This window comes from Eublepharis macularius, chromosome 12 (assembly GCF_028583425.1).
Source record: "Eublepharis macularius isolate TG4126 chromosome 12, MPM_Emac_v1.0, whole genome shotgun sequence".
Lineage (NCBI taxonomy): Eukaryota > Metazoa > Chordata > Lepidosauria > Squamata > Eublepharidae > Eublepharis > Eublepharis macularius.
Window position 1 is genome coordinate 73,377,375 of NC_072801.1, and position 71,925 is coordinate 73,449,299.

At 40.6% G+C, this 71,925-nt stretch overlaps 8 protein-coding genes, 1 pseudogene and 1 gene segment (V, D, J or C); 1 reads left to right on the forward strand and 9 right to left on the reverse strand.

Annotated features, from left to right (window-relative positions):
- The first annotated feature begins 5,229 nt into the window (after positions 1–5,229).
- On the forward strand, positions 5,230–6,335 carry LOC129339870 (igW heavy chain V region W26-like). The segment is given in 2 exon segments: positions 5,230–5,323; positions 5,965–6,335. Coding segments are annotated over 2 exon segments (420 nt in total).
- A 3,218-nt stretch (positions 6,336–9,553) lies between these two features.
- Positions 9,554–10,483, reverse strand: LOC129339872 (olfactory receptor 6X1-like). Its single transcript, XM_054994448.1, has one exon. It carries the CDS (start codon positions 10,481–10,483, stop codon positions 9,554–9,556), a length of 930 nt encoding a protein of 309 aa, XP_054850423.1.
- An 8,860-nt stretch (positions 10,484–19,343) lies between these two features.
- Positions 19,344–20,297, reverse strand: LOC129339873 (olfactory receptor 6X1-like). The gene has a single exon (XM_054994449.1). It carries the CDS (start codon positions 20,271–20,273, stop codon positions 19,344–19,346), a length of 930 nt encoding a protein of 309 aa, XP_054850424.1. The 5' UTR covers positions 20,274–20,297.
- A 6,232-nt stretch (positions 20,298–26,529) lies between these two features.
- LOC129339874 (olfactory receptor 6X1-like) lies at positions 26,530–27,447 on the reverse strand. Its single transcript, XM_054994450.1, has one exon. It carries the CDS (start codon positions 27,445–27,447, stop codon positions 26,530–26,532), a length of 918 nt encoding a protein of 305 aa, XP_054850425.1.
- Positions 27,448–38,238: 10,791 nt separating this feature from the next.
- Positions 38,239–39,186, reverse strand: LOC129339875 (olfactory receptor 6X1-like). Its single transcript, XM_054994451.1, has one exon. It carries the CDS (start codon positions 39,184–39,186, stop codon positions 38,239–38,241), a length of 948 nt encoding a protein of 315 aa, XP_054850426.1.
- A 10,297-nt stretch (positions 39,187–49,483) lies between these two features.
- On the reverse strand, positions 49,484–50,431 carry LOC129339877 (olfactory receptor 6X1-like). Its single transcript, XM_054994452.1, has one exon. The coding sequence runs from the start codon at positions 50,429–50,431 to the stop codon at positions 49,484–49,486; it is 948 nt and encodes a 315-aa protein (XP_054850427.1).
- Positions 50,432–55,014: 4,583 nt separating this feature from the next.
- On the reverse strand, positions 55,015–55,992 carry LOC129339878 (olfactory receptor 6X1-like). Its single transcript, XM_054994453.1, has one exon. The coding sequence runs from the start codon at positions 55,990–55,992 to the stop codon at positions 55,015–55,017; it is 978 nt and encodes a 325-aa protein (XP_054850428.1).
- A 3,078-nt stretch (positions 55,993–59,070) lies between these two features.
- Positions 59,071–61,163, reverse strand: LOC129339879 (olfactory receptor 6X1-like; annotated as a pseudogene).
- Positions 61,164–61,186: 23 nt separating this feature from the next.
- On the reverse strand, positions 61,187–62,161 carry LOC129339880 (olfactory receptor 6X1-like). Its single transcript, XM_054994455.1, has one exon. The coding sequence runs from the start codon at positions 62,159–62,161 to the stop codon at positions 61,187–61,189; it is 975 nt and encodes a 324-aa protein (XP_054850430.1).
- Positions 62,162–69,813: 7,652 nt separating this feature from the next.
- Positions 69,814–70,791, reverse strand: LOC129339881 (olfactory receptor 6X1-like). Its single transcript, XM_054994456.1, has one exon. The coding sequence runs from the start codon at positions 70,789–70,791 to the stop codon at positions 69,814–69,816; it is 978 nt and encodes a 325-aa protein (XP_054850431.1).
- Positions 70,792–71,925: the final 1,134 nt, after the last annotated feature.

Sequence of the window (71,925 nt, forward strand, 5' to 3'; positions counted from 1 at the left end):
ATTTATTAAATTTATAGTCCATCCTCCCTGTGATTGGGCTCAGGGTGGATTACAACATACAAATGAATACAAATAAATTACAATAAAAAGCAATACAATCACAGATTCATATTCTAAATTCAGCTGCATAAAACAGGCTCTATGATCTCCCTTCACATATCCCAGGATGGGATTCCATTCATCCTTTCCCGCAACCCATAAAAGGAGGAGAGGGGGTGGAGATGTGAGATTAATGTTTCAAATTATTACTTATACATGGGGGGCAATTGGTTGTATAGCTCTCCACTGATTGGCAAATGGGAGGGAGGCTAATTCAATAGATCTAAGTGCTGGCCTCAACCATATGCCTGGCGGAACATCTCTGTCTTGCAGGCCTGCTGAAAAAACACAAGATCTTGGCAGGCCCGAGCATCCTCCAACAGAGATTTCTACCAGGTTGGGCCCAGAACTGAAAAAGCCCTGGCCGTGGTCAAGGCCAGTCAAGCCTCCCTGGGGCCCTGGACCACCAGTAAATGTTTTTTCTGATGATCTAAAGGCTCTCCGGCGTACATACAAGGAGAGGCTGTCCCTCAGGTATGTTGGTCTCAGTCCATTTAAGGCTTTATAGGTTAAAACCAAGACCTTGAACCTGATTCAGAACTCCATGGGAAGCCAGTGCAGCTGCTGCAGAATTGGAGTCACATGTGCACTGTACGGGGTACCCGTCAGGACCCGAGCAGCAGCATTCTGGACCTGCTGCAATTTCTGGGTCAGGCCCAAGGGAAGCCCTGAGCAGAGCAAGTTACAGTAGTCTAATCTGGAGGTGACTGTTGCATGGATAACTAGGTTAGGTTGTAAGCTGAAAGAAAGGGGGGGAGCTGCCTGGCCTGCCAAAGATGGAAAAAGGCAGAGAGGGCAACTCAGCCTCCATCAATAAAGAAGAGTCCAGCATTACACCAAGATTCCTGGCTGAAGGGACAGGCTCCAGCGTTGCCCCATCAAAAACTGGGAGCCAAATCCCTGTATCTACCACCACCCCACATCCCAAGTACAAGATCTCCGTCTTCATTGAAATTTGGGCATTTTTACCATGCCTCAAGCTCTGTGATACACATAAAATATACCTGATGTACTGGTGCATGTAAAAAAAAAGGATCATAATTGTAGCAGCAACAGACTAAGAATAAATTTTTAATAAATGGGAAAGCTCCATATGGGCTGTGATTTTTTTTGTATGTTACAATCAATTGTATACAACACAACTGAAAACACTATTCTCTGTCATGCAAAAGTCCCAGACAATCTGGTCTATCTCATATTTGATATCTCATACCTTAAGGGAGATTCAGCTGTGATATATGAATGTCACAATCTGCTGGCTGAATGAGTCCAACTATGAAGAGCCTTAGAGTTGATTATTGTAGAGGGATGGCAAAGATATTGTGGTTGATCAAGAGAGACACTCCGAGCACAGGAGAAAGTGGTAAAATACAATACAATGCAAAGTATGAGACATCAGACTTCTTCTACAGAGTCCCGTTGGTGTATTTGCTCTATTTTAATGTTCTTTCTTATGAAGCATTGGCTGCAATTCTTTGTGGACGCAATTCAGAATCTGGAGACACTGTCGCCACTAGAGAACGCCACTGTATTAATGAGATACCTTCTTATGGGAGACTCAGGGCCAAGCTACACATGACGAATGACACTTGAACAGCAAGTGGATTGAGTGGAGGGCAAGTTAACAGGGAGAAATACACTTGCTGTTCAAGTGTCATTCGTCATGTGTAGCTTGGCCCTTAGATCAGTCTAGGAATCCCCAAAACAATAATCGTTGTTGAAGCCAACAATCTTCTGGTACAGCACATCCTTTGTGGATTAATGCAACCCAATAGAGAAGCCATCCCTAAGATATTCACCATAACTTAATATAAATACAATTTGATATTGCCACTGATAGGGCAAGAAGAAAGTAGACCTTGTTGATGGGATCCCTCCCTTGTTTAAACAGGCAAGCTGCAATGAAATGCCAAGAGTGTGTTTTGGTATTTGTTGCATATGTAGAGACATTCTAGAACATATTTTAGATATTCAGCGCTTGGAATGTGATGAGTTCGTATTGACTGAGGGCCAAGCTATAAGTGACAAATGACACTTGAATGGCAAGTGTATTTCTCCCTGTTCACTTGCCCTCCACTCAATCCACTTGCCAGGCAAGTGTCTTTTGTCATGTGTAGCTTGGCCCTGAGAGAATAATATGCACTTACCAGGGTAATGAGTGTTTTCCTGGCAAGAAATTGCAATTTGTTTCCCTCTTCTGATAAATGCATGATATTTAAAGTCTTTTTTGTTGGGTGTCACAAAAAATATACAATTTGAGTTCAGTGAACACGGAAGCAATCACAGATCTCCATTGTAATAAGCAGGCTATCAGTGGGTCTAAGGAATTCATTTTTCTAATCACCCTGAGCCAAACTCATGGAATGGTCTTAATACAGGGAGAGGCCCAGGGCTCATTTTGAGGGGGAACATGCAGGAATGCAGTTCCAGCAGTTCCCCAAAGAGGTCACAAGTCAGGTGGCCCCACCCACCAGACACTCGGCCATTTTGGGCCTGTTTCAGCCTGGATTGGGGCCGAAACAGCCTGGATAGGGCCTCTGACAGGTGGTGAATCACTCTCCCACTCAGCAGCAGCCTGATCCTGACCATTTTGGGCCCCTTTCGGCCATTCTCAGCCCCTTTTTGTCATTTTGGGCCCAATTTCAGCTCTGAATGGCCAGGATTGGGTCCAAAAGAGCCAGGATTGGTGATGTCAGGGGGTGTGGCATATGCAAATCAGTTATGCCAATGACACACTTCCAGTGATGTCAAGGGGTGTGGCATATGTTAATGAGTTACGCTAATGAGTTCCTCCAGCTATTTTTCTCCGAAATAACCCCAGGAGAGGCCTATATGGACTCAGTGCTCAATCTCGTACAGTCCAGAAATATGCTATCGGGTGCATCATTGCTGAACAGGATTACCTTCTGCATTCATCACCCTTCATGATACATAAATAGAACCTTAGGAAACGCTGGAGCTGTCACAAATTTTGACAGAAATGTCAAAAATAAAATAAAACTAAACATTGCAAGCCAAAGAGCACCAAGTCTAAGTCACTTGATGTTTTAAACTTAAATTAAATGGTAATTCCAAGACATTTGATTCTCATATCTCTGCCCAGTATGGAAAGGGAATCAATGTTGGTGATTTGCAACTTTATAGATAAATTTAAATTCACTTGATGTGTGTGTTATGCACTGTCAAGTCACTTCTGACTTATGGCAAGCCACTGAATTAATGACTTTCAAAATATCCCATCATTTCACTGGATAAAATGCACAATGCTACACTTTGTGACTGATAAAAGGAATATGGAAAGAACATGTACTATGGTTCACATCCTTTACACAATATGTTTGAGTTGCAAAGAGACCAGAAGGTTGTCAGGCTCAAATAAGTCGAGACATATCTGCTCTCACATATTGGTTGAGTTTTCAACACTAGGTTTGGAGGAGGAGTCTACTAAAGAGCATAATACCACAATGGGTTGCACTCATCTCGGCTTTGTACAGAAGAAAGTTCCTTTTCCTCAAGTCATGTTTCAGCCTGTTAGCCCAGGACCAAGGGGAAGTACATGTATGTGACCATTTAAACATGCAGCAACAATATTCAATCCTTGAGCACCTGAGCCTTTGTGCAAAGGTAACCCTTACCCACTAGAGGGAGATAAAGGGCCAAGCTACACATGACGAATGACACTTGAACGGCAAGTGGATTGAGTGGAGGGCAAGTGAACAGGGAGAAATACACTTGCTGTTCAAGTGTCATTCGTCATGTGTAGCTTGGCCCTAAGTTTAATACGAAGTTTAATACGATGAAAGGCTACGATGAAAGGCTGAGGGCCTTGGGAATGTTTAGTTTGGAGAAGAGGAGGTTGAGGGGGGACATGATTGCTCTCTTTAAATATTTGAAAAGCTGTCATTTGGAGGAGGGCAAGGAGCTGTTCCAGTTGGCAGCAGAGGGTAGGACCCGAAGCAATGGGCTTAAATTACATGCACAAAGGTACCGGCTGGATATTAGGAAAAACTTTTTCACAGTCAGAGTAGTTCAAAAGTGGAATCAGCTGCCTAGGGAGGTGGTGAGCTCCCCTTCACTGGCAGTGAAGAAGAGGCTGGATGAATACTTGTCAGAGATGCTTTAGGCTGATCCTACACTGGGCAGGGGGTTGGACTAGATGGTCTGTATGGCCCCTTCCAACTCTATGATTCTATGGTTCTATGACGAATAGATGATCAGCAGGACATAGCAGAGGTGATGTGTTAGAAATTCCAAGGCCATGAGACCCAGGGCCAAGCTACACATGACGAATGACACTTGAATGGCAAGTGGATTGAGTGGAGGGCAAGTGAACAGGGAGAAATACACTTGCTGTTCAAGTGTCATTCGTCATGTGTAGCTTGGCCCAAAGTGTTGGGGTATTCCTTATAAGGAAAAAAGGCGCATTTTTCCCTGAGAGACTGGAGCGCCTGAAACTGCAGGGAGAAGCTCTCTCTCCTCAGAAATACTTCTTTGTATGAACTCTCTATTAATGTTTTAGGACTCCTGTGAAGAACAGAAGGCATCTCAACACAGAGCACAGCTACAAGCTGGTTCATTTCAAGGGACTGACCAAGCAGAAGTCAGAAAGATTGAGACCTGGGTCTGCTTGAGTAAAACAGGCCTGTTTTGTTACATGATTGTTGTTATATATGCATTATTATTGTATTGTTCCAAATAAGGTTTTTTTTTCAAGTTTGTTCATTGTAATCTTTTATAAATGCAAGTGTCACAAGGTGGGATCACACTGTCATAGACATGAACTCTCCCAGTTCTTAAATGAGATAAATCTATTTATTTGATATTGCCCTTGAACAAAACAGTTTACACAAAGATAGCAAATTGGTTCGTTATTTCCCCATAAATTAATAAAACCATTGTTTTAAAACTGGAGTTTTCAAATGAAAAGGGTGCAGTCTCTTGTTCTCTTTCTGGAACATACAAAAAAAGATGTGGAAAGCCAGAGCTGCTGTTGTAATTACTCGATTGGCTGTCAGAAGGAAAGATACAAATGACGTGAGAAGGGGAATTTCTGAAATGCAAACTAACTGGCTTGCCCTGGATTGTATAAGCATTTGTGGCTAATCAACCACCTTGTCCACTGTAAATATAGAAAACAAATTCTGTTGAATCCAAAGCAAAGATCTAGTCGGTGGCATGTGGTTTTTCAGTTGTGTGTGCTTTGTTCTATGGGTCTCATTACTAGGTGAGTAAAATTAGCAGCTCAAGCATTGGTATTAATTGAGTTCCTCAGTGGGCCTGATTCCAGTTGATATGAGCTCAATTCCCCTGCATCATACAAAACTTTAAATTAAAATTTTAAAATTAAAACAAAGAAGTTTTAACTTTTTTTTAAACAGCAAATCTTGGCATTCATAATGAAATATGAAGGTTTCAATATACCTCCACTCAAAAAGTGGTATTTATGGTCTGAGTTTTTCATTCATGTTTAGGATTTGATCTTTTATGAAATATATGAATTTATGTGCAAATACAACAACTTTGTCCGAACGAGAATTTGAATTCACAATTTCTAAATTCAAATCATTTGACTTTTGTGATTGATTTAATGATTGTGTTACCACATTAATATATTGTTTTCTATATCCCAAAGATCTTTTTCCTATATTAACTATATGATTAACAAGAGTTCACCATCTTACTTCAGCTTTACTATTTTATTGGTCACAAAATGGGGCTTTGGTCATGTTGAGTCAAAACCGAGGCCATCTTGTGACATGTAGAAAAATTCTAATTGTGAATTTGGAAGAGACGTGGTGCAGAGCTCTACTTTGAATGCTTCCCGTCCTTTGGTCTAATGCTTCCCATCTTCTTTTTTGAAATTAGGTTCTACTGAGTCAGTCACATTAACTCAGCCTTCAGCGGTCACAGCATTGCCTGGAGGCTCAGTGACTCTGGACTGTGTGGCATCGGGATACAATATCAATGATCACCACATGCACTGGGTCCGTGAAGCCAATGAGAAAGGTCTAATTTTCATAGCAGCTTTCAAGACAGGACAGACCACATACATTGCTAATGCATTTAAGGGCCGAGTGACCCCCTCCACCAGCGGTTCCACAGCAAAGCTAAAGATAAACGCTCTGACAGTTGAAGACACTTCCATTTACTACTGTGCTACATATCCACACTGTTACAAAAAGGGCTCTTCTCTGAACAATATCCTCTATGTGCCAGAAATGTCTCAGCCACTGTAGTTCACTGATGTTTTTTCTTCCTTCCAGTTATTTCAGTTCCTGATTTGAATATTGTTTAGATGAGAACAGCTACCACGGCCGTGGACTATGGACTTCTTTACTGTCGTGGAGAGAAGGAAAAGGAAGTGGTTGGTGTGATGTCTCATCTGTTTCAACACAGATTCTGAGATGTAAGACTAAACTCTCCTGTTCTGATGCAACCTTCTGGCGAATAAGACAGAACTCCCCTGGATATTCAAAAAATCGGAGTTTGATATATGCATATAGGTTAAAGACCACTGCTTTTAAATAGGATAACTTTTATTAACTCCTAAGGGATATATGCTAATGGTGTCTTCACTTGCTGAGACAGAGATGAGAAGAGACCTTGGGGTCCCAGTGGGCAGCTCCATGAATGTGTGCTACAGCAAACGAAAAAGCAACGTCTTTTCTGAGGATTATTAGGAAAGGGACTGAAAAAACAACAATGGCCCTGTATAGATCTATGGGGCAGCCTCACAGGGCATGCTGAGTGCAGATCTGGTTCTGTTATGGCTGCTAACCACAATAACAACAACAACAACAACATTAGATTTATATACTGCCCTTCAGGACAATGCCCACTCAGAGCGGTTTACAAAGTATTTCATTATTATCCCCACAACAAAACACTTTGTGAGGTGGGTGGGGCTGAGAGAGCTCCAGAGAACTGTGATTAGCCCGAGGTCACCCAGTTGGCTTCAAGTGGAGGAGTGGGGAATCAAACCTGGCTCTCCAAATTAGAATCCCGTGCTCTTAACCAAACTACACCAAACTGGCTCTCATGTGAAGCCGGAATTCTCCTTGTATTACAACTGATCTCTTGATGAGAGAGATCAGTTCCATTAGAGAAAATGGCTACTTTGGAAGGAAAACTCATTTTTACTTCATACCGTTCACACTATATTGTAATACTAATAATAATGACTACAAAAGAACCAATATATCCATTCTGTTTCTTATCCTGCTATAAGATTCCCCCTTCCACCATCATTTCGTGTTTCATTGCTAACTTGTAAAGCCTTTCCCGGGAGGAAATCTCCCCATGGCAATTAAGAAAAATAATTACTATTGATAGATTAAAAAAGAAAAGAAATCCAACTCTTCAAGCAATAAAATTTGTTTATTACAATATAGTGAATGTGTTTTTAACATTTTATTAAATAAAATGTAAATTAAATGTACATATTTTCATGACAGACTTTGAAAAAGAAACCAAATTACAATCAGTTCTCTCGTTGAAAAAAATTGGTTTATCTACTTTAATGAAATGTACATTTCAGTAATTTAGAAATAGTTCCCATTTCAGTGCAAATGTTATTGAAAAGATTCTGCCTAGTCTTGTATAAGCCCAGTTAGTTAATTTGTCTAGTTGGGCAATATTCTGTGCTTTAGATAACTACTCTTGTGTTGCTGGAATGTGCAGTCAAGTCACCCCTTAGGATTTTCAAGGTAAGAGATAAACAAGGGTGGCTTGCTCGTACCTGCCTCTGTGTAGTAACCCAAGATTTCCTTGGTGGTCTCCTATCCGTGTACTAGTAGGATTAGCCCTGTGTAGCTTCTGAGATCTGATGAGATTAGGCTAGCCTTGGACATTCAAGACAAGGGTGCTGGAACTGAATTATTCTTCCAATTTGACCATATTTATTACCATGTGTGATATACTAAACTGTCAGTCAAATTGACAATGGTTCAATAAAACCAACTTTAGATCAAATGGTATCTTGAAGCCTATAATAACTTCTCATAACATAAATGCAAAATTGATCAGGAATTCTCAAGTTCAAACGTTATGAAATTTGGTTGCATTCCTAGCATGGATGTGCAATGTTTCCTGCGGTGAGCAGGCACTAAAGATGACTGGTTCCTTAATGTTTACATGACAATAATGGGAAATAAGCACTCAGCCACATAGAGTGCTCAACTTATGTAGAGTGTAGAGAAGGTAGAGAGTGCTGTCAAGTCAGATCTATGTTGGAGGTCGTCCATCCCATTACTAACCAACGTCAACTCTGCTTAGATTCTGAGATCTGTCGAGATCAGGTTTTCCTGGGCTATCCACATCAAGGCACACCACAGAGACAATACCTTACAGAACACTGATAATGTGTTTCCATTGAAAAAAATCCTACAAGGCTGGTAAGGGTTTTTTTGCCCAGAAGGGAATGCAGTGGGGTTACCAATCATTGGATGAGGTCTGGAGTTCTCCCATAATTACAACTGATATCCAGACTACAGAGATCAGTTCTCCCAGAGGAAAGGGCAGGAAAGTTACATTACATTACACTTAAGCTACCTCCCGTCTCCAAACTCTGCCCTCCCCAGTCATTGCTCCCAAATCTTCAGGAATTTCCCATGTAGCAGTTTGGTATAGTGGTTAAAAGCAATGGAGCTCTAATCTGGAGAACCAGGTTTGGTTCCCATCCCTGCTCCTTCACTTGAAGCCAGCTGGGTGACCTTGGGCCAGTTGCACAGCTCTTTGGAGCTCTCTCAGCCCCACCCACCTCACAGGGTGATTGTTGTGAGGATAATAACACATTTTTAAAACTGCTCTGAGAGTTAAGTTGTCCTTAATGGTAGTGTGTAAATTGAATGTTGTTGTTATTGACAATACTAGAATTTAGTCATTACATTACTATACCTGATTGAATACCCAGGCGGGATCTAGATATCTTCTGGAATTACAACTGATCTTTAAATGACAGAAATCAGTTCCCCTGCAGAAAAATTGCTATTTTGGAGGGCAAATTCTATCACATTATATCCATCAGAGTTTTCTCCCCAGGCTCCACTCCCAAAAGTCCAGGAACTGCCCAGCCTGGAAATGTCTACCCTAATAGCAACACTCATGGATAAGGAAGGGAATTTGAAAATAGCAAGGTTGAAAGGCCATAAAATACAAGAGGTACAGTTTACAGCATCTCTGTGTAAAGCTGGAGAGAGTACAAAATAAGCACAGTGACACTCATGACCTTTGAGTCCTCAAATTCCTGATCTAGTGCAAAGGAGCAGAAAAATTCACTTCACCAAATGGAAGAAGGTAGTCTTCCATTACTGAAATCTTAATATTGTTGCTAAAGGGCTATGACTATAGGATATTCTTGAGTGCCTTGGAGTCACGGCAGAAGTTAGTTATGCTTATTCCATGTTCTTTTTTAGTAGAAGGGTAATAGAAATGTTCTTGAGAACTGGAGGGAATGCTATAAATGCAGCTTTCTTCTCAACATTTTCCATGCTGCAGCTTTGAAGTCTTTGTTTCGGATGGTGTAGATGAAAGGGTTTAACATAGGTATGAAACTTGTGCGTACCAGAGACACCACTTTGTTGACTCGTGTATCACCATGAGTTGAAGGCCTCAGGTACATAAACATATCAGCTAGATAAAAGATGATAACAACTGTAAGATGGGAGGCACATGTGAAAAAGGCTTTGGACCTCCCAGTGGCAGAAGGGATCCCTATGATTGTGGCTATAATGCATGCATATGAAATCAACGAAAAGCCAAATGAACCCCACATCGCAATAACACCATATAAGAGACCAATCAACTCCATCAGTGTTGTGTCAGCACAAGCCAAACTCAAAACAGGACCCACATCACAGAAGAAGTGGTCAATCACATTCGGTCCACAGTATGGATAACTCCACACCACTGCTGACTGTGAAATGATGATCACAAACCCTCCAACCCAAGCCAGCAAAGACAGGCGGAGGCATAGTTCATTGGTCATGATGGTTGTATAGAGCAAAGGTTTGCAAATGGCCACATAGCGGTCAAAAGACATGAGAGTGAGGGTAATGAATTCCACAGCCCCCATTGAGAAGACCATGAAACCTTGTGCCATGCAACATGCAAAGCAGATTGTGGTTTTTCCTGACAGGATGTTGTGCAGCATCTTGGGAATTTCTGCCGTTGTGGAACAGATCTCAGCCACAGAGAAGTTGACGAGGAAGAAGTACATTGGCGTATGGAGCACGGATTCTGTGAGGACAACTATGATGATCATGCTGTGTCCTGTAAATGACAGAAGATACATCAGTAGAAATATGGTGAAAAATGCCATCTTCAGTCCGCGAAGTTCAGGAAATCCCACAAGAATGAACTCTGTGACTGTTGTAACATTGTCCATCTCCTCCTTTGCTTCCTTTTTTTTCTTTTCTGAAATAGAAGCAAGACTCTATATCAACAACACTGCCAATCTTCATAAATCATCCTTTGATCTGAAAATAAGAGAAAAGCAATTTCATGGAATAAGAGGCAGTTTCCATTACACTTTTTTAAAAAGTCCCTGCAAAAATGGTCTGTTTGAAGAACATGGGAGATCTGAATGGAGACGCCCAGAGGTTACTGGTAGAAGAAATATCAAAACACAGCCTGAAAAAGAAATCAAGTACCTTTAAGATAATTCTACCTACTTCTTAAGCCACTATCATAGTGGGAATTTAGACACTGAGAGTGAAGATTTCGTTCATTTATAATTTTATTATCCTTTGAACAGTAGTTATCAGGAAATATTTTTTGCTCAAAGGCATCCTTTCCCTTTCTTTAATCAATGACTGTAAATACTAGAAAAATTTATTTCCCCCCCCCCCGCACTGAAATTGGACTGATAGTGTGACAAAACTCAAGTCCAGTAGCTCCTTAAAGACCAACAAGATTTCCAGCGTATAAGTTTTTGAGAGTAAAAACTCCCTTTTTCGATACTGGTATTATCAATCAATTTATTCTTACAGTTCATGGTCAGCACATTTCAATTTACACAGATTATAACAAAATCGAAAAGACTTTTAAAAGGTACAAAACTGAGCATTAAAAAAATTATACATTTAAAAACAAGGCTTAATATTAACAACTAAAGTATAGACCAAGAGGACCGCTTAATTCATATATTGAATACCTTCTGTAGTCATTCTTTGCAAATTCTTTAAGTTGCAACAAGGAATCTGGCACAGGCATAGTGGTCTTATACTGAAACATGTCTTATAGTGGTCTATCTGCACACACATAAAAATCTAATTTGATCCAAGGTTCTCAAGATACAGTGAGAAATTGGGAAAGTGGCTGCCAGGATAGCAATCTAACAAGTAGGCTTCTCAAGGCTCTCCTTACATCCATGAACGTCTGAAAGGTTATTCTTAATAAAAACAGGTCAATTCTACCATCAGTGGAAGATTGGATTCTGAAATTACTAAATATGGCAGAAATGGACAAGCTAACAAGGAAGTTGAAAGAACAAGATACTGTGGAATATGTTATGAGTTGGGAGAAACTTAAGAATTATGTGGAAAAAAAATGGGACATGAAAGGCAAAATGTGGTCTTTGGATGATTGTTAAGAGGGGAGAATAGATCTTTACTTTATATTAGTTAGAGGTGAAAATATGGATAGTGTATAAGTAAGAATGATATAGTATATTTTATATTATAATCGTGGAAGTAACATTAGAGACCTATTCTAAACATGGTAGATATAGATATGTTATACTATATATTATAATGTAGAAATTAATATTATAGGAGACAGTGAGGTAATGTAGGTGAAGGGAATGGAAAACTGTTGGAAGTCAACTGAAAAGGGGGGGAATGGGTGGGAGTGATATAATGTGATGGATATTGATATTGAATATTATGATGACCCATCCAATAAAAAAGTTTGGAAAAAAAATAAAAACAGGTCAATTCTTAATTAGAACAGGGTACTTTAGAACAGGGTACATTTCTCACTGACATAATAAAGTACCTGAAGGGGTCATTTTTACACAGTGGCCATTAGCACAGATGTTATTTCTATTTTTTTAAAAAAAAACACAACATATTAGGCAAATTGATTGAGGATTGTCCTCTCAAAGATAGCCATGATGCCTCTATAGAAATTTCAGATTCAGAGGCGGCATATGTCTGAATATGAAAGCCTAGGGAAGAACTATGAATGAGGTTTTCCTCTTCTTTTCCTGCTTGTAGACTTCAAGGTGCATCTGGATAGTAGATCCAGAGGAGTTAGCCGTGTTAGTCTGTAGTAGCAAAATCAAAAGGAGTCCAGTAGCACCTTTAAGACTAACCAATTTTATTGTAGCATAAGCTTTCGAGAATCAAGTTCTCTTCGTCAGATGCATAGTACAGAAACTGGTCAAATATAGAAGAGGAGGGGAGGAGAGAGAAGATGCAGTTAGGGGGGGAGAGAGAGGGTGCAACCAAAACAAAGGAATGTTTTGGTTGCACCCTCCCTCTCCCCCCCTAACTATATCTTCTCTCTCCTCCCCTCCTCTTCTATATTTGACCAGTTTCTGTACTATGCATCTGACGAAGAGAACTTGATTCTCGAAAGCTTATGCTACAATAAAATTGGTTAGTCTTAAAGGTGCTACTGGACTCCTTTTCATCTGGATAGTGACATTTGAAACAGGATTCTGGGCTCAGTGGATCCTGCAGTGTGATTCTTACATTCTTAGAGCTAAGCTACAAGAGACGAATTACACAAGGACGCACATGTGAAGGGAGTTGCAATGTTCGCTGTGAAGATGAGAGTCAAGCTACAAGTGTCTTTTTTCACGTGTAGAACACTTGATCATTTTCACAAGTTTTCCTGGGAACTGAAGTCCCAGTGTCCTTCCCCTCTCTGTTAGAATTACTGCCTGAAGAGCCAGAGAAAGCCGGCTGCAGTAGCAGTTTTTGCAAATCGTTCCTCCAGTCACAAGCCTGCTCTCAACGATCTCTGGGGGCGGGCAGCTGCAGCTTTCTCCCTGGGCGTCTTGCTCCCGGGGAGCTGCTCTGGATTTGCAAAAGCTGCTGCTGCAGCCGGCTTTCTCTGGCTCTTTAGGTAGCTATTCTAACAGAGAGGGGAAGGGCACTGGGACTTCAGTTCCCAGGAAAACTTGTGAAAACGATCAAGTGTTCTACGCGTGAAAAAAGTCACGTAGCTTGGCTCTGAGTTTTAAAAGAGATCGGAACGGAAGACTTTGTCAATTTCTCCTCTCTATAGAGCCAGCAAAGAATGCTCCTCAGAAGTTTTGCTATTTTCCTCTTTGCCTCCAGAAGGCAAAAACAAAATCCAGCGGGAAGCTGCTGAATTGGAATTCATATGTAAATTTGACTCAGGCTGGGACTGAATAGGGACTATGAATGGTTATCTCATTATCAGAAGTAACTGATTTCCTTTACAGAAGCAAACTGATCTCATTATCAGAAGCTACTGATTGCATCTACTTGTCGCCTCCCCTCTCCACCTATATATCTGAACAGTTTCTTCTTACCCTCCATGCATCTGACAAAGAGAACTGTGATTCTCGAAAGCTTATGCTACAGTAAAGTTGGTTCTCCTTAGCATATCATCTTCAGGATGTCCTTTCCACCTTTCACATTGCCGCTCTGTTAACAACCTTTCTTTAATCCTCAGGCTTACAGAACAAAGGTAAAGATACCTTTGTATCTTTACCTTTGCTGACCCATGGAGGGACGTCACATCACGACGTTTTCTTGGCAGACCTTTGCTATACGGTGGTTTTGCCATTGCCTTCCCCAGTTATCTACTCTTTACCCCCAGGAACCTGGGTACTCATTTTACTGACCTCAGAAGGATGCAAGGCTGAGTTAACCTTGAGCCAGGTACCTGAACCTTGCTTCTGCCAGGATCGAACTCAGGTGCTGAGCAGAGCTTGGGCTGCAGTACTGCAGCTTACCACTCTGCACCACGGGGCTCTGTATTTAAGAGGTATTTAAATCTCATACATACTCCAGTGCCATGTGCAGCTTCCAGGTAACAAGCTGGAGTCACAAGAAGGATTTTTAAAAAAGAATCTAGAGTGGCAGCCTGCTCGGTGATGCTTTTAAAATTATTCTTCTCTCTCAACACAGGCTTAACAGTGGAGTTGCTGAAGAAGAGCTCAGCCCTTTTTGTCTATCTAGTACCCCAACTGCATCTAGATTCATAGTTGTGCAGTTCCATTTAACTAGCTCTTCTCATGAGTCTTCTGCAAATGATAAATTAATATTGAAATTAGTAACTTAAAAACTGTACAATGTTAGGACAAAAAATAAATATTTTGTATCTTTTGCACACACACACACACACACACACACACACACAATCAGTCATTTGACCCTCCATCTGCAGCATGAAACAGCACAGCCCAGACACAGGAGCAGCATCTCAGTGGGAGTCAGATAGACACGGCGGGGCAGAGAAATGTATTTAATCATATCTAGCCTATTCATGGCTATATTTATGGATCATATGAGTTGAGCTGTCTGTTTGTGTGATCCAAAGAAACCACAGTCAAAGCGAGTTGATCTTGACATCCTACAACCTGTTGCCTCAGGCATGTTTATCTTACCTGGCTAGGGTGGAAGGGGTGCTCTTTTAGCCTCTCATGATGATAAAGGCAGATGTTGCCTCATCCTGCTTCACATGTGAATTGGACAGATGTGTGGTCAAAGATGCAGCCTAGGTTTGAAAGTTTAGATGAATTCTAAGCATTAGACCTGTCTATCACTATCTGTTGTCCATAAAGGCAGACTCCCTCATTCTTACTTCATAGTGTTCACACAATATTCTGCCAATAATGATGACAAAAGAACCAATATATCAATTCTGTTCTTTATCCTGCTATAAGATTCGCTCCCCCTGCCACCACTACCTTTTTGTGTTGCATTGCTAACTCTAAAACCCTTCCCAAGAGGAAATCTCCCCTTGCCAATTTAGAAAACTAATTGATAGATTTTAAAAAAAAGAAATCCAACTCTTCAAACAACAAAATGTGTTTATTATCATATAGTGAATGTATTTGGAAAGTTTTATTAAACAAAATATAATATATATTTTCAGGACAGGGAGAGACTTTTAAAAAGAGACAAAAAGACTAGGGCCATTTCCACACACGTTGAATAAGGCACTTTCAATGCACTTTCGCAATCCTTTAGAAATTGATTTTTTGTTCCACACATGGAAAATCAGTTTCAAATGTTCACTAAAGAGTATTGAAAGTGGATTATCCAACGTGTGTGGAAGCAGCCTTGGTCTACTTTAGCAAAATGTGCATTCCAATAATTTATAAACAGAGTCCATTTCAGTGCAAATGAGATTGAAGAGTCTCTTCCCAGCCTTGTACAAGTCTGGTTAGTTAATTTGTCCAGTTGGGCAATATTAAGTGCTTTAGAAAACTACTCTTCTGTCAGTGAAAAGTTCTATCAAGTCACAGCTGATGCAATGTGACCCCAAGGTAAGAAGTGGTTTGCTACTGCCTGCCTCTGGGTAGAAACACTAGACTTCCTTGGTGGTCTCCTATTCAAGTACTAACAGGGCCAACCCTGCGTAGCTTCTTAGAGCAGATAAGATAAAGCTAGCCTGGAACATCCAGGTCAAGTTTACCAGAACTGAATTATTCTTCCAGTCTGGCTCTGACAATTCTAGCTGCTGGCAGATTTATTACAACATATAGTATAGTATATTAAATTGGCAGTCAGATTGATAATGGTTCGATAAAACCAAATTTAGATCCAACGGTATCCTGAAGCCTATAATGACTTCTGGTAACAGAGATGCAAAACTGAACAGGGATTTTCAAGTTCAAAGGTTATTAAATTTGGTAGCATTCCTAGTGTAGATCTGCAATAAACATTTCCTGTGGTGAACAGGGACTACAGATGACTGGCTTCCTTCTCCTTGACAGAGCCACAATGGGAAATAACCACTGTGTCATAGAGTGGTGGTGGTGAAGAGGGCCCTTAAGTAATAGCTGACTTATGGAGAAACCTGGTGGGGTTTTGCAGGCAAGAGACATACAGAAACAGTTTGCCATTGCTGATATTTGTGGGAGGTTTCCAGTTACTAACCCAGATCAACCCTTTTTCGCTTCTGCGATATGACGAGCCCAGGCTATCTTGGGCTATCCTGGTCAGCGAGGACCATAAAGAAATGATATGCAAATAGATTCATGAAGTGTTTCCATTGAAAAATCCTACAGGGATGGTGAGGGTTTTTGTTTCCCCAAAAGGAAATGTAGAGGGGTCACCAACCACTGGATGAGGCCTGGAGTTCTCCCAGAATTGCATCTGATATGCAAACTACAGAGGCCAGTTTACTGGGAGGAAAAGGCAGCTTTGGAGGGGGGCATCACATTACAGTTGAGCTACCTCCCTTCTTCAAACTCTGCCCTCCCCAGGTATTGCCCCCAAATCTTCAGGAATTTCCCATGTGGCAGTTTGGTATAGTGGTTAAATGTGACAAGACTCTAATCTGAAGAACCATGTTTGATTCCCATCCCTGCTCCTTCACTTGAAGCCAGCTGGGTGACCTTGGGTCAATCACAACTCTCCAGAACTCTCTTAGCCCCACTCATCTCACAGGGTGATTGTCCTGGGGATAATAATGGTATGCTTTGTAAAACACTGTAAGTGTTAAGTTGTCCTGAACAGCGGTATATAAATCAAATGTTGTTGTTGTCAACATTAGAATTTAGTTATTGAATATTCAGGTGGGCCCTAACTATCTCCTGGATTTACAACTGATCTTTAGATGACAGAAATCCATTCCCCTGGGGCAAAAATGACTTTTTTTGGATGGCAAATTTTATCACATTATTGTAAGGCTCTGCCAAGTAACTCTCAAAGACTTTGCTACATGAGCCCAGGAACTGCATGAGTTAAAGCATTTTATTGGATAAACCACTAGTGCTTTCACTGTTACATTCTTTGCCAGGAATGGTGTTTCTCTACAAACACATAACGTATAAAGGATTCTAAGCCCAGTCTCAAGCCAGCCCCACCCACCCCACTCCAGAAAACAGTTAGCTCAGGGCCAAGCTACACATGACGAATGACACTTGAACGGCAAGTGGATTGAGTGGAGGGCAAGTGAACAGGGAGAAATACACTTGCCGTTCAAGTGTCATTCGTCATGTGTAGTTTGGCCCACAGATGCTTTAGACTGATCCCGCACTGGGCAGGGGGTTGGACTAGATGGTCTGTATGGCCCCTTCCAACTCTATGGTACTATGATTCTATGATGAATAGATGATCAGCAGGACATAGCAGAGGTGATGTGTTAGAAATTCCAAGGCCATGAGACATAGGGCCAAGCTACATATGACGAATGACACTTGAACAGCAAGTGTATTTCTCCCTGTTCACTTGCCCTCCACTCAATCCACTTGCCGTTCAAGTGTCATTCGTCATGTGTAGCTTGGCCCTCAGCTTCCCAGGCGAAAAGGAAACTGCACAGACAACATTCCAGGCAGAGAGCAGCCTCAGCTTCTAACACCAGAGTTAAACAGAATCAAACAGTACATAGGTCTTGCAGAGTACCAGCAATTCGGCTCACCCAGCTGCAGTGCAGCTGCATAAGCTGGGAGCCAGCCTTTGCAGCCCCACCCAGAGGGAGAGACAGGCTCCCTTCCCGGGCATACATGGCTTGGGCCGGGGGCAGAGCCAGGAGCCTTTTACAGGCAGCTTGTCCCCCGGGACAAGGCCTTCCCTCAAGCTGTACGGGTGGGGCGTTAGGTGCTTGATGGGGGGATCCATTTGCCTGGCTGGCCAGGTTGCAGCCATTCCAGGGATGGCCTACATCCGGGGCTGAGGGGCTCACCCAGACAGGTCAAGGCAGAGGTCAAGGGATGACCCAGTGGCTTGACCTGTACTGCTTAGTTGGCCCTTGCTGTGGTTTATGTTTATGGTCATGTTAATAAATGGCCCTTTAGTTCCAAGCCTGTGTCTGTCTCTTCAATACACAGGAGCCTGTAGAGTATGACAGGAAACTTCCTGATAATTGTACCCCTCAGAGGGCCAAGCTACAAGTGACGAATGACACTTGAACAGCAAGTGGATTGAGTGGAGGGCAAGTGAACAGGGAGAAATACACTTGCCGTTCAAGTGTCATTTGTCACTTGTAGCTTGGCCCTCAAAAGTCCAGGAATTTCCCAGCTTGGAAATGTCTACCCTAATAGCAACACACATGGATATGGAAGGGAAATTTGAAAAGAGCAAGGTTGAAAGGCCATAAAATGCAAGAGGTACAGTTTACAGCATTTCTGGATAAAGCTGGAGAGAGTACAAGATAAGTACAGTGACACTCATGACCTTTGAGCCCACAAATTCCTGATCTAGTGCAAAGGAGCAGAAAAACTCTCTTCGCCAAATGGAAGAAGGTAGTCTTCTGTGACATACGTAGGCAGAAAAGACAGGAGCCTGAAATTATAATGAAATCTTTTGTTACTAAAGGGCTATGAATATAGGATACTTATGAGTGCCTTGGAATCAGGGAAGAAGTTAATTATGCCTTATTCCATGTTCTGCTTTAGTAGGAAAGTACTAGAAATGTTCTTGAGGAGAATGGAGGGAACACTAGAAATACAAGTTTCTTCTCAATATTTTCCATGCTGCAGCTTTGAAGTCTTTGTTTCGGATGGTGTAGATGAAAGCATTTAATATGGGTACGAAACTTGTGTGCTTCTAGCATCACCACCACCCTTGCCTTATTGAGATGAGAGGTGAACAAGGAGCCAGGAGGGGGAAGGGAGGCTTACACAAGTGGAATTAATGTTCTTTAAGGTGCTACTGGACATTTATTTTATTTAGGGGAACACCAAGCTGCTAAAAAAAGAGAGGAAGCTATAAGCAGCAGAAAGGAGGGGAAGCGGTGATGTTTCCCTGTCTCTCAAAAGCCCTTATGGGGCTCCAACTTGGATAACTGGAACGGACTTTACTATTGTATTCCACAAGGCGAATATCAAGCCCAGCAGTTGCAAGCAGAAGCAAAGGGAACCATGCTTTTGGTTAAGCACTTCAGAGATTCCCCTCTCCCCACTTCCCACTCTGATAGGAAGAGTTTGGTAGAACACTCAATTCCAGGTCACTAGGCTGCTCAGAGAAGAGAATGCACAGTAGTTTTCTCAACCCAGAAGCAAGATTTGTGCAACCGCCAAGGCAACAGAAACCACTTGAAATCCTCTTCCGCTTCACTGCTGCAGCATGAAATTGTCATGTGCTACTTCATTTGTCTCACTTGGCTATAGCTTTCTTCACAACTGCTTTCACAGCTGCTTTCACATCTTTGTTCCGTATCGTATAGATGAAAGGGTTCAGCAGCGGGGTCCACACTGTGTTGAGAACAGAGACCACTTTGTTGAAGCTGAAGGAAGAGTGAGCCGTGGGCTTCAAGTACATGAAGAGAACAGCCCCATAAGGAATGGTGACCACTGTGAGGTGTGAAGCACAGGTGGAGAAGGCTTTTTGTCGTCCTTTGCTGGAGGGGATTCTCAGGATGGTTGAGATGATGAAGACATAGGAAACCACTGTGAAGATAAAACAACTGGGGATTATGGTTATCGTTGCCAGCAAGCCCAGTAATTCGACTAGGCTGGTGTCAGCACAGGCCAACTTCAAAATGGGGCCAATGTCACAGAAATAATGGTCGATGATGTTACCAGCACAAAATGGCAGTTTCCAGAGAAAAGCTGCCTGCATAACAATAACCACAAAACCCAGTGACCAAGATCCTAAAGCCAGTAAAGAGCAGAGTTTTCTGGTCATAATTGTTGTGTAATGCAAAGGTTTGCAAATGGCAACATATCTGTCGAAAGACATTGCAGTCAGGATAAAAAATTCAGTCATGCCGAGGAAGAAATGAAAGAAGGATTGCACCAGGCAACAATGAAGACAGATGGTCGTTCTGGTCCTCAGAAAGGTCTCCAACATCTTAGGGACGACGGCCGTCGTGAACCAGATCTCAAGGAAAGAGAGATTGCTAAGGAAAAAATACATCGGGGTCTGGAGTTGCTGGCTGAGTCTCACAATTATAATGATGAGGCTGTTTCCTGCCATGGTGAGAATGTAGATGACGAGGACGAGTGTAAATAATAACAGGTGCCATCTCCGAAGACTTGGGAAGCCCAGAAGGATGAAGTTGCTTACTGATGTCTTATTGGCCATCCTCAGGACTTGAGAAAGGGGAGAAAGTTGTAAGCCATAGGGACCCAAAAAGCTAGTTTATGACAATAATTTTCTGTGAGACTTTAGAGTTATTATCAAGCATATGTAAACAGGGATACTTGGCATGGGCTTGTTCAGAGGGTTTCAGTATATCTATCGGCATTTTGTGCTATCCGATAGACACTGAAATCAAGACAAATCCATCTCCTGGTCCACTTTTCATGGCATTCTTGTTTCAGGACTATTTATTTATTTGATTCAACTTATACTCCACCCTACCCACAAGAAGGCTCAGGGCAGCTTCCAACAAATATAAAGTTAAAATACAATTAACAACCGATTAACATATTAACACATTAAAATTGAGGTGCCATCAGACAGATCATCATAAGCCCCGGCACCATCATGATATAACTCAAGGGTGGCTGCAAAAAGAGTGTATAACATACTGAAGTTCTGAAATACAGGCTTGAAGGTGGGATGTATATTTTTTAAACAATATATACCTTTTTGCCTAATTTGCAATCTATGAGATTTAACATTTATCAAGTATCTAGTGGGATTTTGATTATTAAGGTCAACATGGTAGGATAATAAATATCTCTTGAACTAATGCTTCATATTCAGCTATACCGTCAATCATGCTTCGTGCTGAAATTTGGGGTCAATGGACTGAATCCAATTATTCTTTCCCACTAAATACAGTCTTTATGCAGCAGCAGGAGTCTTCTTCTTTAGAGTCTTAATCTAGGGGAAGTTGTTGAATTCAACTCATTATTGGCTATCTTAAATTGAAACTTTAGAATAAATTATTTAAAGTAATCCTTCAGGCCTCTTTAATTCTACTTAGACTGAGAATGTGATGAGTTACTTTATTTTATTTTATTTATTTCAGATTTGTATTCCGCCCTCCCCACGAGCAGGCTCAGGGCGAATAACAACATATTAAAAATACAATTAAAAATGCATCTACTTTAAAAACTACACATTTAAAACAGGATGGTGGACAGCCTCCACGGGAAGGGTTAACCCCTTTTATACACCCCTTTTTTCCAGGCAGGCGGAGGTCCAGCCTTAGCCATATGCCTGGTGAAATAACTCTGTCTTGCAGGCCTGGTGAAAAAGATAGTAGGCCCTGCTGGGCCCTGATTTCAGCAGACAGAGCGTTCCACCAGGTGGGAGCCAGAACCAAAAAGTCCCTGGTTCTAGTTGAGGCTAGGCGGGCCTCCTTGGGGCCAGGAACCACCAACAGCTGTTTGTTTCCTGATCGGAGTGTCCTCTGGGGAATATAGGGGGAGAGATGGTCCTGTAGATATGCTGGTCACAGTCCGCACAGGGCCTTATAGGTCAATACCAGAACTTTGAATCTGATTACTGCAATTTCTTGAACTGGAAAATATATTTTTCATGGTTGCACAGCAGACGAAAGTTATAGTCTTGATAAATTACCTACTTACTACAGATAAGTGACAAGAGGGAGGCACAGAGAAGGGGGATAGAAATGGGAGCAGGAAATGTTAAGGGAGTGCCAAAGGACAGACAGAAAAAGAGAAGGAGACCCACAGACAAAAGAACAGAAAATAGTTGGGGGATTCTGGAGCAAGATGGCCAAGAATAAGTAAATTCATGTTGAAGATATTCCTTTTGACCTTTAAAAATAATAGTTAAAGCAATTTTCAAAAATCAAACAAAAATGTAGCAATAAAACAAAAAAAGACAGCAAAATAGGTAGCTAGGCTGCCTTTAACTCTCTAATTCTTCCTGTTTATTGACTATTCCAGTTCCTAATAAGCATGCTTAGCTGTATATAACAAGACAGACAGTGTTGTGTAGTGCTTAGAGCATTGGGCTAGTATGTAGGACACCAATATTCAGCATTGTTATGGCAAGTGGATTTTCCTTTTCCAAAATTCTCTTTTTTAGATTAAGCAATTGATTCTTCTTTTTCTCGGTTATAAGAAGGATTTCTCTTGCATTTTTCTTGGCCGGGAAATCAACATACCTTTTTGTAACTTACATATTTATTGAGAATATTTTTATGGTATCTCTCTAAGAACTTGCCTGAGGTGGCTGCAACTCTGGCCCTCGCTTTTGTTGTATGCTACACACCACAGGATGATTCCATAGCAGAAGGGGGAGGACGATTTGGGAAGACATTTTGTGCCTCTGATCATCCACTGAATAATATTTGAAATTTTGCACAACCTTCCTTTCCTGCCCCTCATCTCTTTGAATTTCTCATTGATGAAATAGAATTGACCTGAAACCAAGTCCAAACTTCCAAAAAGAGGGGAAAGAAATGGATTGTCGGATTACTCAGGGCCAAGCTACAAGTGACAAATGACACTTGAACGGCAAGTGGATTGAGTGGAGGGCAAGTGAACAGGGAGAAATACACTTGCTCTTCAAGTGTCATTTGTCATTTGTAGCTTGGCCCTCACTCTATCATGGAATCTTAATGGGTGATTTTAGGCCAGTCACATACTCTTTGTCTTGTCTATCTCACATTGAGAATAAAATGGAGAGGAGTACAATGTAAGGTCCTCATTAAGGAAGAAGGTGGGGTATAGATGAAATAAATACATACATACATAGTGATGACAGCAACAGGTGTGCATTTTCTTCAGTGTAATTCAAAATTTCAGGCCAAGGCTGAGGTGATCTGTCTACATACCTACCTGTCTGATGGCCCTTATTGCCACCCTCACCTCCTCACTCATATACAAACTATTAACCATCTACCCTAAAATGCTTGTGTCCAAAAATGTTGTACACTTCTGTAATAAAACTGCCTTGTTCCATCTTTTTTAAAAATGGGGTTATAAGGATACTTACAAAGCTGTTCTTTTGCTGAGAGGTGAAAATAGCCAGGAAAAAATAGCACAATGGGATTATCTTCCAAACTCAAACACAAGCCCCCTCCCCAAAACAGCTTCATTGGAAGATTATCACAGCATTTTGTATTATGCAATATATATAAAACAACTAAAGACTCTTTTGATCTGACCTTAGACGATTACTGATGTTTCAAATTGGCTGACTCTTTCAAATGGAGAGTCATCATAGCTCTTTCTACAACTCATGCCTACAGAAGTATTCTCTGCCCTCTTACATTTTTCAGGAAAAAAACGTTTTTCTGATTCTCCATGAATACAGATACCTGAAAGATCAGGCTATCACTATAGTGCTAAAAGGACTATGACCCAAGAGGACCATATTCCATGCACCAACACCACGTGTCAATCCGAGGTGCTATAATTAGCCTGGAATCACAACACTCAAAACTGGAGGGAAGATCAGCCCTTAAAACTCTCCGTTAGTTTATATTACTGGGTAATATTGTGTTACTTATTTTAGAATTATGACAGTCTCCATGTTGAGCTATTCTCAAGTGGGCCCTTTAGCAACAAACTTGTTTCCAATGTTATAAGTAACGGATGGTGTATTATAATAAGTTGAACCAATTAAGTTCAAATCCCTGTTTTATCGACAGAGGGGATTTAATAACACAGGAAAATAATTACATTTTGCTTCACTTGAAGAAAAAAAATACTGTCCTTTTACTACTAAGGACTTTGATGCAATCCACAAATGGTAACTGATCTCTCCCCTCTCCCCTTCATATCTTCCATGATGTGGGTTGTTTGAGGTATTTTTTCTCCCAGCTTTTCTCACTTCTGGCATTGGAGTCCATCAGACTAGGCCGCAGAATAATATAACTGTGGCCTTAAACTTATTTTTGACATTCTAAGTTTTCACTCCTGTGCTGTGCAATAAATCCCATGTATTAATTCAATATATTAATTATGAGTTGGTATGATAAAACAAAGAAAATGTATTTACCCTGTGAAACTATATTTGCCTAATGTTGGCAGATTATTGACATTGTACAGTATTGGAGCATCTAGGATTTCCGATAGTACCACAGCCATAAGACAGAGATAAGCTGAAGGGAAGTTGTTGAGGACACTGTACGCTGATGTACAGAGCTTTGATTCTATGAAGGCAGTAGTGAGTGAGGATTAAACTGTTGCCCAAATGTGAGAGAAGATACTTCACTAGTATAATGGAGATGACGGGAGACCATCTTCAGTACTTGGAATTCAGGAAATTCCACAAGAATAAACTCTGAAATGAATGTAACATTACCAATGTTCAACCTCTTCCTTACTTCCCCCATTTTACTATATAATTGAGTAAGCGTATTTCTGACAACTCACTTTATACCCTGGTGCACCACCAGAGGGTGCTGCTATGGAGGGAAGCCTAGGCAAGGCACCATGTACCTCCAGAAAACATGCCATGGTGGGAAGCCCAGGCCGGGAGCAGGATGGGAGCAAGTGGCAATGCCCACTTCCCACCTTCACCCAGCTGGTATTAGGAGTGGAGCAGGTGGCAATGCCCACCACCCAACTTAACGCACCTGACATTAAGAGTGGAACAGATACAAATGCCCAACTCCTGCCTTCACCTAGCTGGTATTAGGAGTGGAGCAGGTGCCAATGCCCACCCCCACCTTAACCCAGCTGACATTAGGAGTGGAGCAGGTGGAATTCCCCTCCCACCTTAACACAGCTGTTATTGGGAGCAGAGCACGTGGCAATGCCAACCTGACCTTAATCCAGCTGGTATTAGGAGTGGAGCACTTGGTAATGCCCAACACCCTTCATGCAGCTGGGATCAGAAGCAGAGAAGGTGGCTTTGCCCACCCACTGCCTTAACACAGCAGGCATTAGGAGCAGAGCAGGTGGCAATGCCAACCCCCCCACATCTTAACCCAGCCGGGATCAGAAGCAGACCAGGTGACAATACCCCCCCTTCACCCAGCTGGGATCAGGAGCAGATCATATGGCAATACCCACCCTCGTTCACCCGACTGGAGTGGAGTAGGTGACAATGCCCCCCACCTTAACTCAGCTGGGATTAAGAGTGGAGCAGGTGGCAATGCCCTCCCTTGCCTTAACCCAACTGGTATTAGTGGTGGAGCCGGTGGCAATGCCCACCCCCCCACACACCATCACTCATTTGAGATCAGGAGTAGAGCAGGTGGCAATGCCCACCTCGCGCCTTCACCTGGCTGGGATCAGCACAGAGCAGGAGGCAATGCCCTTCTTCCCTTCACCCAGCTGGGATAAGGAGCAAAGCAGGTGGCAATGCTCACCCTCTTCAACCTACTGGAATAAGCCACTGAGCAATGCCCACCCTGTCTTCACCCTGCCAGAATCAGGAGCCAAGCATGCAGCAATGCCTGCCTCCTCTTCAACCTGCCGGAATCAGGAGCAGAGCAGGTGGCAATGCCTGCACCACCTTCACCCAACTGGGATCAGGAGCAGAGCAGCTAGTAAAGCCCACTGCCCACCTTCACCTGTCAGGATCAGGCATGGTGGAGGAGGCAATGCCTGTTTCTTCCTTCACCCAGCAGGGAGAAGGTGGCAACCTTCACCCAGCTGGGATCAGGCTTGGAGCAGACGACAATGCCTGCCCCCTTTCACCCAGCCATAGTCAGGCACAGAACAGGAGACAATGCCCGCCCCCCTTTACTTGGCATGTATCAGGCATGGAACAGGTAGCAAAGCTCGCCACCCCATTCACATGGCCAAGATCAGGCAGATCGGGCATGGAGCAGATGACGATGCCCATTCCCCTCCTTCACCAGCTGGAATCAGTGACGGAGAAGGAGTGACTGCCTGCCTGCCCACGCTCTCCTTTCTAGAGCCCGTTGTATTTTTTCCCACAATGGACTTTGTTGCTAGTGAAGAATAATGTATTTCATTGTAAGTAACCAGGTACATAAAAATGCATGTAGATATAATATGCATACAAGCAGTCAGGAGGGAGAAAGGAGGCATAATTTATTGTGGGGCACACCAAGCTGCTAGAAAAGGGAGGAAGCTAAAGGCAACAGAAAGAAGGGAAGAGGGGATTTGTCTCTCACAAACCCTTATGAGGCCCTCGTCTTGTATAACTGGAACAGGTTCTAGGGTTGTTGTGTTGTCCAGCCAGCAGTTGCAAGCAGAAACAAAGAGAGTCATGCTACTGGTTCAAGAATTCAAAGGACCCTCCCCCTTCAGATTTTTAGTAGAACATTCAGTCAAAGTCATTACACTGCTCAGCACAGTCAATGTAGGAAAAGCGCGGTTGCTTTCTCACCACAGAAACAGAGTTAGCGCAATTCCCACTGAAAAGTGGGTGGAAACAGAAGCCTGTTGATGTCCCTTCAGTTTCATTGCTGCAGCATGGAATTCTCTTCTGGCATTCACTTGGCTATAGCTTTCTTCATAGCTGCTTTCACTTCTTTGTTCCGTATCGTATAGATGAAAGGGTTCAGCAGCGGGGTCAACACTGTGTTGAGAACAGAGACCACTTTGTTGAAGCTGAAGGAGGAGTGAGCCGTGGGCTTCAAGTACATGAAGAGAACAGCTCCATAGAGAATGGTGACGACGGTGAGGTGGGAAGCACAGGTGGAGAAGGCTTTTTGTCGTCCTTTGCTGGAGGGGATTCTCAGGATGGTTGAGATGATGAAGACATAGGAAACCACTGTGAAGAGAAAGCAACTGGGGATTATGGTTACAGTTCCAAGCAAGCCCAGTAATTCGACTAGACTGGTGTCAGCACAGGCCAACTTCAAAATGGGGCCAATGTCACAGTAGTAATGGTCAATGATATTAGCAGCACAAAATGGCAGCTTCAGAAGCAAAACTGCCTGGGTGAAAATAACCACAAAACCCAGTGACCAAGACCCCGAAGCCAGTAAAGAGCAGAGTTTTCTGGTCATAATTGTTGTGTAATGCAAAGGTTTGCAAATGGCAATGTATCTGTCGAAGGACATGGCAGTTAGGATAAGAAACTCGGTGATGCCGAGGAAGAAATGAAAGAAGGATTGCACCAGGCAACAATGAAGACAGATGGTTGTTCTGGTCCTCAGAAAGGTCTCCAACATCTTAGGGATGACGGCAGTCGTGTACCAGATCTCAAGGAAGGAGAGGTTGCTAAGGAAGAAATACATCGGGGTCTGGAGCTGCTGGCTGATGCTCACAATTACGATAATGAGGGTGTTTCCTGCCACGGTGAGAACGTAGATAATAAGGATGAGTGTAAACAGTGATAGATGCCATCTCCAAAGAGTTGGGAAGCCCAGGAGGATGAAGTTTCTCACCGATGTCCCGTTGGCCATCCTCAGGACTTCAGAAAGGGGGTGAAATTGTAAGCCAAAGTGGTTTAACAAGCTAGTTTACAACAATAAATTTCTGTGAGACTTTAGAAGTACCTTCAAGCATGTAGAAGCAGGAATAATTGGCATGACCTTCTTCAGAGGATTTCAATATATCTATCTATCAGCCATCTGTGATATCCAATAGAGAGTATAATTAAGACAAATCCATCTCCTGGTCCACTTTTCATGGCACTCTTGCTTCGTGATGTAATGTGCTGAAGTTGTAAGAAAGGGATCCAAAATGTTTTGCTAATGAGTTAGAAACCATAGATTTCACCATTATGTTGCCTTACATATTATCTGTTGCTTTAAATATCCTACCTGTGCTTTATGTTGTTCAATGTAAGTCCTAGAATTGATTACGTTCTGTTTCAGCAATTCCTCAACCCCATACTGGATCCTTGCTAATACTATATCTTTGTAAACTTATATTCTTTTACTCCATGACATTGTTTATGAAAATGTTCTTGACACTGTATTCATTTACCCTATGACATTGTTTATGGGAATGTTCTTGACACTGTATGGAAATGCCTGCCCTTGTCCTTGCCACTAATTGTACTAATCTCACATTATGTAATCCACCTTGAGTCTCAGTGAGAAAGGCAGAATATAAACAAACAAATAAATAAGTTTTGAAATATAGGTTTGATAGCTGGGTATACATTTTTTTTAAAAATACGTACTGGATGGTAAAACTTCCAGTCTACTAGGTTTAACATTTATCAAGTGTCTGATGGGATTTTTGGTTATTAAGGTCAACTTGGTGAGACAATAAATACCTCTTGAACTAATTCTTCATATTAAGTGATAACTGTAAATCATACTTAGTATTGAAATTTGGGGTCAAAGATTCCCTTCCACTAAATATAGTCTTTCTGAAGTATCAGGAGTCTTCCTCTGTAGGGAGAATCTTAATTTAGGGGGATTTGTTGTATCCAACCCGGTATTGAAATTATTCAGAATAAATTATTTAAACTTATCCTACAGAGCCCCTTGATTCCACGTAGATCACAATTTTATAAATCAAAATTAAGTTACATTTTGTATGATTAATTTTGGTTTGCAAATGTAATCCATGTTGGGAAGTAGACTTTAACCTTACAAGATTGCTCACGAGACCAATGAATAGTCCAACCTGGAGTTTTCTGCTAGCAGAAGGCAGTGGAAAAAAACCCAGCAACTGATTCCTCTTATTCCTTGTTACAAGACAGAGTTCTATTTCATTTCTTTGGATGTTTCTTAGGAGGGAAATCAATCTACCCTCTTGTAACGTATTTATTTAGAACATTTTGACGCTGCCTCTCCAGGAACTTGCCTGAAGAGGTGGCAACTGCAGCCCTTGCTGTTGTTTTATGTTACACACTCCAAGATGATAGTGTAGCAGGAGGGTAGGGGTTTGGGAAGACATACCACTGAAGACCATCCACCACCCATGCAGGATCTCATAAGTATGACACAGGGTATGATGCAAGAGCCAAACCCTGCGTCTAAAATGCTGTATTTTGATATTTATATCTACCAATTTTAATTGTATATGGAATCATGTTTTAATTTTTAAAATAATATTTTTATTGTTTTTAAACTTTATGTAAAAATCAGATGTTGTCACACCACCCTGAGCCTGTCTGACGGGGAGGGCGGTCTAGAAACGTAATAAAATAAATACATAAATAATTTCATGCCTTTGAGCATCTACTTAATAAAATCTAAAATTTTATAGAATCGTCCTTTCTGCCCCTCATCTCTTCAATTTTCTTATTAATGAAAAATGATTGATCTGAAACTGACTCCAAACTTCTAAAAAGAGGGAAAGAAATGGATTACTGAATTTCAGGAAGAAACTGGGTAAAGAGGAAGTAACCAGGCTTGAATCTCCACTCTGCCGTGGAAGCTTGATGGGGGACTTTAGGCCAGTCACATCCTCTCAGGGCCAAGCTACACGTGACGAATGACACTTGAACGGCAAGTGGATTGAGTGGAGGGCAAGTGAACAGGGAGAAATACACTTGCCGTCCAAGTGTCATTCGTCATGTGTAGCTTGGCCCTCAGTCTAGCCTACTTCACAGGGTGGCTGTGAGGATAAACTGGAGAACAATGCAAGTTGATGTGGGTTCTCCTTGAGGAATGGTGGGATATAAATGAGGCAAATAAATACATATGGCTAACAGCCATGAGTGAACATTTTCTTCAATGTAATTCAAAAATTTCAGGCCACGATTGAGGTGACCAGTCTACATACCCACTTATCCAATGGCCCTTATTTCCACCCTCACCTCCTCACTCATATATAAAACTATTAGCTGTTCAACCTACAATTCTTGTGTCCAATAATGTTCCAAAGTTCCAAAGAGTTTATTGTCTATAGCCATAGGCTGTCACAAATTTACCAAACATCGACTAATAAACAGTTAAATCCATTATCATAGTTTGTAAAGCTTAATTAAAATTAATTAAAACAGTACAATATGCCAAACTATCCCAGAAATCATGAAACAGCCTCATTCAGTACCACCTTATCTGCCCGCTACCTGTGTTTGCTTCATGTGCAGGGTAGACAATAGATGACTACAGAGCCCCCATCAAATGAAATAGCCCCTAGCCCCTCTCGCTGCATGCATGCCCCCTCTCGCTGCATGCTCGGTTTCGGTGAGTAAGCCAAGCCAGAATTAGGGGACCTTTCATGGTCACTAAATGACTTTCCAGCTGCATTATGGGAATTTTTTCCCCTGGCCCTAAAAATCAGAGTTCAGTAAAAGAGCATTCCGTTGCATTTCTTTCCCCCTTCCCACCACATCTTATGTGCAATTGCACTGCATTGCAAGTATCAATATGGTTAAATCCATGATCACAGTTCGTAAAGGTGAATTAAAATTAATTATAACAGTACGGTATGCCAAACTATCCCAGAAATCACGAAACAGCCTCATTCAGTACCACCTTAGATCTTATCTTTTTGGCTGCGAGTGCAAACTGAGAGACTCCACAGAACACATGATTATCAGTGTCAGATAACAAAAACACAATCTTCTCGATTTCAGAATATGTGTTTGTGACTGGTAGGATTCTGGCCAAGAATTTAGCTCTGGGTACACTATATAATGGACAATAAAGTAGGTAGTGGGAAAGGTTCTCCACTGTAGGTAATCCAGAAATGCAGGTGCGATGTTCCAGAGGGGTGTGAGAATAACGCCCTGCCAAACGAGTTGTTTGCATCATCTGAAAACGCAGAGCCGTGAAAGACACTATGACATTATAAAGAGAAATATTGGCTAGGTAGGGAGATCTTAAATGTTGTACATATCTCTAATGACATTGCATTGATCCTGTTAAAATGATGATATTATAAGGATACTCACATAGTAGTTCTTTTGCTGAGGGGAGAAAATAGCCAGGAAAAAAATAACACATCAGGATTAGCCTCCAAAGCAACTCACCCTTCCCATATTAGCTGCATTGGCTGCACGAGGACTCTATTATCCTACATAGATCAAATGACCAGAGTCTTTCTTCATCCTGATGTTTCCAATTGGCCAACTCTTTCAAATGGACAGTCTTAGCTCTCTATATCATTTTTGCTTACAGAAATATTCTCCGTCTTTCTTCACTCTTTACAAAACTATTTTTCTGATTTTCTATGAATACATATACCTGGAAGATCAAGCTGTCATTATAGTGCTAAAAGGATTATGATCCAAGAGGACCATTTTCTGTGCACCATGCAATGTGTTTCAATAAAGGTAGCTATAATTAGCCTGAGATAACTCCATATCACTACATACAAAACTGGAGTGAATACCAGCCCGTAAAACTCTCAGTTAGTTTCTATCACTGGGAAAAATTGAGTTAGTTATTTTAGAATTGTGATTGTTTCCATGTTGAGAGATTCTCAGGTGTGCTCTTATAACATTTTCAAAGTTATATGTAACTGATGGAACATTATAATGACGTGAACCAATTAAGGTCAAATCCCTGTTTTATTGACATAAGGGATTTAATAACACAGGAAAATAATCATTACATTTTGCTTCACTTCAAGAAAAAAAAAGAAGTGCCGTCCTTTTACAGCTAAAGACATTGTTGTCCCCCTAGAGAATATCAAAAACCCCAAAAGGCTATCCGGAGCAACAGTATATTACAACACATCCGCAAAAATATATATCACATTTAATAATTCATATACAAATGTGCTCAAAGTGAATAAATACTATATATCCAATATATCAATTCCTCAAGCCAAATACTTGGTCATGTAGTCATCAAAATACATACGATTACTCAATTACTCAGGGTAAACACAGGTCATTAGTAACACAAGTCATTGGTGGGACATAGCAAAAACTTTTACAAAAAGCACGTGAACAGTCAAATATTCAATCAATTAAGCGTTGTGAAGATCAGCCACGCCCTATGGGTTTTGCCAGCATAGAGACTCCTCCCCGTTTTGTCTGATCACTTCTTCATGGGAGGCATTAATTCATATTATTCATATTTTCACAGTCAGGATCACACCAACATAATGGGTAGCTCAGGACGGTCTGACGCTTACTGGCGCAGTACATTCATATATCTAAGGCTGATTACAGCAGATTACAGAGACTGTTTGGCCTGGAAATTATATGATGTGACTTGTCTTTACTCATGTTTGGATACCTTGTAAGCATAGACCACAGAGATTGAATATTTGCAGAGGGAATGTACCTCCCCAGGAATGAATTATAAATATGGATGTCATTTGAATAACTCCTCAATCAAGGACAGGAGATCTCATCACAGAAGGAGGGAAAGGAATGTATTAAGTGGAGACGACTCTGTGAGACCTTTGTTGCACTGGATTCCTTAGAGGCTGGAGAGACTGCAAATCCAGTCACCTCTACTCACTCGCATTTCTGCACGGCATTCCATTCATGCCGGGGTCTCCCAGGCGGGACTCAGCAACTGTTGGAGGTCCTCTGGCTGCAATACAAACTACCATTTTAAATCCAGAAGCCTGGTGCTATTTAATATCACTGCCAGCCATGTTAAAATGGCCAGTAAAGATGGCAGAGGCTGGGCCGACTGCTTACAGACAGGGCAGCCCCACACTGCTCTATAGATATGTGCATTTTAAAAGGTTTTTATTGAAAAGTTTTGATAGAAGTGTGCATTTTGACAATTTTCATTGTTTTTAATCAGGTGCTGTTGATTGAAATGTTTATTGTGATTGGTTACTTTTCAAGTGGGGTGTTGCTTGGTCGGACTAGAAATTTGAAAGTTTTTTTTTTCCATTTCCATTATTTTTGTCGCCATTCTTTTCAATGAGGAAGAGTGGGGGGACCAGTTGGAGGCTCTGGGGCTGCTGCTTTTGCATTTAATGGCACAAAAATGGTACAGTACACAGCACTCCCTCTAATGTAAAGAACCCCTAAGTTTCAAGCAGATTGAACAAAGGAGGGGAGGTGATATTACTGACCCCCAAAGTATATCTCTCTCTGCACAGCTGCACTAAGATCGCTATACTAATTTCTAAAATGGCTGTCAAGCAGCAGCCAGCCAGCAGAAGAGCTTCATTCAGCCACCAGCATTATAAAAAAGACCTGTTTGCATTAATTGGATTTCCCTATTCTTATGTTATTTTTTAACTTTTACACTGAAAACTCTGCATTTACCCACCTCGCTTGTTGTGGTTTTCTTGTTTGTTTCCTTGCAGAAAGAGAGAAAGGCTTCCTTTGAGCCCCCCCCCCCCGTATCATTTACATCCATTATTTCTTATGGAGGATTTCTGGCAGGAGAGCTGGAGTTATTTCAACCAAGTTCCACCAAATTTGCAACTGGGTGTCTTCTGCCTGTCCTAGAAAGAATCCCAAAGTTTCAAGAAAATTGTATAAAACATTCAAATTCCACAGGCCCCTGAGTAAGATGTCCCTCAGCCACAAGGAGGGCTGAAGGGGGAAGGAGAATGGCAGCTCTCTTTGGAATTGGCTGAGAGTGCTCTTTGCTCCTCACTTGTAACAATCTGATTGGAAGGGAGAAATTCAATACAGATTCATGTGAAATGTGTGTTCAGCTGCAATCCTGATAAAGTCCAAAACTTGCGGGAAAAAAATCACAGATTTTGTGAAGGAGAGTCTCTGTGACTACCATGCCGCCTGAACTAGCATTTCCATTCTGGAAAGTATGACCTGAAAACAAGTGTTTTCCCCCATGATTTTTGCTGGTTGGGATTTTGTTTACAAACACTGCTAATGCTGGAACATACTGAAGTGTGAGGGAGATCAGTTATATTGATTGAAGATCACTGAGACATTAAAGGGTTTTACTCAGCAGGGGGAGCAACATGCACTCTTGGAAGCATAGAATAAAATATGCCACCGTGTATCTGATGTTTATAAGGTTCCGGCCGGTGCCAGTGGTCTCACGTGAGGCAGTCCTTCTAGATTTCTGTGGCATGAAAGGCTTGGATGGAATACATCTTCATGTGAACCTACCTCCAATTTTTCTTGAAGGTCACGATATCATGGTATGCTTGCTTTCTGCAAAACTTCAGCTAGGGATGCCACCACGTTCATAATTACCTTCTATCAGATATTAATTGGTCCAGATCAGAATACATGGATGTAGCTTGATGTCCGCTAAAAATTCTTCTCAGACTTGGAATGTAAAATGTAGGACCTATACACATATAGGACCTATACGCATGTAAGACCTATACACATGTAGGACCTATACACATGTAGGAAAGATTTGGTAGACCAAAGCAAGCTGACCATGGGTGCACACAGACAAATTATTTAACATTCAATGCATTCCTTTAATGAAACTATTGTTGATTGCTATGAAATACATGATCAGACTTGGAGAAAGCAGCTTTTTTTCATTATGTTTTCTTTTGGGGGGTCCACCAATTTTTAACATAATAAATCTATAATAATAAAAGGATCCATCCTTCTGTCTCTCTGTCCATCTGTAGTACGCATACCTCCTCAAAAATGAGGGTAGTAATATCATATTTGGCAAAAAAAGGACAAACGGGGGCGGGGGGCGGGGACTTAACCCAAACAAAATTGAATTAAGAACAAATCTGGAGTCATCAGTACACTTAGCATTGATTCTTCTTGGACTGAAAAAGGAAGGAACACAATTGAATTACAACTCAAAACACATGTACCTGACTAGGGCAGAAGGTGATTCCAAATGAGGCTTTTAAAGAATATCTCCACCTTGAGTTATTGATATTAATTGGAACATAATTCCAACTTGGTCCAATATTAATTATATTTATTAATTGTTATATTGTTGCATTGTCTGGAGTTACTGCATGATAACTATGCTTGACCACTGAAGAAGGCTACATGGCTGAAACGTGTTTGGTCAGGATTGCATAAGGTTCTTGTATGAATTTTTTGTATGATTTTAATCTGAATTGAGGCTATATTTGGGGCTGTAATTGTTTTCATGTTATCCTGTAATAAATACATGGATTTTTGTATGTTGATATATATTTATGTACTATATTCAGTAATTCTAATATTTGGTCCATAGGCTGGGATTTCTTTAACCTTCTTGTCTCACATTTGGCCGTCAGATTCAGGATTGTCATGGGAGTTGCAGTGCCAAACATGAAGGGAATCAGAACAACCTATCTTGTATAATCGCCGACAGTATGTACCAACAGTATGAACTTGAAGACTGTAACCGACAGTATGAACTTGAAGGAAGGAGAACGAAAAAAAAACATATAGACAAAATATTGACACTGCTCCCCAGGTCTCCTGGCATTTGCTGAGGCAGTTTTAGGAATCCTATTAGCAGGTAAACTGGTGTGGAGAGGGAGTTCCAGAGCTCAGGCACCAAGGCAGAAAAGACCTTATAATTTGTGGATATCTTATATAAGAAAGTATGAGCATACAGAATCAGGCATCTAACGGAGGTCTCAATCAGTGTACATTGACTGGTATCAGTAGTTTCACAACCACATGATATTAACTGGAACTTCCACACTGTTTTCAAAGACAAGCCTTATGTTGAACACATTGCAACATTTTCTACTGAATGTGATTAAAACATGGATATTATTGGTTCCACGTAAAGTGAAATATTTGGGAGTCAAATTAACTGCAAAGAACATAGATCTATTCAAAAACAATTATGAAAAACTATGGACTCAGATAGAGAGAGACTTGATTAAATGGAATAGATTGAATTTGTCATGGTTGGGTAGGATGGCAGCAGTTAAGATGAATGTGTTACCAAGAGTAATGTTTTTGCTACAGACAATACCAATCATCAGAGACTCTAAACAATTTGAAAAATGGCAGAGGAAAATATCAGATTTTGTTTGGGCAGGCAAGAAGCCTCGAGTGAAAGTGAAAGTTTTACAAGATGCAAAGGAAAGAGGCGGAATGCAACTGCCCAATCTGAGACTTTATCATGATGCAATCTGCCTAGTTTGGTTGAAAGAATGGATGACATTAAAGAACAAGAAATTACTAGCCCTAGAGGGATATAAAAAAATATTTGGATGGCACGCATATTTATGGCATGACAAAGTAAAGGTCAACTCGATGTTCCTGCATCACTTTGTTCGGAGAAGTCTATACATAATCTGGAAGAAGTACAGAATTTATTTACAAGAAGGAACTCCTTTGTGGGTGGTTCCGTATGAGGTGATAGACCCGAGAGCTGTTGATAATGAACAACAATGTTTAACGTACAAAGAAATAACTAAAACTGAAGCATCCAAACTCAGAATAAAGACACAAGAGGAACTATCACCTAACTACGACTGGTTCCAGTATAGACAGATCAGAGACTTATATAATTCAGACTCTGTAAAGGGAGGTATACGAATAGAGAATTCGGAACTAGAGCAGACCCTTCTTAAAGAAGATAAGAAAAGAATATCCAAGGTATACCAAGTACTGTTGAAGTGGTATACCGAGGATGAGATAGTTAAAATACAAATGGTGAAATGGGCTATAAACTTTAATAAAGAAATAACAATGGAGGCATGGGAATACTTGTGGAAAACTACAATGAAGACAACGACATGTAATAATATCAAAGAGAACATCTATAAAATGATCTATCGTTGGTACATGACACCAAAGAAGATTGCGCTAGGGAATTCGAATATTTCTAATAAATGCTGGAAATGTAAGAAGCATGAGGGCTCCCTCTATCATATGTGGTGGTCGTGTGAGGTAGCTAGGCAGTACTGGGGGGAAATAATAAGAGAAATGAGTGAAATTTTACAATTTCAAATTAATAAGAACCCAGAACTCCTGCTACTGAACTTGGGAATGGAGGGAATTCCAGCCCAATACAGGACGTTGATATTTTATATGACAGCAGCAGCTAGACTTTTGTATGCGCAAAAATGGAAAGTACAAGAAGTGCCAACTATTGAAGATTGGATTTACAAATTGCTGTATATGGCTGAAATGGATAAGATGACAAGAAAATTGAGAGATCTGGACTCAGGGCAGTTCAACACAGACTGGGAGAAGCTGAAACAATACCTGGAGAAGAAATGGGAGGTGGGAGGAAAACTGTGGCAGTTTGAGAACTACTGAAGCATTGAAGTAGAGGGGGGAGACTTTACCGGGGGGAGAAGAGATAAATGTGAATTAATAAGCAGTCAGATTAATAGATTGATATATATATATAGATATATATAGGTTAATAAACAGAACATAGAGAAAATAATTAACTATAAGGATTAAATATAAGGATTGATTAACTAACAATATTTTCTTTCTTTTTGGTAAGTACCAAACTGAATGTCTGAAGATATAGATGGGTCAAATTGATTGACTATGTGATGAGAGATATATAGAACTATTACAAAAAGATAGAATGAGTAATATATAGAGAATAAGTCAAATTGTTTGATATAAATGAATGTATGATCTATATGGTTTATGATATATAGAAATATTTGAAATTGAAAAATGGGATAAATTGTTTATCTAAGATGGAAACAAAGACTTACAGTTTGGGCATACAATGTTAAAAATAGTCAGGGATGTACTGCTTAGAATAATGGAGAATATATATTTGTTTTAGATAGAGGAAGCTAATAAAAATAAGGGAAAGGGGACAAAGGGTGGGAAAGCTGTTGGAAGTCAAAAAAAAGGGGGGGAAAGGGAGGGGGTTAGAGATGAAAAAATTGGGGAAAATTGAATGTAAATGTAAAAATAATGTTCTAACCCAATAAAAAATTTTTCAAAAAAAAAAAAAAGATATTATTGGTTCCACTTAGAAATTTTGCTATCATTTTCCGGTTGGAGAATAATATATGAAAAAATTCCATCTTAATCATGCAAATATCAAAGAAACTCTGGACACAAAAGGTTTGGAAACTACTATATTTAAGTGCATTTTGTAGGACTGTTTCTTCTCTTTTCTTTTTCCCCCCTCAGAGATAGTATTTAGAGAAAGCATTATTTAATTGGATTTTATACGTTGAGCAACCCACACTTTTGTCGAATGAACTTACCAACTAGGAATGCATGCAAAAAGGCAGAACACGTGCTTTAAAGAAAATGATTCTCTAGATGTCTTATTTTACACGACTTTCAAAATTACAAAGTATAAAAAATTTCACCAAACTAACCTGGAGTACAGCTATGATACCTTACTGAGAACATTGCATACTACCATGTAATTGGTTTATCCCCAAGCTCCAACAGACTCTGAAGATTGAAATTGTCCCCCACCTCTCCTTCAGTTATTACACCATTAATCATATCAACTAAGCTTGAGAACATTTTAAAAACCTTCATTCAGGAACCCTTTCTTCTGTATCAGACTCCTGACAGCCTCTTGTACTTCCTTATTCCTTATTGTGTATATGAAAGGGTTCAACATTGGAGTGAGGGCTGTGTTCAGCACTGCTAATACCCTGCTTACACGAGAGGAGGAATGCATGTTGGGCCTCACATACATGACAATCAGTGCTCCATACAATATAGACACCACAATCAGGTGTGATGTACAGGTGGAGAAGGCCTTCTTGCGCCCAACGGCTGAAGGAATGCGTAGTATGGTAGAGATGATAAAGATGTATGAGGCTACTGTTAAGATCAAGGTCATAATAATGATTACGAAAGAGCTAAACAATCCCAGCAGCTCAATGGTATGAGTATCAGCACAGGCTAGGCTTAAGAGGGGTCCTATGTCACAGTAGAAATGATCAATGATGTTGGATCCACAGAAAGGCAACTTCAACAAAAGGAGAAATTGAAAAAACAAAATGAAGAATCCTCCATACCAAGTAGCCAAGGACATCTGAACACAGACATGCTTAGTCATAATTAGTGGGTACTGGAGCGGCTTGCATATGGCCAAATAACGGTCAAAGGACATTGCCGTGAGAATGAAAAGCTCTGTACCACCCAATGCAAAGTGAAAATATATCTGGGCCATGCAGCAATAGAAACAAATCGTGGTCCGTGTTTCTACAAGAGTCTGTAACATCTTTGGTATAACAGCTGTAGTGTAACAAATCTCCAGAAAAGCCAGGTTGCTCAGGAAGATGTACATGGGAGTCTGAAGCCTTGGCTCGATGGCTACGATGACTAGGATGAACCCATTTCCCATGATGGTTGTGAGATACATGAAGAAGCCCACTACAAAGAAGACATTGTGGAGATCATGTAGAAAAGGAATACCCAGTAGAATAAACTCAGTCACTGTAGTTATATTGGTCACCTTCATGATAGCAAAGTACAGTCTTGGAATGAAGATCTCTGGACTTCCATATCACCAATAAACTTACACAGCTTTAAAATTATTAAACTTGCCTAAAAATAGAGGATAGAGAAGGAGAAGTAAACATAATTAATCTTTGGGGGTTATGTTCCATTGTCTTAGCTGTACTTTTTCTTCTAAAGTAAATATAATATTTGACACATATCTATTAAATAGACTGTCTACTAAGAAAATTCGTAACATTTTAAATCAGCGCAACTTGCTCATTAAGCCTTTTAACATTAAATCTCAAAAGCAGTATTTGGAAATAAGGAAAACAATGGAGCTATAGAAATATCCCCAAATTTTGAGGAATTCAATAATTGTCTTGGAAAGGTTAAAAGTGTATTAATTCAAATGAAAATGATTTACAAAATATACTGAATTTTCCATGTTATATTGACATTTGGATGGAAGAAAGACAAAAGGGGAATGGAACCAAGAGAAAAGGAACCACAATTAATAAATAATTAACTACAATTTACCTGCACTATGCCCTTTTTCATATATGGCTATTTAAAAGTCAGAAACTCTTATATGAAATGAAATTGATAAGTTACTGAACCCTCAGAGACAGAAGAAAAATATAAAAAGGAAGAACAAAGAGAATCACAGTAAAGTTTGGATTAAGATTTGGATATCAAAGTTTGACCTCACGTTTTGCTTTTTTGTGTTTCAGATGTCTCAAGAATCATTTGGCTTCGATGAATCGTTTGGCTTCATTTAGCTTCTAAAAATGTCAGTGGCTGTCTTTCTCCGTTGTCAGAAATGATCCTCAAGAATACAGCATCTGCTTCACAAAGGGTATCTTTGGGGTTTGTTATTTCCTTTGCTCTTCAAAGTACCCAACTGGCCCACATTCCAAAAAAATCTCATAAGAAATTTCACCTCTTGAAAACTGTTGGTTGCTCTGATCTAAGCTATGAAAAGGGTATGTGCTTGTTAAATTCCTTGTTCCCTTTTGTCTACTGAAGTATCAGGAAAAAAAAGTATTCTATTATCTCATGGGAATGGCTTCCAAGACAGAAATGTTCTCTGTTACCAATTAACTATATTAATTAAGAGATATTTTTTCCTCTTCTGATTTAACTTTCTAAAGCATGGGTGACTAAGGGCCAAGCTACACATGACGAATGACGCTTGAATGGCAAGTGGATTGAGTGGAGGGCAAGTGAACAGGGAGAAATACACTTGCCGTTCAAGTGTCATTCGTCATGTGTAGCTTGGCCCAAAGAGTGGGACCTACATAGCCATCTTAAGCATGTCTACCAAGAATCCTCTCGTCAATTCAGTGGGGCTTACTCCCAGGAATGTGTTCCTTCCTGAGGTTTATGTTTTTACGGATGGGGGTTTTCTCTGCTTTACCCTGCAAATTCTCAATCCACCGAGATTTTTTTTAAACAAACATTTTTGAACTAAGGATCTATTTGAACTACTTTGTGAGAAATTTCTGAGCTATTTTGTGAGAAGTTTAGTTGAAAAAATTCATCCCTCTGCTCTGACCTCCTTCGGGGCCGGCGTCTCCATTGAGGCAATCCCAGTGATCACCTCCAGTGCTGAGATGCCAGAGGGGGTGCTGAGGCCAGGGCATGTGCCACAGAGCTGGTGGCAGCAGCATGCAGGCAGCTGACCGGGAGGGATGGGAAGCTGCCCATGCACAGCCACAGCTACCTGCCATGCCTGGCCCACAGCTACTGCAGCCTCCCAGCTCTCCCGCACTGCTGCCGCCACCACCAACATGTGCCCCCAGTCAGGAACAGCAGTCACGTGCCAGGCGCAGCAGGCATCTAGTGCAATGCACAGTGCAACAGAGTGGGAGGGCTGGGATGATGCACGTGCACCTCCCCAGCTACCTGCCATGCCTGGCTGGGCCGGCAGCCTCTCAGCCCTCCCACCCAGCCGCCCACCGCCCCGCAGGCCAGGTGTGCACATGTGCTCTGAGCGAGAGGGCAGGAGCAGTTCTGAAGCTGCCCTCCATGCCTCAGGTGCCAGAAACCCTGGCACCAGCCCTGACCTCCTTACATTTCTCTCTCTATTCCCCAAATGGTCCTTGCATTCAGGAAGTTCTGCTTCAGTGGGTTTGCAGCTGCATACAGAGACATTAACCTAAATTTGGTTAGTAAAATGGTGAGGTGTAGTGAATTGAGGTGATGTCAGGTCTTGCCAGGTACTAACCAAAACGCTTCACTGCATCACTCCAGTGTATGAGTTAAAGATGTTTTATTAAGGTAAATACCAGTATTGATGCTGTAACAAGGGATTGACAGGAATGCCTAAAAGTGGGAAAGTCAGATCACTTATAGGCCAATGTCTCCTCCCCCTCCCAGTAGGAAAAGGCAATTAGGAGTTTTAGTGCGCATCAGCTGGGAAGAAGGGAGGGGGGAGAGGATGAGCTCAGTTCAGTCTCTGTAGAAACTTCAAGGTCACATTTAGAGATGGGCATGATCGGCATTACGATAGAAAAATACCCACAATAATGGTGTTTGGGCGATTGGGACCCGGCAGATCAGTGCCATCCATGGCGACCAATCCAGCGGTCGGGGGGGCAGGGGGGCTTGATCAGGTCTTGATCGGGGGTGATCAGTATCTGATCAGGGATTGAGACACTCAGGCGCCAGCAATCTATTCCCCTGGCAATGAAGCCAGGGGAATGCCTGAGCTGTGTTTGCCCTCCTTCTGTCACCCTGAAAACCCTAATGGAAGCCCAGCTTTCCTTGATCAGCAGGGCTTACTTCCAACCACGGAGCAGCAACTCACTCACTAGTTGGGAGAAGAGACCCAGGGGAGGGAGGGGGAAGGGGGTGTTCTATAGCCATGGGCACTCCCATCTCATCCCTACAAACCCTGACAGGCAGCTCTGATGGCCAAACACAGTCCTCCTGCCCCCCCCCCCCCATCCTTATCTATCTTGTTTGTCAAAACAAACTATAGGGATTCTGATGTTTGTGTGAGTGTGCGTATAGGAGAGAACAGGAAAGGGGGAGGTGGCACGGTGAGAGTCAAGCTGCCTTCTGTCCCAGATTTGTACTGATTGTGCGCTTGGTGAAGGGATTTCTTTGTTTTGTTTTTGTTTTTGGCTTTGAATCCACATCCATTACTCACACACACCCCAATTCCTTATCCCTCCCCTTTGTCTTGGCACAGAATTTTTGTTTTGCTTATTAATATATGTGTAAAAAGGAGAAACAGTCTGGGGAGAGACCAGGTCTAAAGAGTAAAAGAAGGTGTTTCTGTAATTAAGGAGGAGAGAAACTTGTTGGAAAAGGGAAAATCAGGGGATAAAAAACTTTGTGTCTTGAGCTAGGGGGAGAAACGGGCAGCATGCAGTCTGGAAAGCACGTTTCATACTGCAGCTTGAGGTTAACATTTTAGCAAAAGAAATTTAAGGCAAGAAACTTGATAATATTTCCCCTAAGGAGGAAAAGCAAACAGTTGCGAGTGAAAAGGTGGATTCCTGAGAAAAATATAGGCAAAGTGATTGGGAGAGGAAGGGGTTAAGAAAACAAAAAACCCTGGCTTTGAGAGCGGGAATCAGCTGAAGCTGTTTTGCACTCCTCTCTCTCCTTCAGTGCATTGAAAGAGTTAACACTGAAAAGAGATCTCGCTCTCCTCCTGGCTTCTAAGCCCAGCGACTGCATCCCTTTTGCAAGCAGTTGAGATTGAGAACGAGAAGGGAAGAAGTTAATGTGCAAAAGAAAATACAGCCGCCTTTAAACTCTCAGGGCCAAGCTACACATGACGAATGACACTTGAACGGCAAGTGGATTGAGTGGAGGGCAAGTGAACAGGGAGAAATACACTTGCCGTTCAAGTATCATTCGTCATGTGTAGCTTGGGGCCAAGCTACACATGACGAATGACACTTGAATGTCAAGTGTATTTCTCCCTGTTCACTTGCCCTCCACTCAATCCACTTGCCAGGCAAGTGTCTTTCGTCATGTGTAGCTTGGCCCTTGGCCCTCAGTCTCAGCTGGTTGGAACTCTAATTAGGTGGTACAAATGATTTGGCTTTTTCATGACTAGAAGGGTAATACTTGATAAATAGAGGGCTCAGAGGAGCTGAACAGGAGTGTTTGCACGTGCCCAGTGGCTGCCACCACCCACCTTCCCACATAGCTGGGAATAGCAGTGCGCCCCGTTTGGGCCTTCCCGATCTCTGATCCCCGATACACAGATTGGAAACGGGAGATTACAGGTGTAGATCGATGATTTGGGATCGGCTCCAGCACAGATCCACGATCAGCTTGATCGGTAATTTTTTGGGGGGGCGGGATCGTACCCACCTCTAGTCACATTCTCAGACTCTGTCAGGAACTCATAACCAAAACACCTTGCCTGGAAGATAAACAATTAGCAACAAGTCTACACAACTTTGGTCTACTCTGCATGCACACAGAAGCTCTGAAGTAATACATACATCGAAAATACATTTGCTGCTTGAAGCATGGCAGATATGCTGAAAGCCTATCTGACAGGTGAGGAGGAGAACCACTCCATTTGATCCTCACAACAACCTTGTGAAGTAAGTTAGGCAGAAAGATTGCCCCAATGAGCTTTGTGGCGGGCTGGAGATTTGAATCTGATTCTCATGAGCCCTGATTTGGTATTCAAATCATTGTTGTCTAAACCCTGATAGTTTTGTGTTTTCAGAGCATGCTGAGATTGCCATTGGACTGGCTGCAATACAGTGTTCCTTCTGGGAAATACAATTCTCAAAGTCTCCTGGATGAATCCATTAACCATCAGCATTTAGGCCTTAAAGCAGAAGCCTGGATAATACAGCATTAGCCTACCCCGAAATATATACTCCTTGCAATTAGGGATCCCAACTTGCAGGTGTAACTTCTCTTTTCTTGGGTTCTATGGGGCTTAGAAAGCAACTTTCACAAAATTTTAAGAAATAACTTAAAAAAAACTTTTTAACAATTAATAAAATACAACTTTAACAAAAATTAACTCTTAAGTGCAACCATAGAAAAAAAACTCCAAATCAACAATGTCCTTGAAAAGGCAAACAGTTCAACATCCAAGAAGTGACGAGTCCTCTCTCATCCATTTGAAGCAGCTGTACCCCAGGAGTCTATCTTCTTGTCGGGAATTATAGCCCTGCAAAAATAATACAAATCCAGTAACACCAACTACACACAATACACAAACACCACTTTAAATCATATTTTACATACAACATTTCATTACCTTATTCAAGGTGATAAGAGCTTATAATTTATTAAACTCCCCAGCAAACAGCCTCCTCCTCAGCAGCCTGCCTCTAGCTTCTGACTCCACCCCACTGGGCTAAACCAATTAACCTCACAGGGGTTACTCAGGGCCAAGCTACAAGTGACGAATGACACTTGAACAGCAAGTGGATTGAGTGGAGTGCAAGTGAACAGGGAGAAATACACTTGCATTTAAGTCCAGAGGAGTTAGCCGTGTTAGTCTGTAGTAGCAAAATCAAAAAGAGTCCAGTAGCACCTTTAAGACTAACCAATTTTAATTATTATAGCATAAGCTTTCGAGAATCAAGTTCTCTTCATCAGATGCCTGATCAAAACTTGCATTTAAGTGTCATTCGTCACTTGTAGCTTCGCCCTCAGGCACAACCTGAAGTTTTCCCATAAAAACAACCGGACTGCAGAGGCTAATTCCCCTGAAGGAAAGGCATCTTTGGATAGTGGGCACTATGGCATCGCATTCATGCTGAAATCCCTCACCAAATTTCGCTCTCCCAGGCATCACCCTCAAATCTCTAGGAATTTCCCAAGCCAGACATAAAATTGCTTGCTACAAGGCTGAGTCTGTTCAGCTTGGCACTTTTCTTTTCTTCAGATGTCCCCTGTGTCTAAAGCATACTCTGGCAGATAGAGTTGCCGATTCTGTCTTGAGAACATCCTCAAAATTTGGGGGGGGGGGGGACAGTACCCAAGAGGGTGACATTTGGGCAGTAAACAGAAATAAACATCAAACCTGCCAGCCCGCCATCACACATACACGCTACAAAATATAGCAGCTGTAGTACAAAATGGGGTTGAATGTCAGCGAGATATATTGTTAGGACAAATAAGAGAATTGTGCTCTTCTAATTCCCGGTCCACTTCTAAGTCCTTCTTGTCTGTAGTATGATTCTGATTTATTAATGGAAAATCTGACTAAATCCAACCCTGTAAGCATTACAGATAAAGGAGAAAAATACAGATTTAGAAGAAGTGACTGGAAAAGGTAGAAGTATTAACCAAACAAATGCAATCCTCGTTGTCCATCATTTTTGTCCTGACAACATATTTCACATTTTTTTTACTACACATGCTTTATTGTGTTTTATGTTTTTATGGGTTGGATCCAGTCAGCCTTTTCATTTGTTCTTTCCAATTCTCTTCCTTACTACAGCCTCATCTCACATGGCTTTTAGACATATAGGCTCCATGATTTCCACCATAGCCTTGTTCGGTGGTCAGTCCCCCCCCCCCTTCTTCCTTTTCCACCATCCGAAAAGTTGGTTCAATTAAACTTACTGTTGTAGGATTTCCAACAGATCTGGAAAAAAATGTCCAGTCTGTGAAATAGCACCTTGATATGTAGAAATAAGAAGCTGCATTTTTGGTGGCATAAGGGCAAATGATATATCACTTCATAAATAGCATCCCATGAAGGCCATTTTCAAAGAACAGGACTATTTCTCTCCAGGCAGAGAAATAGTCTCCTAAACTGTTTTCTTTCAAAATTCTCAAGTTAAGCATGTCTCATTGTGAGAAATATCTAGATACACTCATAGGTTTCTAAAAAACAAGAATACTAGGAATCTACAGGGATGTCTGCGCTTAATAGAAAGCTTTGTATAAAGCACAAAGCCCTGGCCTGGATAGCCCAAGCAAACCTGATTTCACCTGATATCAGAAGTTAAGCAGGGTTGACCTTAGTTAGTAAATGGATGGGAGACCTCCAATAAAGCCCAGGGCTAGAGAGGCAGGCGATGGCAAGCCACCTCAGTTAGTCTTGCCAATGAAAATTCTGCCAAGGGTTGCTATAAGTCAGCTATGACTTGATGGCACTCTCTACCACCACCATAAAGCACAATATCCCTCTCGTTAAACTGACAATTTCTTAACAATATGCTCCATGGCAGCTTCGCTGAACAGGGTCTCTTGCAGGTGCCAGCCTGTACATGGGCAAAATCAACAGCAGCCCATACACGGGCTTTCTCTGTGGTGGCCCCTACCCTGTGGAACAGCCTGCCTGAGGAGGTCAGAAGAGCCCCCACCCTCCTGGCTTTCCGTAAACAATGCAAAACTGAATTATTCAAAAAGGACTTTTTCTCAGCTGAGAGGGTGGTATTGTAGAAAAGAGATCCCAGATGTTTCGCTAATGAGTTAGAAACCATAGATTTCACCATTATGTTGCTTTACATATTATCTGTTGTTTTAAATATGTATTCCTATATACTACCTGTGTTTAATGTTGTTTAATGTAAGTCCTAGAATTGATTATGTTCTGTTTCAGCAATTCCTCAACCCCATACTGGATCCTTGCTAATACTATGTCTTTGTAAACTTATATTCATTTACCCCATGACATTGTTTATGGAAATGTTCTTGACACGATATTCATTTACCCTATGATATTGTTTATGAAAATGTTCTTGACACTGTATGGAAATGCCTGCCCTTTTCCTTGCCACTGATGGTACTAATATCATGCTATGTAATCCACCTTGAGTCTCAGGGCCAAGCTACACATGACGAATGACACTTGAACAGCAAGTGTATTTCTCCCTGTTCACTTGCCCTCCACTCAATCCACTTGCCGTTCAAGTGTCATTCGTCACTTGTAGCTTGGCCCTCAGTGAGAAAGGTGGAATAAAAATGACATAAAAATAAATAAATAAAATGGCACCGTCTATCACCACCATAAAGCACAATATCCCTCTTGTGAAACTGACAATTTCTTTAAAATACTTGTCAATCCCTGTCAGGTAGACCCCTCAAGCCCATCCACAGTGAACACATGTTGATTCCAGCAGAAGTAGCTTTATTAGAATCTATGCAGTTCAAGTCTGTACCCCTTCACAGGGTTTGGCAGAAGTGACAATTCAAATCAAGCAGTCTCTGTTATAGTTGATTTTCCCGCGCTCCAAATGACAGTTAAGGTTTTGGTGCACAAGCCTACAAGAGTCCTGTGATAATCACTTTAGTTATGACTATATCGAGTATACAATAAAGTATTCCAAGCATCTGAGAATAGCAGTGAAAGCTAGCATTTAGACACACGAAGGCCATGGTTAGCCAAGACTTGCATATTTCTCTAAGATAACAGAGGAGGCCTATTCTGGGTCCTAAGTAACATCTGCAATATGGTTATGAATGATCATAGAGAGTACACATCAAGTGAGCAATAAGGCAGTATAGCTTCAGCATATTGTGGAACAAGCAATACAACAAACAGATAACCATGGCATGGCTGTATACAGACATGACAATACTCTGACTTGGCTCTTGTAGGAAAGGGAACTATTGAAGACTGAGAGAGGGGTGTTCTCCTCCCTGAGACAGTATGTGAATTAGTAGTAGCATAATCCAGCCAGCTGTATTGTTTTAAAGAGAGAGATTAAAGCATGTGCTTTTCTTTCCCTTTGAAATAAATGGGAATTAAAAATATTACATTTTTCTTACATTTATTGGGGTCAAACTTTGCTACATCATTTTAATTGGACAACATACAACAAAAAATTGCAATTTAGATAATAATGGAGGGGGAAGGTGACATGGTATTGCCCGATCTTGTCAGGTCTTGGAAACTGACGACGTGAGATCATCCAGAAGTAATTGTAATGGTGGAATGATACTGCCTGTTACGCTCGTGATATTTTGCCTGTGAAGAAGCCTTTTGTGCGAGACGGGACTGGACTCCTTACATGCCAGCAAAACCCGTAGGCAGCATTAATTACCCATGAGGAGGCATCTACCATTGATAGCTACATTATTGTGACAAAACCTTGCTCTGTTACGGACTGTTATGAACTGATTCAAAGCACTTTGCTATATACATTGTATGAAGCAACTCTGATTCTCCTTACCACCATTGAAATTTTGGTGTATGTGTAGTGAGATATTTTGCGTGTTTGAATTTATTTCATTGAGCACTTCAGCACTTTAAATATATACATTTGTAATTATTTTGGTCATTGTATACCCCAAAGGGCTTTTTGTACTTTGTGCCAGGTCTTGGAAACTAAGCAGGATTGGCCCCTATCAACACTTGGATGAGAGACCACCAAGGAAGACCCCGCAGAGGAATGCAATGGCAAATCACCTTTCCTGCTTACCTACCTTAAAAGCCCCTTGTTGGGGTCTCCATAATTCGATTGTGACTTGATGCACACACACACATGCATAAACAATCATGCTTATAGAAATGAAGCTCTACCTTGAAAGTGTGTGGTGATTTACAAAAAAATAATAATAAGGACCTGCATGCTGGATATGCCCAACAGTCCATTTCTTTCAGCATCCTACTTCTTATAGAAGCCAACCAGATGCCCCTTGAAGTGTTAGTGGAGTTTAAAACATAAGAGCAGCAGTGTTGCATCTTTAAGAACAATGGCATCTCTGATCAACACATTCAACTTACATGACCATAATAAATCTTCGGGACAATTAATAGCATTAAGGACCTAGGTCTGCTGACAAGGGGACAAATGCCTTCATGTGAAAGAAAGAATGATGGTTTTCTCTATGCTGATTATGTTGTTACGATTATTACACAGAGTTGTAGCTTACCACTCTGGTCAGCTAAGTGTAGAATCTTACTTTGGAGGAAGAGGCTACTCTGCTCGGTGAAGCCTTCCTACTGAACTATGCTAGAATCTACAACAACTTAATTTAAAATACACAAACATTTGCAATTTAATATATTATCGAAGGCTTTCACGGCCAGAGAACGATGGTTGTTGTGGATTTTCCGAGCTGCATAGCTGTGGTCTTGGCATTGTAGTTTTCCACACTGTGACACTGAGAGATCTCTGTCTTTTGGTGCTACACCTCTGAAGATGCTAGCCACAGCTGCTGGCGAAACGTCAAGAACTACAATGCCAAGACCACGGCTATACAGTCCGGAAAATCCACAACAACCATTTGTAATTTAAATTGGAAATACTCATTGATGAGCAATATTAATGAGATCGGCTTGTTCCCCACCGAAATATGAAATACTGTCCCTTTCTTGAATCTGTTATATTACCATGCTTGTTACCAACCTTTTTGTCCACTTTTTAAAAACCTTCTTTCAACAACCTCTTCTTATGGATCACACTTCGGATGGCCTCTTTCACCTCCGAATTCCTTATGGTGTATATAAAAGGGTTCAGCATTGGTGTAAGGACAGTATTCAAAATGGCTACAACTCTGGTTAAGCGGGAAGAGGAATGCACGTTTGGCCTCACGTACATGAAGATGTTAGCTCCATATAATATTGAGACCACAATGAGGTGAGACGTACAAGTGGAGAATGCTTTCTTACGTCCTGCGGATGAGGGAATTCGTAGGATGGTGGTGATGATAAAAATATAGGAAACTACAGTTAAGATCAATGTCATAATAATAATTAGCACGGAGCTCAGCAATCCCAAAGACTCAATGAGGCGAGTATCAGCACAGGCTAAGCTTAAAACAGGCCCAATGTCACAGTAGAAATGATCGACAATGTTTGACCCACAGAACGGCAACCTCCACACAACGAGGGACTGAAAAAAGATAATGATGAATGATGAATACCAGGTGGCCAAAGACATCTGAATGCAGACATGTGTCGTCATGATCATTGGGTACTGAAGTGGTTTGCATATGGCCAAGTAACGGTCAAAGGCCATTGCCGTAAGGATGAAAAGCTCAGTAGTGCCCAAGATGAAGTGGAAAAAGCCCTGGATCATGCAGCACAGAAAGCAAATCGTGGTTCGTGTTTTTATAAGTGTTTGCAGCAGCTTAGGCACCACCGCTGTGGTGTAGCAGATCTCCAGAAAAGCCAGGTTGCTCAGGAAGATGTACATGGGAGTCTGAAGCCTTGGCTCGATGGCTACGATGACTAAGATGAACCCATTCCCCATGATGGTTGTGAGATACATGAACAAGCCCACGACAAAGAAGACTCTGTGTAAATCATGAAGAAAAGGAATGCCCAATAGGATAAATTCAGTCACTGTTGATGAATTTATCTCCTTCATGGTAGCAAAACCATTTGGAAAGGAGGCCATTTGAACCATTCATTTATTTCCCTTGATTTTCTAAGGACCCAATTTGTCCAATGTTTCAAGAATTCCTCATGAGACATTTCACCTCCAATTAATTGCTAATTGAGTCTTTTAACATTGTCTAATAGTAAGGGTATTTGACAGACTTATTTTCATTCTCCTCTCTCTACAGAAGTTTCAGAATAAAAGATATTTCAAGTATAAATGGATTCTCATGGGAAAGACTTCCTAAGAGGTAGTACTCTCTCATGTTAATTATGAAGATTAGTAAACTATTTAGAAGGCAGCTGAGAAGTTTGTATGTATGTCTATGGCATGTTTAATGTTCAGTAAATGGCATTGTTGGAAAAAAGTCAAACTGCCCACCTCTTTCATTTGGACACACCTGTGGTATTTTCAGTTTGATGTAGAAGCAATTGTTTAGTTCCTTGGGGTTCATTTCCATTGCCAATGAAGTGACTCACCAGTCCTACTTCACCATTTCAGAACTATCAAAACTGAGTGGAATGTTTTCAAACATTAAAAATAATTTAATTCAGGGAATGTAATGTGTTGGAAATTTTGTAAATGTTGTTCTTTGATGAAGGCATCAACAGAAATCTCAGACACAAACATATAAACAAAATAATTCATATCTCATGGGGTATTATTTTACACTGTTTCTTTTTCTTTCAATATGCACACTTGCAGCAACAAGTATGGTATTTTAAATCTTTTCTGAGCAATGGAAGACATCCCAGCACAACATAGGACATTGATATTCTATATGACGGCAGCAGCCAGACTTTTGTATGCACAGAAGTGGAAAGTACAAGAAGTGCCAACTACTGAGGACTGGATTTACAAATTGCTGTACATGGCGGAGATGGACAAAATGACAAGAAAACTGAGAGACCTTGATCCAGGGCAGTTTAACACGGACTGGGGAAAGCTGAAACAATATTTGGTGAAAAAATGGGAGGTGGGAGGAGAACTGTGGCAGTTTGAAAATTATTGAGGTATACAGGAGGAGAGAAGTGACTATACCGAGGGGGTGGAGAGTTAATGGAAAAATTCTAAGCAACTTTATATGATTTTTAAGTATTATATTAAGTAGCAATAGCGTTGATACTATGTGAATTATTGGGATAGAAATTAACTAATCTATATTTTTTGGAAAGATAACCGTATAACATAGAGTGAATATATACATACATACGTAAATTCAAAGATAGGTCTAATTGTTAGACTTATGGTATATGTATAGATAAAGAACAACATATAGAACAGAAGCCTAAGTAAATGACAATAAGTGTGTATAATAAGTATGTGTATAGAAGTATTGGAATTGATGTATAAAGGGGGGCAAATTGTTTGTCCCATATTGAAGAGAATAGAAGGAGTAAGATAAAACACAGGTTATCAAAATGAATATTATTAGTAGTTTTAATGAAGAAGATAGATTAAGAGGATTTTATTTATATGACAATTTATATGTGAAAGGAAGTGGAAATAGTGCTTAGAAGAATCTGAAAGTATATTATAATAAACAAATAAAATAAATATGAAGGAGTAGAGCGAAAGTGGATAGGGGGTTGGAAAACTGTTGGAAGTCAATAAAAAGGGGGGGAAAGGGAGGGGGTTAGAATTAGAAAAAATTAAAGAATGTGATTATAATTGTTATTATATGTTTCTAATCCAATAAAAATTCTTTAAAAAAAAAAAATCTTTTCTGAGCAAACAAACCAACATTGTAAATTATTGTCCCTGAAGAAAACATTCTGTTAAAACACACTGGGGGCTGTGTTGTATTCGGTCAAACTTTTTCTTCTGCTAATTTATATATATATATATATATATATATATATATATATATATATATATATATATATATATATATATATATATATATATATATATATATATATATATAAATCTAAGTTCTACATGGTAGAAGTATATGTGTCACAGAGTTCAGAAAGGAAGGGGGAATCAAAGGGGCTTATCAGAGGGTTCACCAGCAATGTCATCACCCAAACACAATTGCTGTCAAAAACGGTGAAGTGGGTTGTATTATTTTGTGTAGTACACTGCTTTCATGCCCTGTTGTGCCTTCCTACTGTGTAACCTAAAGCAGTTAAAGAAATAAAGTGCTTTTGACAGCAATTTTTGGGGTGATTCTTTAATGTGACGTGAGTTGTGTTATTTTTGTGTAAGATACTGCTGCCATGCCCTTTGGTGTGCCCCCCTGCTGTGTAACCTAAAGCTGTTCAAGAAATAAATTGTTTTTGACAGGAATTGTGCTTTTGTGATTCTCTGATGTTAAGTGAGTTGTGTTATTTTTGTGAGGTGGGATGCTGGAATGCCCTTTGGTGTTCCCCCCTGCTGTGTAACCTAAAGGTGTTCAAGAAATAAAGTGTTTTTGACAGGAATTGTGTTTTTGTGATTCTCTGATGTTAAGTGAGTTGTGTTATTTTTCTGTGTGGGGGACTGCTGGTGTAATGTGTCATAATGCTTTGCCTACTTGTACTTTGAAAGGGAGAAAATAATTTTTTAAAAACTTTATTTTGTGTTGTTTGTGTTTTATTCTTTGTTGTGCAGTTGGTTCCCATCATAGGGAACAATGGGGCTGGCTGGCCAGCCATCTCTGTAGGTGGTGGGGGAATTTGAGGGAGGGTGTCTGTGGTTCAGGTGCTCTTTCACAGGGACCAGCTGGCACTCAGAAGTGTGCCCACCATTGTGGCACCCCTGGGCTGTGCAGAATTGCCCAGGGAAAGAGAGTTTAGAAGTTCCCAGCATAGGGAACAAAGGGAGAGGGCTGGCCTTTGCCAGCCTGTTCCTGGGGTTATGGGTGTGGGGCTGCTGGGGGTGGATTTGGGTCTGTGAGGGGCTAATGTGGGGATTTGGGTCTGTGTGTGGCAGCTGGGGGGGAATTGGGTTTGTGTGGGGCTGTAGGGGGTGGACTTTGGGGGCTGAGAGCACCTACTTGGAGAGGCCATGAAATGCCCCCCCAAGTGGGAGCAGGCTGAGCCTTGGTGGAGGGTGGGAGGAAAGGTGGGAGAAGGGCCCCTGAGGGTTGGGGGGGCATTTTGCATGCAAAATGCCACCCCTGGCAAAGGAAGCCTGCCTCTTCATTTTTCCCCCATAGGAAAAAAATGAATGAAGATCAGCAGCAGCAATCTAAAGCTATGCCCTTTTTTTAGGTGAGGATAGGGGGACCTGGTTTGGGGGGCCATAACATGGCCCCCCAAAGTCCAATCAGTCTGAAACTTGGGGGGTTGTTAGAGGGGAGTTAGAGGAAGGAACCCACCAATTTTGGGTTGATTCGGTGGGGAAATGCCTCCCCCAGGCTTCAGAGAAGCCTGGGGAGGCTTTTTCCATTGAAAAGGCTAACCCGAATCACCCGAATCAACCCGAATCACCCCGAATCGGCATACCCGAATTGGCTTCTCGATTCGGGTTTGCCAGATTCGGGAAACACGAACCAGGGTGCCTTTGCACACCCCTAGAAACCACCAAGGAAATTCAGGATTACTATGCAGAAGCCGGCAATGGCAAAGCCATCTCCATTTGTATCTTTCTTTGAAAACCTTAAGAACTTCCCATAAATTGTCTCTGACTTGACAGCACCTTATACAAATCAGAGACCAGCCCTCTCTCTTATAAAGGAAACCAAATGTGAACTCAACAAACAATTTGCTCTCATCCCACTCTGGCCCCAAAATGAAGATGCAAGGCACTAATATAGGTTAAAATAAGGTTTATTGTGTTTTTTTTATTAATCTGAACTGCAACTTTTCCTCTGTAGCCTTCATATTAGTGTGTGATCCTTTTGGAAACAGAAACCATCTTCAAAGATGGTTCCCACAGCAGAAAAATGGTTAGAAAAAATATGGGACCACTATATACAAGAAAAAATACATGACGAATTATACCAGAGTGGTTACCATTCATTGAATTCATTTCCAATACAAATCACTCTCCACCTAAGCACTTACTTTTTGTTACTCAGATTTGAAGCAACGACTATCAAATAATTGGAAAAAAAATGCTAGTTGTCTTTGTTTTTACTGTATTGGCTTGACGTTTATTATCTAATTTCCTTATTCCTGTATAAAAACTAAAGCATTTCACTAATTTCACATCTATGCATATAATTGTATATAGTTCACTAAGACTTTGTTGTTGTTCTATTTTACTTCTGTATACTGTTTTTGTTTGTTTGGGTTTTTTTTAAAAATAAAAAAATCAAAAAATAAAGAAGAGACAACAAGTCTCCCCACAGACTGAGTTCTCTGGTTAATAATGTTAATAAAGTATTTCTCTGAACTGCAAAAGAAAAAAAAAGAAAAAAAAGAAACCATCTTGAAGAAGAAAGATAGAAACAACCTTGCCATATGGTTATCATGACTGACCAACCAGAGCCCAAGTAATATGGCTGGCCAGTCTCTAATATATAGCTATTTCAAAGAGTAAAGTCAGCAGCTAAAACTTCCATGGTGGAAGGTAAGAACCACCATTCCTTTTGCTCTGGGGAAAGATGGAAAGAACATTTTTCCTTGCATTCTCCTGGTTTCCTATTCTAAGACCTCCTTATCATCCATGCTTCCTAAGAAACTTCTCTTGAGGGGCCCTCCTGTTTTACAGACAGCTCTCCAGAATGCTTGCTTTACTTCCACATTCCTTATGGTATAAATGAAAGGGTTCAGCATGGGGGCAACGACCGTATTCAATACTGCTACCACCTTGCTCAGGTGAAACGATGAGCGCACATTTGGCCGGATGTACATAAAAGCAATTGCCCCATACAAAATGGAAACCACTGCCAGATGAGAAGTGCAAGTGGAGAATGCTTTCTTGCGCCCAGTTGATGAAGGAATACGCAATATGGTCGAAATGATGAAAATGTAGGACACCACAATTAAAGAAAAAGTGATGATCACAATGGAGACTGCAGACAACAATCCCAGAAATTCAAGCAAACGGGCGTCAGCGCAGGACAAACTTAAGACTGGCCCAATATCACATAAATAGTGGTCAACAACATTAGAGTCACAAAATGGCAAAGTCCATAGCTGGACAGCTTCAAAAAAATTATATGCAAATCCAACCAGCCAGCACCCCGTGGCCAGCTGGATGCAGACTTTCTTAGTCATAATGACTGGGTAGTGAAGTGGTTTGCATATGGCAATGTAGCGGTCGAAGGCCATCACAGTTAGGATTAAGAGTTGAATGGCACCAAAGGAGAAGATGAAAAAAATCTGAGCCATGCAGCAACGGTAACAAATAGTGGTCCTTGTACTGACAAATGTCTGCAATAATTTTGGGACTATGATGCTGGTGTAACAGATCTCTAGAAAGGCCAGGTTGCACAGGAAGCCATACATGGGCGTTTGGAGTTTCTGGTCAATCAAAACTATTGTGAGGATGAATCCATTTCCTAGCACACACAGGCTGTATGTCACCAGAACCACTAAAAAACATAAGCTGCGGATGGGGTGAAGAAAAGGGAAGCCCAAAAGGACAAATTCTGTAACTGCGGAAGTATTCATCATAACTATAAATGGATGAGATGACCTCAGGTATCAAAATGTGTAGAAGAATTTCCTTCTAAGGTGTCCTTCAAACAATAAAATCTTCAACCAAGTAGTGGGCGTGAATGTGATTACCATGAGGAATACATAGGAAGTGGGATTGTAGAAAGCGATTTCATTGCCATAAGAGGTTTTGAAGTTCTTCCTTGCAACTGCAATTATCTTTATCCTGCAGAGGGAAGAAAATCACTTATAATATACACATAACCGTGTGTGTGTGTAATTTGTTAATGTCTAATGTAAAAAAAACTTAACATAAAAAAATTAAAGAGTAAACCATTATAGTCTGTGTTGTGTGTTATGGTGACCCTATGAATGAAAGACCTCCAAAACATCCTATCAATGGACTTGTTCAGAACCTGCAAACTGGAGGACGTGGCTTCTTTTACTGAGTCAAGCCATCTTGTTTTAGGACTTCTTTTCCTATTGCCTCCCACATTTCCTATCATTATTGACTTTTCCAGATAATCTTGTCTTCTCATGATGAGACCAAAGTACAATAGCCTCAGTTTTGTCATTTTGGCTTCTAGGGAGGATTCAGGCTTGATTTGATCTAATATGCACTTATTTGTCTTTTTGGCTGTCCGTGGTATCCACAAAACTCTCCTCCAGCACCACATTTCAAATGAATTGATTTTCTTCCTGTCAGCTTTCTTCACTGTTCAATTTTTACAACCATACATAGTCATGGGGAATACCATAGTTTGAATTATCTTGATCTTGGTTCCCAGAGAGATATCTTTATTTTTAATGGTCTTCTCTAGCTCCCTCACAGCTGATCTTTTGAGTCTCAGGGCCAAGCTACACATGACGAATGATGCTTGAACAGCAAGTGTATTTCTCCCTGTTCACTTGCCCTCCACTCAATCCACTTGCCGTTCAAGTGTCATTCATCATGTGTAGCTTGGCCCTGAGTCTTCTGATTTCTTCATTGCAGTCTCCTTTTTGGTTGACGATTGACCCAAAGAACAGAAAATCATGACTAATTTCAATCTCCTCATGTCAGCTTTAAAATTGTGTAATTCCTCAGTGGTCATTACTTATGTCTTCCTGATGTTTAAATATTCAACAATGCAGGTATCCTGCTTTGGGGCTTTCCCCTTTAACCTTCATCAGTAGTTGTTTTAAGTTTTCACTATTTTTGTCAGTAACGTGGTGTCATCTGCATATCTCATATTGTTAATGTTCCTTCCACCAATTTTCACTCCACCTTCTTCTAGATCTAATCCAGCTTTCCTTATGATATACTCTGTATAGAGGTTGAACAGGTAGAGAGATAATATGCATCCTTGTCTGACACCCTTGCCAATTGGAAACCATTCTGTTTCCTCATATTCTGTCCTGACAGTAGCCTCTTGTCCAGAGTACAGGTTGTACATCAGAACAATCAGATGTTGTGCCACTCCCATTTCTTTATGATTCTCCATAAAAAGCATTATACTACAAAAAGTATAACTCATAGAAAATGGAATGAGGTTGGGTTATTTCAAACATTAATTCAATAAACTAATTTTAAAAAGTTGAAATGGGTTAGGATTCCCCAACAGCTGCTCTGTGATCAGGTGTGATTAACAGTAGAAGGGTGGAAACAGAGAAATGGGAAAATTATCCTTCTTGAGGGTAACTGATTCCAATCTCTTCAATTCCTCTTTCTACAGTTTAGAGAGAACTATTTTGTCGAAGGTTTCATGGCCGGAGAAAGATGGTTGTTGTGGATTTTCCGGGCTGCATTGCCGTGACCATGCCATTGCTGTGACAATGCCAAGACCACGGCAATACAGCCTGGAAAATCCACAACAACCATCGATAACTATTTTAATCTAGCATATATGCATAAATATATACCAGTTAACTAGAATAGTTGGCTGTTCCTCATTCTGCCAAAAGACGTGGAGAGATCAACTGAAATAACAAGTTATATCCTAATTGATGGAAGATTTTACAAATGTTACACAATGAACCACTGTCTCACACTGAGGTTCTAGTCTTAGACTGACAACAAAACAAATTCTACTCTTCTATCACCTGCTTATAAACCCATGTACTTGGGCACTGTTTCCTTTGAGTTCAATGGCGTTTCAGGCTCCAGTATACTTTTGGAATAAAAATAGACTACCAAACAACTATGTTAATCCCATCTATTTGATCTTGATGGATAGCATCTTACAAAATACAATGTCAATTAGCTCATTGTCTTCTCATGTTGCACGTGTGATGTTATACATAAATATAGTGTAGAAAAGTAATTTGTATTTCCATCTCACCTACCTGAAAGACTAATAGGTAAGACGAATGAATGGTAAGCACCAAACTTACTGCATTTCTGTGTAGTTGGCATATTGTTTAGAAACTGCTTCTGTTAAAATGGAGTGTTTATTGCCTCCATTTTGATGGTATATCCAAGGATCTGATCTCATTTCCCAGTGGAATGGTTCCTCAGAAACTCTCCTAGACTTGTTAAGAACATTAATTAAGCTTCAAAAAGTTGTTAGTTCAATTCTCCAAGTGCATAAACTCTCTGTAGTCAGAATCAGTATTTCTATCCTTTGATTGAACCATAACAAAAATTGTCATTAGTAAACAAAGATCAGAATATTAAGGAGTCAAGCATGCATTTCAGTCAATGGGATCTTATGCTTTCCTCCCTCAAGGAGCGGAAGTTCAAGAGAACAGTTGTTACTGATCAGGATTCTGTCTGGCCCGGGAAGTGCAGTGAATATTGATTTGAGGATTGCTTTCAGTTCCTAAGGACTAATAGGAAGACTTCCTATTGGACTATGCTAGAATCTACAACAACTTAATTTTAAATACACAAACATTCACCATTTAAATTGGTAATACTCATTGGTGAGCTAAGCAATATTAATGAGATTGGGATGCCCCCCACCAAAATATGAAATACTGTCCCCTTCTCTGAATTGTTACATAAGCATGTTTGTTGCCAACCTTTTCGTCCACTTTTTAAAAACCTTCTTTCAACAACCCCTTCTTATAGATCAGACTTTGGACAGCCTCTTTCACTTCCAAATTCCTTATGGTTTATATATAAATGTTCAGTATTGATGTAAGGACAGTATTCAAAATGGCTACTACCCTGGTTATGCAGAAAGAGGAATGCACCTTCAGTCTCACATACATGATAGCTCCTTACAATATTGAGACCACAATGAGGTGAGAAGTTCAAGTGGTGAACACTTTCTTACGTCCTGCGGATGAGGGAATTCGTAGAATGATGATGATGATGAAAATGTAGGAGACTACAGTTAAGATCAATGTCATAATAACAATTACCATGGAGCTCAGCAATCCCAAAGACTCGATGAGGTGAGTATTGGCACAGGCTAAGCTTAAAACAGGCCCAACGTCACAGTAGAAAAGATCAACAATGTTCGACCCACAGAACAGCAACCTCTACACAATGAGGGACTGAAAAAATATAATTATGAGTGATAAATACCAGGTGGCCAAAGACATCTGAATGCAGACATGTGTCATCATGATCATTGAGTACTGAAGTGGCTTGTAAATCTGTTTAAATCATGAAGAAAAGGAATGCAAATTGGAAACCCTTTATGGATTATCTGCATGAGATGAAAAATGAATTAATGATTTGTGGTTTTGAATTTTAAGAATAAGGAGCTGAGATATCAAGATGATGAGACACAGAAAAAAGATATTAATTAGACGCCAAGCTGATTGATAATAAAGGAGGAAGTGTTGCAGGTGAAAAACTGTAATAATATGCTTACTATGCTTTTTACTGTTTTTACTTTGAAGATTGATATGTTGGCTGTTTGTAGTTGTGTTTTTGTTATGTTTTACTTTTGTTCTTTTGTTCTCTCTTTTAATTTTTCCATAATAAAAATAAAAAATAATTTAAAAAAGGAAAAAAAAGAAATGGAACGCCCAGTAAGATGAATTCAGTCACTGATGATGAGTTCATCTCCTTCATGATAGTAAAATAAATCATCAAATAATCCCATGAAGAGATTCAGGAATTGTCTATTTTTTGACAAACTTTAAAGTAAGAAACAAACCAACCAACAAACAAAAAAGTCTAATGGGAGAACAAGTGTAAGAACTTTCACTTGGTCCTACTCATGTAAGATATCATGTATAGAGAGACTTCTATTCTCTCTGAGGGCCAAGCTACACATGACGAATGACACTTGAATGGCAAGTGTATTTCTCCCTGTTCACTTGCCCTCCACTCAATCCACTTGCCGTTCAAGTGTCATTTGTCATGTGTAGCTTGGCCCTGAGTCTCTCTACACAAAGTATCTTACATGGGGACACTCAAGTGAAAGATCTTACACTTGTTCTCCCATTCTGGATACACATGCACTGCTAGGGAGACAGAGTACACTTGAATATAAGACCACACAGAAACTAAGTCACTTGAGCAGCCCCGTATAAGATGTCATGTGTAGAGAGACTATGGATAAACATTTAGGATAGCACTACAGGTGTTACGGAGAGGAAATTTCTGTAAAATGTTTATGAGATATAAAAAACAATGGCAGCCCTGACATAGATGGCCCAGGCTAGCCCAACCTTATCATATCTCAGAAGCTAAGCAGGGTCAGCCCTGGTTACTACTTGGATGAGAAAACACCAAGGAAATCCAAGATTGCAATGCAGAAGCAGGCAATGGCAAAACCATCTCCATTTGTCACTTTCTCTGATAACCTTACAAGCTTAAGTAACCTACATTGGCTGTGACTTGATAGCACCTTATACAAAAGAGTGGCAAAAAATCTCTCCTATAAAAGAAACCAAACATGTCAAGTCAACAGACAATTTGCAGCCAACTTAACCTGGGCCCAAAATGATGATGCAGGACACCAGTATAGGTTAAAATAAGGTTTATTATTTTTTTATAAGTTGAACTGCAACTTATCATCTCTTTCAGTCATATTAGTACCTTTAGGAACAGAAAACCAGCTTGAAGGGGGAAGATAGAAAAAACCTTGCCATGTGGTTTTCACAATTAACCCACTAGAGCCCAAGCAGTAAGGCAGGCCAGCCTCTGATATACAGCTATTTCAAAGCATAAAGTCCGCAGCTAAAGCTTCTCTGGTGGAAGGTGAGAACCACCATCACCTTTGTCGTGGAGACGATGGAAAGACCATTTCCCTTTCATTTTCCTGGATGCCTATTCAAATACCTCCTTATCATCGATGCTTCCTAAGAACATTCTCTTGAGGGGTCCTCTTGTTTTAGTGACAGCTCTCCAGAAAGCTTGCTTTACTTCCACATTCCTTATGGTATAAATGAAAGGGTTCAGCATGGGGGCAACGACCGTATTCAATACTGCTACCACCTTGCTCAAGTGAAACGATGAGTGCACATTTGGCCGGATGTACATAAAAGCGATTGCCCCATACAAAATTGAAACCACTGTCAGATGAGATGTGCAAGTGGAGAACGCTTTCTTGCGCCCAGTTGATGAAGGAATACGCAATATGGTAGAAATGATGTAAATATAGGACACCACAATTAGAGAAAGGGTGATAACCACAATGGAGATTGCAGACAACAATCCCAGAAATTCAAGCAAACGGGTGTCAGCACAGGACAAACTTAAGACTGGCCCAAAGTCACAGAAATAATGGTCTACAATATTGGAGTCACAGAATGGTGAAGTCCATAGCTGAACAGCTTCGAAGAAATTATATGCAAATCCAACCAGCCAGCACCCCATGGCTAGCTGGATGCAGACTTTCTTAGTCATGATAACTGGGTAGTGAAGTGGTTTGCATATGGCAACATAGCGGTCAAAGGCCATCACAGTTAGGATTAAGAGTTGAACGACAGCGAAGGAGAAGATGAAAAAAATCTGAGTCATGCAGCAATGATAACAAATGGTGGTTCTTGTAGTGACAAAGGTCTGCAATAATTTTGGGATTATGATGCTGGTATAACAGATCTCTAGAAAGGCCAGGTTGCACAGCAAGCCATACATGGGCGTTTGGAGTTTCTGATCCATCAAAACTATTGTGAGGATGAATCCATTTCCAAACACGCTTAGGCTGTACATCACCAAAACCACTAAGAAACAGAGGCTGCGAACGGGGCGAAGAAAAGGGAAGCCCAAAAGAACAAATTCTGTAACTGTGGAGACATTCATCAAAACAATAAATGGATGAAATTACCTAAGGTATCAAAATGTATAGGAGGAGTCCCTTCTAAGATGTCTTTCAAACAATAAAACATTCATCCAAATAGTGGGTGTGATTTCCACAGGGAATACATAGGAAGTGGGATTGTAGAAAACCATTTCATTACCATAAGAGATTTTGAAGTTCTTCCATGCAACTGCAATTATCTTTATCCTGCAGAGGGAAGAAAATCACTTATAAGATAATATACACATACGTGTGTGAGTGTGCAATTTGTTAATGTCTAATGAAAAAACTTAGAACATTCAAAGATTAAAGAGTAAACCACTATACTACAGAAGGTATAACTTATGGAAAATTTAATTAGGTTGGGTTATCTCAAACATTAATACAATAAATAAAGAAAACTAAGTAAAATTATTTGAAACTAGTCAGGATATCCCAACAGCTCCACGGTGATCAGGTGTGATTAATAGTTGAAGGGGGAAGGGAAAAAGAGAGAGATGGGAAAAATTGACTGAGTTTTTCTTGCAATATCCTTCACATGTAAAGAGAAATACGCAGTAGATTTTTTCAATGGTTAAGAGCATAAACAAAAAATTACCCAATTATATTGGTAAAAGTTATATACTGTGGCCCACTATCCACTTTGAGTCTCAGTGAGAAACGCAAACATAAATATAAATAAATAAATAAATAAATAAATAAATAAATAAATAAATAAATAAATAAATAAATAAATAAATAAGAAAGAAAGAAAGAAAGAAAGAAAGAAAGAAAGAAAGAAAGAAAGAAAGAAAGAAAGAGAAAGAAAAAGAAATATTGAGAGTTTGTATGGTGCAGTGGTTATAGTGTCAGACTGCAATCTGGAAGATACGTTAAAATCCCCAGTCTGCCTTGAGGACTTGGCGTCCTTGGGTAAAACACATTTTCAGATACCTAACCTCACTGGATTGTCACGTGGATAATAAGAACAGAAAAAATATGTAAGATGCTGTGGTCCCCAACTGGGAAGAAAGTATAAATAAACCGGGAAGAGTATAAATAATGATTGGATAAAAAAAATGATGCTTGGAAAAATGAGACATGAGACACTCCAATCCAGTCTCTGTGATGTGGATGAGAATTTCAGAAGCATCTTATACTGAAGGGTCAAAAATCAACAAAACATGAAGAAAACTACAGGTCATACTTGATTCAAAAACCTGGCATGAATGTTAGAATCTAGGCTTTGTGAGAGTACTGAATGCCCCTAGAAAAGAGCAAGAGTCCAGTAGCACCTATAAGACTAACAAAATTTGTGGTAGGGTATGAAGTAGATACCTGAAGAAGAAAGCTGTGATTCATGAAAGCTCATATCCTACCAGTAAGTTTGTTCATCTTAAAGGTGCTATTGGGCTCTTGCTTTTTTCTACTGCTACAGACAGACTAACACGGCTACACATCTTGATCTATCTTCATGGAAGGCAGTACTGAGTATCAGCAGATTTTGGCGAGATCTCCCACATCCTGAGGGAGGGAATTTTTGGAAATCATTGCAGCTGTATAGATTAGTTCTGGTAGTGTTTTAAAAACAAATAATAAAATGCTGCTTAGAGTAAATATATTAACCCATTGATTTATTGATTTTCTGCATTTATGCTGCATCTGTCTTTCTCATGGAGTGCATTACATGGTATAAGTCATCAACAGTCCATACAAAGACACATCTAATGAACACAGTGTTGGTCAGTAACAATCAATATGAGGAAATGTTGAATGAGCCTGTAGTAATAATAGGATTACCGAAATCCAAATGAGCGTAGCATATTGGGCATGATACTTACTGTGAATATATTGAAGAAAAATTGTATTACACTTGTTTTTTTAAAAATTAAACAATAGGGTAACACATGCAGCTGGCTGATATTATATCCTATAAAGGTAAAGGCAGTACCCTGTGCAAGCACCGAGTCATTACTGACCCATGGGGGAACGTCGCATCATGACGTTTTCTTGGCAGATTTTTCTTATGGGGTGTTTTGCCATTGCCTTCCCCAGTCATCTACATTTTATCTCCAGGAAACTGAATACTCATTTTACTGACCTCAGTAAGATGGAAGGCTGAGTCAACCTTGAGCCAGTTACCTGAACCTGGCTTCTCCTGGGATTGAACAGAGCTTGGGCTGCAGTACTGTAGCTTACCACTCTGTGCCGTGGGGCTCCTATTATGAAGGTATTTGCTATTTCCTACAGCAGTGGTATAAGCCCCAGTCCTCCTTCTGCATAAAGGGTCTTCCTGAATTATTCTTCCACGGTACAAGTCTATTACCTTGACAGAAAAGCTCTCATGGGCAGCTCCTTTTTACGTAGTTTGCTTTTTTAATGTAAAGAGACTGTAACTGATTCCATACTCTCCAGTTTCTCTTTCTAAATGTTAGAGATAACTTAAATGCTTAAATACATGCAAATTAACTAGAACAGCGGGCCGCTCCTCATTATTCAAAATGACATGGAGGGATGAAATGGAGTAACTAGTTATATCTAAATTGATGGAAGATTTTCAAATGTTACACAATGAATTACACAGAGGATCTATTCTACTCTTCTATCACCTGCTCATAAACCCATGTACTTGGATAATGTTTTCTCTGAGTTCAGTGGAATCTCACACTCTAGTATATTTTAGGAATAAAAATAATAACTACCAAGCCACAATGTTAAGCCCATCTACTTGATCTTGATGGATAACATCTTACAAAATCCAATGTCAATTATCTCATGGTCTTCTTACGTTGTGCATGGCATGCTATACATGAATACAGTATGGAAAATTAATCTGTATTTCCTTCTCACTTACCTGATAGACCAATAGGTAAGGACAATAAACAGCAAGCACCAAGCTTACTGCTTTTCTATGTACGTGACATATTGTTTAGAAGCCTCATCTGTTGAAATGGAGCAAATATTTCCTCCCTTTTGATGGCACATCCCAGGCTCTGCTCTTATTTCCCAGAGGAACGGCTCCTCAGAAAGTCTCTTAGACTTGTCAACACTAATTAAACCTCATTTTTTCAAATTTCAATTCCTCAAGTGTGTAAACTCTCTGTAGTCAGAGTCAGTATTTTCATTCTTTGTTTGAACCATAACAAAAATTGTGCATTAGTACACAAAGACCAGAATATTAAAGAGTCGAGTATGCATTTCAGTCAAAGGAATCTTATTCTTTCCTCCCTCAAGGAGCGGAAGTTCAAGAGAACAGTTGTTACTGATCAGGATTCCGTCAGGCCAAGGAAGGGCAGTGAATATTAATTTGGGGATTGCTTTCTTCGAATTCTGTCCATCATTTCCCCCTCTTAGATAAGCAATATTTATTTATTTATTTAAAACATTTATTTGCTGCCTTTCTACCCTATGGCCATCTAGGTAGCTTACGATGTAAACAAAATGACAACAATAAAACTGCTTAAAAAGATCACAGTTTAAAATGATGATTAGCTATGCTGAAATATAAAGCATATTAGAGATGCTTTACATGGACATACTTAATAGCATTGTAGCAAAAATGGTCTGCTATTTGATCATATGTAACTCACAGCTCACTGTGCCCCTTCCTGGTCAGGAAGGGGTGGAGTGGGGGCACAGTCTTAAGGAAGGCATCAGTCCTGATGCAAAGCCGGGTAAGATGGCAGTGGTAAGGAAGGAGAAGCCAGGAGGAAGACCAACCAGTCTTCCTCTTTTTTGGGGATAAAGTTCTCCTTGTGAGTAAGGGCTTATTATGAGTTGGAGCATGGAAGCTGGAAATAGGAAAGGCCAGAAAAGATAGTTGGACCTTTCTAGGTCTTTGGAGGCCCCAAAGAGGCAGCAGGGAGGCAAACCGTTTTGCCCCCTACTTGCTTCTTATCCCCTCGTACTATGCCTGTGTGGGGATAAGAAGTGAGTAGTCAGCAAAATGGTTTGCCTTTTATCTCTTAGGATTAGTACACATCTAACAACATCTGTGTGACTTATTGCACCTATAAGTCGGAGGGTTCCCACGTTCCACTTGTCACTTATATATTTAAAAATATATAGATTCTATTTCCAAGTGTTTTCATCCATTTCGAGTCCTTTGTTTTTCTGGGGCTTAGTTGTAACCCTACTCCTCAATTAGCTCACTTCTGCTTGTACTTTGTTGGTTATATAGTCCAAGGAGGAGGAAAGTTTGGTATGCTCCCTTTGGCACCCTCTCTTGTGCAAAAGGGCAAATTGATAACTTCAATGTCTATCATAAAAATGTGCATATGGGATTGTCTTCCCTCATAGTCAGAGTCTGTTCTTCCCATACTTTTCTCTTATGAACCCCCCCATGTGCTTTGTTTGCTTGAAGTTTTTGGAGCAAATGAATCACAGGATCCAATTCTACAGCTTTCTGCCAAGAATAATTTGGATGATACTAGATCCTATATGCAGTGTGAAGTGTGGACAAGAAGAAAGCTTGACTTCAATGGATTTCCTCTCTTTCCCAGCCCAAAATATCATACCAAGTTCTATTCAGGGGCAGGAGGTTTTCCATCTAGGGAGGGATTGCTGATGATGTAATTACATCATTGGCGACTAGCTGATTCTACAGCCTGTGCATGAAGAAGTGACATCAGCATGTCACCTGGGTCTGTCTAGCATCTGTCAAAACAGTATGGTTTAACTGTAGAGTTGTATCATACCTCATTCTCCTTCATGTTTTTCCTCTTCCATCTGACACACAGATTCTAACGAGTAATGAGTCCTTTCCACCAAAAAAATTGTGTGTTCCATTTTGTTTCATACCTTCCAGTAACAAGCAGGCACTGGAGTCTCCTTGCAGGGCAGCATCTTGTTTTCCTATGCAGTGCCAATCAGGTCCCAAGACCTTATGTTATTAATTCTGTGAGTGGAATGAGACCAATATGCAAGAGTACATATCCCTATCCATAGCCTGTTGCTACCCAGGAAATGGGATTCTCTGTCTCCCTGCCAATCTGGTCTTTTTTTCTAGAAACATAAAGCATCACTGATACAACACAAGAATACAATGAAACGTTTCATATTTCAGCATAACTATTTCACATTTTAGGAAAAGAAATTACTGGTGGCCACAGTGCAAAGGAAGCGATGAGCAAATTATCGTTCACAGCCTGTCCTGGGCCTGAGCAATCTCGATCAATAACCATGGATCTTTTGATATTCTGCTCGATGTGGGAGAAGAGCCTTTTACTTACTGTGTTCTTTGGTATACTGGTATTAATGTGCAATTTTCATCATGATTAAAACAAAGAATGGAAATCTATTTTTTGCCTACAGAGGGTATAGGCACTTGGAGAATTGAAGTTTTTTTAAAAAAACTTTTTGAAGCTTAATAAATGTTCTTAAGAAGCCCAAGATAGCTTTCTGAGAAGTCGTTCCTCTGGGAAATAAAAGCAGATTCTTGGATGTACCTTCAAAGGATAGGAAATAATTGCTTCATTTCATCAGAAGTGGCTTCTAAACAACACGTGAAGCACATCGAAATCAATAAGGTTGGTGCATGCCATTCATTGTTCTTATTTGTTGGTTTATTAGGTAGCTGAGATAGTTTCTTGATGCATTATTCATGTATTGTATCATAACCGCAATATCAGACCAATGAAGTAATTCTCTTTGAATTCTGTAAGAGCCTATCCATCAAGATCAAATGCATGGGCCAAATATGGTTGTTTGGCAGTCATTATTTTTATTCCAAAAGTATATGGGAGCCTGATATTCCACTGAAGTCAACAGAAAACGTCCACATCTTTGAACATGTATTAGAAAGATGAATTTGTTTCATTGTCAGTCTGCTTTAGAACATCAGTGTGAGACAGTGTCTCTTTGTGTATCATTTGTATATCTTTCATCAATGAGAAAAGAACTTCCTGTTATTTCACTTCTTACCTCTGCATAGAATCATAGAATCATATGGTTGGAAGGAACCTCAGGGTCATCTAGTCCAACCCCCTGCACAATGCAGGAAATTCACAACCACTTCCCCACCTCACCCCACCCCCACACAGTGATTCCTGCTCCATGCACAGAAGATGGCAAAACACCACCAGGATTCCTAGCCAAACTGGCCTGGAGAAAATTGCTTCCTAATGCAGAAGTGATGATCAACATTACCCTGTTCATGTAAGAAGGGCAATGTGAACAGAGTGGTTTTCTCCTGTTGAATATTATACCCCCAAGGTGATGGCCAACAGGATTAGAGGAGGAATAGAGCAGAACCACAAGTGACAAAAGGCACAGATTGGACACTTGTCAGCTTCCCTCAAGTTTTGATGGGAAATGTAGGCAGCTTGGCGGAATGTTGGACAAGTGACAGTTGAAAAGTCCATTGGACAGCAGTCAGAGAGCGAAGCTGCGAGACCAGGATGCCTACATTTCCCATCAAAACTTGAGGGAAGCTGACAAGTGTCCAATCTGTGCCTTTTGTCACTTGTGGTTCTGCTCATAGTGTGGGCAAATACATCATATGAGCAATGAGGCAAGATTCCAACTCTTTCCCCATCTTTCCCCTGCAAGCAGGGCTGGAGCACGAGGTAAACTCATTGCAATTTACTTACAAATACATCTATTTGCTTCATTTACATCCCACCTTTATACCAGGTGGAGGCACAGTGCAGCTTACGTCATTCTGCTCTCTTCCGTTTTACCCTCACAACGAAGCCGTGAGGAAGGTTAGGCTGTGAGTGTGTGATTGGCCCAAGGTCAACCAGCAATTTTCATGGCATAGTGGGGATTCAAACCTGGGTCTTTCAGATCCTCTTCTGACACTCTAGCCAAGCAAGTTTCTGTAAGAGACTGAGGGCGAAGCTACAAGTGACGAATGACACTTGAACGGCAAGTGTATTTCTCCCTGTTCACTTGCCCTCCACTCAATCCACTTGCCGTTCAAGTGTCATTCGTCATGTGTAGCTTGGCCCTGAGTGTTAAAAGATGGAAAGAACATTTCCCTTGCAATTTAGAATCGTAGAATCATAGGGTGGGAAGGGACTTCCAGGGTCATCTAGTCCAACCCCATGCACAACGCAGGAAGTTCACAACTACTCCACTCCCCACACACCCAGTGACCCTTACTCCATGCCCAGAAGATGGTAAAACACTGTTAGGATCTCTAGCCAAACTGGCCTGGGTAAAATTGGTTCCTGACCCCAAGGTGGCGATTGGCATTACCTGGGCATGTAAGAAGGGGCTGCAAGAACTAAGCACTGATGTAACCCTTCCTTCCCTCCCTCTCATGATCTGCCCAGGTTCACAGAATCAGCATTGCTGTCAGATGGCCATCTAGCCTCTACTTAAAAACTTCTGAAGAAGGAGAGCCCAACCACCTCCTGAGGAAGCCTGTTCCACTGAGGGACCGCTCTAACTGTCAGGAATTTCTTCCTTAATGTTTAGCCGAAAACCCTTTTGATTTAATTTCAACTCGTTGGTTTTGGTCTGACCTTCTGGGGCAGCAGAAAACAACTCCATGCCATCCTCTATATGAGCCCTTCAAGTACTTGAAGATAGTTATCTCTCAGTTGTGTCCTCTCCAGGCTAAATATACCAAACTCCTTCAACCATTCCTCATAGGACTTGGTCTACATATCTCTCACCATCTTCGTTGCCCTCCTTTAGACTCGGTCCAGCTTGTCTATTTCCTGGATGCCTATTCAAAAACCTGAGTACCACCAATGCTTCCTAAGAACATTCTCTTGAGTGGTCCTCTTGTTTTACAAACAGCTCTCCAGAATGCTTCCTTTACTTCCCCATTCCTTATAGTGTAAATGAAAGGGTTCAGCATGGGGGGAACAACCGTACTCAAGATGGCTACCAGCTTGCTCAAATGAAAGGAAGAGTGCATATCTGGTCGAATGTACAGAAAAGCAATTGCTCCATACAAAATTGAAACCACTGTCAGATGAGAAGTGCAAGTGGAAAATGCTTTCTTGCGTCCACTTGATGAAGGAATACGCAATATGGTAGAAATGATGTAAATATAGGACACCACAATTAGAGAAAGGGTGATAACCACAATGGAGATTGCAGACAACAATCCCAGAAATTCAAGCAAACGGGTGTCAGCACAGGACAAACTTAAGACTGGCCCAAAGTCACAGAAAAAATGGTCTACAATATTGGAGTCACAGAATGGTGAAGTCCATAGCTGGACAGCTTCGAAGAAATTATATGCAAATCCAACCAGCCAGCACCCCATGGCTAGCTGGATGCAGACTTTCTTAGTCATGATAACTGGGTAGTGAAGTGGTTTGCATATGGCAACATAGCGGTCGAAGGCCATCACAGTTAGGATTAAGAGTTGAACGACAGCGAAGGAGAAGATGAAAAAAATCTGAGTCATGCAGCAATGATAACAAATGGTGGTTCTTGTATTGACAAACGTCTGCAATAATTTTGGGATTATGATGCTGGTATAACAGATCTCTAGAAAGGCCAGGTTGCACAGGAAACCATACATGGGCGTTTGTAGTTTCTGGTCAATCAAAACTATTGTGAGGATGAATCCATTTCCCAGCACGCTTAGGCAGTACATCACCAGAACCACTAAGAAACAGAAGCTGCGGATTGGGTGAAGAAAAGGGAAGCCCAAAAGGACAAATTCAGTAACTATAGAGGTATTCATCATAGCTATAAATGGATGAGATGACCACAGGTATCAGAATGGAGAAGTTCCTTCCAAGATGTCCTTCAATCAATAAAACATTCAGCCAAATAGGGGTGTGTGATTTCCATAGGAATACATCGGAAGTGGGATTATAGATAACTATTTCATTGCCATTAATCTTCAGTCTGCAGGAGGAAAAACACCTATAAGATAATATTAAAAAAGATCACTTATAAGATCACATACTCAATATATGTGTGCATTTATGTAATTTGTTAATGTCTAATGGAAAAAAATTGAACACACAAAGATTAAAGAATAAATCATTAAATGACAGAAAGTATAACTCATAGAAAAAGGTATTGAGGTGGGCTATTTTAACCATAATTCAGCAAATTAAGTATACTAAGTAAAAATAATTGAAACTGCTCAGGCTTTGTCAACAGCTCCACTGAGTTCTGTGCTGATTCCGCACACATTGGATAATGCACTTTCAATGCACTTTATCAATTGTTTGAGGTGGATTTTTTGTTCCACACACAAAAAAATCCATTCCAAATGATCTATAAAGAGGATTGGAATTGCATTACCCAACGTGTGCAGAATCACTCCTGGTATGATCATGATTAATTGTTTAAAAAAGAAAGAGAAATAGAGGAGGATGTAGAAAATTTCCCTTCCTGCGCTTTTTTTGTAGTATCCTGGACATGTAAGTGAAAAAGCAGAGTAAAAAAAAAAATGGTTACGATCATAAGCAAAAAAATCCAAATAGATTAGTAAAAGTTATAGACAGTGAGAAGAGAGCTAGAATTAAGCAGCAAATATTGAGAGCCACTGCAACAGTTATAGTTTGTTTCTTTGGGCCAATCACACATTGTCATCCTAACTCACCTCACTGGGTTGCCATGAGGATGAAAAGAAGAACTATGTAAGATTCTTTGAGGTCAGACTGGGAAGAAAGGGGGGGACATATAAATGATGTAAATATGTTTGAGTCGTGAGACCCTCCAGTCCTTTTTCTATATATATATCATAATGGCCTCTATAATAGTCTGCCCTTTTGGATGGGAGATACACTCGTATTCCATATGAGAAACATCTCTGTCCATGCTGCTCTGACATGGTAGAAAAACACCCAACTGAATAAACTGTCAA

Coding starts and splice junctions, on each gene's coding strand:
- LOC129339877 (XM_054994452.1), bottom strand. CDS start 50,431: ATGAAGGAGATAAATTCATCAACAGTGACTGAATTTATCCTATTGGGC.
- LOC129339874 (XM_054994450.1), bottom strand. CDS start 27,447: ATGGCCAACGGGACATCGGTGAGAAACTTCATCCTCCTGGGCTTCCCA.
- LOC129339875 (XM_054994451.1), bottom strand. CDS start 39,186: ATGAAGGTGACCAATATAACTACAGTGACTGAGTTTATTCTACTGGGT.
- LOC129339880 (XM_054994455.1), bottom strand. CDS start 62,161: ATGAATGTCTCCACAGTTACAGAATTTGTTCTTTTGGGCTTCCCTTTT.
- LOC129339872 (XM_054994448.1), bottom strand. CDS start 10,483: ATGGACAATGTTACAACAGTCACAGAGTTCATTCTTGTGGGATTTCCT.
- LOC129339881 (XM_054994456.1), bottom strand. CDS start 70,791: ATGATGAATACCTCTATAGTTACTGAATTTGTCCTTTTGGGCTTCCCT.
- LOC129339878 (XM_054994453.1), bottom strand. CDS start 55,992: ATGATGAATACTTCCGCAGTTACAGAATTTGTCCTTTTGGGCTTCCCT.
- LOC129339873 (XM_054994449.1), bottom strand. CDS start 20,273: ATGGCCAATAAGACATCAGTAAGCAACTTCATCCTTCTGGGCTTCCCA.